The sequence below is a fragment of the Triticum aestivum genome, chromosome 7B (assembly GCF_018294505.1).
Source record: "Triticum aestivum cultivar Chinese Spring chromosome 7B, IWGSC CS RefSeq v2.1, whole genome shotgun sequence".
Taxonomy (NCBI): Eukaryota; Viridiplantae; Streptophyta; class Magnoliopsida; order Poales; family Poaceae; genus Triticum; species Triticum aestivum.
Genome location: NC_057813.1, coordinates 388,562,280 through 388,634,368, shown reverse-complemented (window position 1 = coordinate 388,634,368; position 72,089 = coordinate 388,562,280). Strand labels below are relative to the sequence as shown.

The window sequence follows — 72,089 nt, the reverse complement described above, 5'->3', positions numbered from 1 at the left end:
CCAAAGATGCAACAGTTGTTTCTTAGCCGTGTGCGGTGCCCCCCTCCACAGTTTACTCCTCCGATCATAGCGTCGTAGTTCTTAGGAGAAGCCCTGCGCAGATCACATCACCATCACCGTCATCACGCCTTGTGCTGACGGAACTCTCCCTCGACCCTCTACTGGATCAAGAGTTTGAGGGACGTCATCAAGCTGAACGTGTGCTGAACACGGAGGTGCCGTACGTTTGGTACTTGGATCGGTTGGATCGTGAAGACGTTCGACTACATCAACCACGTTAAACTAACGCTTCCGCTTTCGGTCTACGTGGGTACGTGGACACACTCTCCCCCTCTCGTTGCTATGCATATCCTATATAGGTCTTGCGTAATCGTAGGAATTTTTTTGAAATTGCATGCTACATTCCCCAACAGGGAGGAGCAGCCAAAGGAGGCGCCCAAGTAAGAGGAATCCTACTTGGGGTCCCTCCCAAGCCGCGCCCCCCTTTTCTTATTTGGAGTGCGGGGAAAGGCAGGGGAGGGTGGCGCCCCCCTTTCCTTTCTCCCATGAGAAGGAAAGACGAGAGGGGCTATCCCTCCCCCTTTTCCTTCTCTAGGGCTGGCCAAACAAGGGAGGAGGCGCACCAGCCCCCTTGTGGGCTGGTCTGTCCCCTCCTTTGGCCCACAAGGCCCATAACTTGCCGGGAGGGTGCCCGGAACCCCTTCCGGTGACCCGATTCCTTCCCGATACGTCCCGAAACACTTTCGGTGTCCAAATATCATCGTCATATGTATCAATCTTTACCTATCAACCATTTCGAGACTCCTCGTCATGTCCGTGATCTCATCCGGGACTGAAAGTGCTAGTTATCGACTAGAGGGGGGTGAATAGGCAATTTTTATGAAAGTCTTCAAAACATGAAAGTATCAAAGACAAACACAAAAACAGGACCTATAAACATGCAGCGGAAGATGAACTACACTAGACAAGTCATAGTATGAAGCTAAAGCATGATGATTGATAGCAGCTAGGTAGTAGGATCAGGATGGAAGATAGTATGACGCCAATCAGAACAAGTAGTGACACAGTGAAGTCAAACAGACAGAGCAATCAGGCAATGACTTCATAAAGACAAACTGTAAGTAAGGAGAGTAAGAGATAGAACCAGTGTGTTGTGAAGACAAGGATTTGTTCGACCAGTTCCAGTTGCTGTGACAACTGTACATCTGGTTAGGGAGGCTGAGATTGAACTCAAAAGACCGTGTCTTCACCATATTCCCCTTGAGCTAAGGACACACAGTCCCTGCCCAATCACTCTGGTAAGTCTGCAAGGTAGACTTCCAAACCTTCACAGACTTCGTTCACCGGCGATCCACAATTACTCTTGGATGCTCAGAACACGACGCCTAACCGGCTAGAGGATTCACAGTCCTCAAGTGTAACAAGTCTTCAGATCATGCGGACAGAAAGACTTCAGTGATGCCAAACGCTCTTTGGGCTCTGGGTGTTTTGGGCTTTGTCCTCACAAGGATTTCTCTCTCAAACTCTTCGGAGGTGGGTTGCTCTCAACGACAAAAGCCGTGCACTAACTCTGAGCAGCCGCCAATTTATGGTGTAGGGGGTGGGCTATTTATAGCCACTAGGCAACCCGGCCTAATTTGTCCTAAATGACCCTGGGTCACTAAGGAACTGACACGTGTCACAACGGTCAGATTTCAAACACATGCGACAGCTTCACTTGGGCTACAAGTAAAGTTGACTTATCCGACTCTGGATAAGATTTTCTCTCATTGTCTTTGCTCAAAGACATATGATTTTGGTTGAGCATCACTTCAGTCACTCTGACTTTGTTCACTTAGACCCCACTTAACAGTGTGGTGGTTCCTATAACTCAACAAAGAAGAAAAGAAACAACAAAACTACTAAGTCTTCGTGCTCCATAGTCTTCACTCAGTGTCTTCTTTTGTCATAGTCTTCAATGTGAATATCTTCACGTACCACCATTATCTTCAATGTCATCATACATTTTTAGGGGTCATCTCCGGTAGGTAAACCGAATCAAGGAGGGACTACTACCTGTGTTATCCTGAAATTCTCACAAACACATTAGTCCCTCAACCACGTTTGTCGTCAATACTCCAAAACCAAACTAGGGGTGGCACTAGATGCACTTACAATCTCCCCCTTTTTGGTGATTGATGACAAACTGGTTGAAGTTTTCAACGGGGATATAAATATGTGAAAGTATAAAGGATGAGGTATTGTCTTCGTAAGTAGCAAAAGGCTCCCCCTGAAGATGTGCATATAAATGATTTGCTTTTGGAATGAAAATGCACATGGTAGGTTCTACTTGTGGAGATCCACTTCAACTTATGAAGACAATTCATCATGCATGATTCGATGTAAAGAAGATAATGACATGCATAATGAAAAATGGACGTCTGCAAAATGATGTAAGTGCGGAAGTTATCATCGCACATGCGGAATTTATCATCGCATCACAAAATAGCAAATAAGTAGCAGACGACCATCGAGTTTAAGTGTTACAACTCAGAGAACTAAATGTAATGTATCAAGAGCAAGAGTTGTAAACACTAGGCAAGATATAATGCAACCGCCCATATGAACTCGCTTGAAGACTATCAACTCATAGCTTCTCCCCCTTTTGTCAATAAGGACCAAAAAGGGTTGAAGACATTGAGCCTCTACTCGTTCCCAGAAGGAGTAGGAGAAGATGCAGGGTTGGTGTCGAGGTTTGGCAGTGCAGACGAACTTGGAGCAGTGTCGATACATGTTGGAGGTGGCGAAGTAGCATCATCTTGATCATCGATCACATGAGCATTCACCATTGCAGCAGAAGAGGAGTACTCTGAGTCTTCAAGAGATGGAGTGCGCCGCAGAAAAGCATTTCTGGGTGGAGTGGAATCAAACTTGAATCGTTTTGAGTAGCCATCGTCCTGAAGATCTTCCTCAGCACACATAAGCATCAGCCCTTTCCATGTGCGTCGACAGGTTTCATGCGTGACAAAGGCATTCTTGGTTGCAAGGTTGCGAATGCGATTGACGTCAGTCATGATGCTCTGCATCTGGCGCTTGAGCCAATCATGATGCCTATCATGTTTCTGATGCAGGCCAACGAGAAGCTCTCGATCATTGAGAACACGAGATCGCTTTCGAGGCCATTGAGCAATTGTGTTGTTAGTGGCTTCGGTTGAGGCACGGTGAGGTGCACATGTAGTACCGGCCAACGGATAGACTCGAGTGGCAGCCAGCACACCTTCAATGGGCTGAGTGAAGCTCTGACGATCAACATTATGAAGATAAAGTGGCTCTTTGTCAGGCTCTGGATAGATGGCTTCAACAGACATATCAACATCTGGCAAGAAGACAATGTGGTTGCGTGCAGATGGCTGATAGTTGAAGGCAGTGTGAAGCTTGATCAGACGCATGATCCATGGAGCATAGAACTTCAAGCCAAAAATGTCAGATCCTGATGCAGCAAGTTGGCGGATGAAGAAATCTTGTGCATTGAAGCTTTTGCCATGAAGAATATTGTAAGTGCATCTAGTGCCACCCCTAGTTGGTTTTGGAGTATTGACGACAAAGTAGGTTGAGGGACTAATGCGTTTGTGAGAATTGCAGGATAACGCAGGTAGTGTCCCTCATTGATTCGGTTTACCTACCGGAGATGACCCCTAAAAATGTATGAAGACATTGAAGACAATGGTGGTATGAGAAGATATTCATATTGAAGACTATGACATGAGAAGACATTACGTGAAGACAATGGAGCGCGAAGACTGTGTGGTTTCGTCATTTCCTTTCTTCTTTGTTGAGTCATAGGAACCACCGTACTGTTAAGTGGGGTCCAAGTGAACTAAGTCAGAGTGACTGAAGTGATGCTCAACCCAAATCCTATGTCTTCGAGCGAAGACAATGAGAGCAAATCTTATCCAGAGTTGGATGAGTCAGCTTTGCTTGTAGCCCAAGTAAAGTTGCCGTGTGTGTTTGAAATCTGACCGTTGGAACACGTGTCAGTTCCTTAGTGACCCAGGGTCATTTCGGACAAATCAGGTCGGGTTGCCTAGTGGCTATAAATAGCCCACCCCCTACACCATAAATTGGTGGCTGCTTAGAGATTGTATACGGCTTTCGTCGTTTGAGAGCAACCCACCTCGAAGCATTTGAGAGAGAGAAATCCTTGCGAGGACAAAGCCCAAACACCTAGAGCCAAAGAGTGTTAGGCATCACTGAAGTCTTTCTGTCTGTGTGACCTGAAGACTTATTACACTTGAGGACTGTGTATCCTCCAGCCGGTTAGGCGTCGCGTTCTGAGCATCCAAGAGTCATTGTGGATTGCCGAGTGAACGAAGTCTGTGAAGGTTTGGAAGTCTCCCTTGAAGACTTACTAGAGTGATTGGGCGAGCAATAAGTGACCTTAGCTCAAGGGGAATAAGGTGAAGACACGGTCTTCTGAGTTAAATCTCAGCCTCCCTAACCAGACGTACAACTGTCACAGCAACTGGAACTGGTCCAACAAATCATGTGTCCTCAACAAGCAACTGGTTCTATCTCTTCCCTCCTTTACTTTGAGTTTGTCTTCGTGAAGTCATTGCTTATTGTTTTATCCGATTGACTTCATTGCTTGACTACTATTGTTGATTGGCTTCATACTATCTTCCATCCTGATCCTACTACCTAGCTGCTATTAATCTTCAAACATTAATGCTATTGCATACTTGATTATGGCTTGCTTGTTGTAGTTTATCTTCCGCTGCATATCAATTAGGTTGTTTCTATCGTTTGTCTTTGAAACTTCCATGTTTTGAAGACTTTCCTAAGAATCACCTATTCACCCCCCCCCCCTCTAGTCAATAACTAGCACTTTCAATTGGTATCAGAGCAAGGTACTCCCTTGTTCTGTGTGATTCGGTTTAACCACCTGGAGTTTCAGCTATGTCGACTGCAGGATTGAGGGATGTATCTTGCCCCACCTTTGACGGTCATGAGTATCCCCGGTGGAAAGCCATGATGAAGAAGCGACTCATGGCTATGGACAGCAAACTGTGGACCATCACCAAGATTGGACTCACCGATCTATGCAAGATGGCGGAGGCTGATGACATTCGTAAGTACACTCTACTGAACCTCACTGCGAAGGATGTCATCTGCTCCTGCCTGTCCTAAAATCAGTTCAGGAATGTCATGCACCTCAATCACGCGAAGCTAATCTGGGACCGACTTGCTGAGGTCTATGATAGTCATCTTAATCGTCATGATCCTTGGCTTGATGACTACAAGGAGTCCCTTAAAGAGATGACCTTTCCACCTGAACCATCTTCATCTTCACCATGCCTCATGGCAGGGGGTGCTAAGGTAACTGAATGCTATCTTTCTGAAACTAGTGATGATGAATCAGGTGATGAGTTTGGCCCCAGCTATGTCAAACTTGCTTCCCTTGCCACTAAACAACAAAGAATCTTGGAAAAGGTTCAAGACATGCTTAGTAAGACTGATGATATGTTGGGTGAAGAAATGGATCAGTCAAAAGCTTTGGCTGATAGTCTTCAGAGACTTCATGCTAAGTTTGACACCCTTCAAGATCAACATAATACTCTCTTGTCTGATCATGAGAAGCTTTCTTCTGAATGTCTTCAAAGAAAGCTAGACCTTGAAAAGATAAGAGTGGATTATGAAGATCTTCAGAAGGAGCGAGATTCATTCCTTGCTCAACACATCAGCGTTACTCAGGATGGATTCGAACCACCATGTTTAAAATGCATTGAGCGTGATAACGCTACATCTGTTGCTGAATGTTCCACTTCTGCTGCTGTTTCAGTGTCTTCAACTACTGATGTGGTTACTAACCCCTCTGCGGAGGATACCACTAGTATTGCTGATGAAAATGCTAGGTTGAAGGCATTGCTTGAAATAGGGATGTACAAAAGTTTGAAGGGACATCAGACTCTCTGCGATGTCCTCAAAAAGCAGATTCTGAACCAAAACCCTAGGAAAGAGGGTGTTGGGTTCGAAAGGAAAATGAATGCTGATGGTTCCTACTGGAAGCCTGAGCAGTATCCCAAAACCACATGGATTGCTGCAAAGGAACCTTCAGTGGATCCATCCACTTTATCTGGATTTACCTGTGCTAATCCTATTATTATTGATGAATCTTTTGATGCAAACTCTAAACTGTTCAAAAATCAGAATGGTGAAGTGTTTGCCAGGTATATTGGTACTAACTGCAGGAATGGACCTCCTATGAAGAAGATCTGGGTACCCAAAAGCTGCCTTGAGAATCTTCTAGTGAATGTCATCATGACACCACCAGTGAAGAAGACAAACCCCAGACCAATGACATCATATGGTCCAACGGCTACTTGCGAACATAGGAGTCACTTGAGTCACCCTAACGCCAATGTTTTGCAGGGAAATCATACTCAGACTCATAAATATGAGCGTGTGTCTTCAAATCGATATGTTCATAGAACTAAGAACTTCTCTGCTTATTCACATGAGTATCATTCATCTCCTGCAAGGCTATTTGCTAGGGCTTCAAAGCCGAAATTCTCAGATGCTGCACTTAGACTCGTTGCTTCTAAGCCACCCCTGAAAATGTGGGTGGTGAAGAAGAACTAACTCTCTCTTGCAGAACGTGGTCTCCAGCCAACAATCAATGGCGTCCGATATAATTGCTGGGGACCTAAAACATAAAGGGACGCATGATAAAATGACTTACTATGAATTCCACTTATGAATCTCTTATCTGTCATACTGTGTGCAAATCTTGATCTAAACTGTGATAATCCATGTGTGTGTAAAATACTTATGCTTCACAACATACCTTGTGAAGCCTATCCTCCTAACTGCACTGTAGGGCATGTCACCAAAAGCTTCATAATGGATTATTGACAGTGGATGCACTAATCATATGACTGGTGATCAAAGTCTTCTCATGGACTCAACCTTACGTCCATCCGACAAGAGTAAAATCACATTTGCTGACACTGGCAAAGGCAGAGTATTGGGTCTAGGTAGAGTTGCAATCTCAAGGGATCAACACATGGATAAAGTGATGCTTGTTGAATCACTTGGATTCAACTTAATGTCTGTCTCAATGCTTTGTGACTTAAACATGATTGTGATATTTGGAAAATATTGTTGCCTTGTACTAATGGAATCTGACAAATCTCTAGTCTTTGAAGGGTATAGGAAAGGTGATCTATACATGGTAGATTTCTCAGCAGGTCCAAAACTTGTCGTATGTCTTCTTGCTAAAGCTTCAGAATGCTGGCTCTGGCATCGAAGGCTGGGGCATGCTGGCATGAGGAACTTGCATACTCTCGTCAAAAAGAAGCATGTCATAGGCATCGAAAGTTCAAGAAAGATCATCTATGTGGTGCCTGCGAAGCTGGAAAGATGACAAGGGCCAAGCATCCCTCGAAGACAATCATGACAACATCTCAACCCTTCGAGCTGCTTCACATGGACTTATTTGGACCTACCCACTACTCCACCCTCACAACAACGACGTGTCTCTATGGCTTCGTCATTGTTGATGACTACTCAAGATACACATGGGTGCACATAATTCTGTACAAGACTGAAGTACAAGATGTCTTCAGACGATTCACCAATCGAGCAATGAACAACTATGGTGTCAAGATCAAGCATATCAGAAGTGATAACGGCACTGAATTCAAAAACACCGGGCTTGATCTTTATCTGGATACAATGGGAATCACTCATGAATTTTCTGCTCCATACACACCTCAGCAAAATGGCATTGTAGAGCGCAAGAACAGAACCCTCATCGAGATGGCTCGAACAATGCTTGACGAGTACAAGACACCAAGAAAGTTCTGGCCTGAAGCCATTGATACAGCTTGTCACATCATCAACCGTGTCTACATCCATAAGCTTCTGGGCAAAACATCCTATGAGCTCCTCACTGGCAAGAAGCCAAATGTCAGCTACTTCAGAGTCTTTGGTGCTAGATGTTGGATCAAGGATCCCCATCACAAGTCAAAATTTGAACCCAAAGCTCACGAAGGCTTCATGCTTGGCTATGGAAAGGATTCGCACTCCTACAGAGTCTTCAACCTCTTCCACTACAAAATTGTTGAAACAGTGGATGTGCGATTTGATGAAACCAATGGTTCACAAAGAGAAATTCTACCAAGAACACTTGATGAAGCTCCTTCCTGTGAATCTATTAAGTTGATGGGAACTGGTGAGATCATGCCCTCTGAAGCACAGCCTGAAGAGGAACTTATCATCTCTGCACCAAATCAACCTGAAGACAATGCTCAGACCGAAGAGAATTCTCCCAATGATGACAATGATCAGCCAGAGCAGAATCTTCGTCCTGTTCATCCTCGTGTTGCAAATGAAGTTCAAATAGAGAAGATTATTGACAGCATCAATGCACCTGGTCCGCTCACTCGCTCAAGAGCAACACAGCTAGCAAATTTCTGTGGGCATTTTTCATTTGTGTCAATATCAGAACCCAAGAAAGTTGCTGAAGCTTTTATGGAACCTGAATGGATTCAAGCCATGCAAGAAGAACTTCAACAGTTCAAGCTGAATAATGTTTGGGAACTTGTCAAGCGACCTGACCCTCGCAAGCATAACATTATTCGAACAAAGTGGATATATCGAAACAAGCAAGATGAGCATGGTCAAGTCGTCAGAAACAAAGCTTGTCTTGTGGCTCAAGGATATACTCAAGTTGAAGGAATTGACTTCGATGAAACATTTGCTCCTGTTGCTAGGCTCGAAGCTATTCGCATACTGCTAGCCTATGCTAATCATCACAACATCTTGCTATATCAAATGGATGTAAAGAGTGCATTTCTAAATGGCAAGATTGAAGAAGAAGTATATGTTGCACAACCACCTGGCTTTGAAGATCCAAAACATCCTGATATGGTGTACAAACTGAACAAAGCACTGTATGGCCTCAAACAAGCTCCTCGTGCCTGGTATGATACAATCAAAGACTTCCTGAAGAGCAAAGGCTTCAAACCTGGATCTCTCGATCCCACACTCTTCACGAAGACATATGATGGTGAACTGTTTGTGTGCCAAATATATGTGGATGACATAATCTTCGGCTGCACCAACCAGAAGTACAGTGATGAGTTTGGGTACATGATGCAAGAGCAATATCAAATGTCCATGATGGGAGAGCTGAAGTTCTTCCTTGGTCTTCAAATTCGTCAGCAACGAAATGGCATCTTCATATCTCAAGAAAAATACCTCAAAGATTGTCTGAAGAAGTTTGGAATGGAAGACTGCAAAGGCTACACGACGCCAATGCCAGCCAAGCACCATCTTGGTCCCGACGACAATGGTAAAGAGTTCGATCAAAAGGTATACCGCTCCATGATTGGTTCTTTGCTTTATTTATGTGCATCTAAGCCAGATATTATGCTTAGTGTTTGCATGTGTGCTCGATTCCAAGCGGCACCAAAGGAATCGCATCACTTAGCTGTGAAGCGAATTCTTCGATATTTGGCTTACACCCCAACACTAGGATTATGGTATCCAAAGGGCTCAAGGTTTGATCTGGTTGGATTCTCGGATGCTGATTATGCTGGTGACAAAGTGGATCGCAAGTCTACATCAGGCACATGTCATTTTCTCGGTCGATCACTTGTCTGTTGGTCTTCAAAGAAGCAGAATTGTGTGTCACTCTCAACTGCTGAATCTGAATACATTGCTGTTGGATCTTGTTGTGCTCAGCTTCTGTGGATGAAGCAAACTCTCAAGGACTATGGCATCGATCTGAAGCAAGTCCCTCCCTTCTGCGACAACGAAAGTGCCATCAAGATTGCCAACAATCCAGTCCAGCATTCGAAGACAAAGCACATTGAAATACGTCATCACTTTCTCAGAGATCATGTTATGAAGAAAGATATAGATATCATGCACGTCAACACTGAAGAGCAACTGGCAGATATCTTCACAAAGCCCTTGGACGAGAAAAGGTTTTGCAAGTTACGGTGTGAGCTAAATATCTTGGAATCCTCGAATGTCCTGTGATCAGGCACACATCCTAACACTTATGCATGTTGACGACTTAGATGTGCAACACACAAAGTAATGTATATCTTCAATCAATGAAGATTTACACTCTGAGTGTGAATACATTAACATGGAATTTGACTTCGGAGCACCACAATAATTGTGCGCCGTGTCTGGGTCTAATACTTCCTATACGGTGGGTAACGCCACCACCAAATTTCTCTGTTTGAAGTGTTTCACTCATGGCGTTATTTTTCAAAGACTTCACATTTGGTTTGTCTTTAGTTTCTATTTATCCTCATGATTTTCTACGCTATGATGAGTTGATTGCATATATATATACTAGCGTTCTGTCCTCTACAACATTCACTTATAGCTATGTCTTCAAGTTGAATCTTTTGAACGAAGTGAATGTGATCGGACCCTAATCTCTCTATGCTTACTATCTCAAACTCTATCTGTCCAAATCATATGCATTCTATTGAAACTGTCGAATGTCTTCTCTGCATCCTTGTCAACAGAAGACACAGAGACAAAACATCAAGTCCTATTTAAATGAATCATCTTAATTGTCGATATCCGGAGAAGCCGGAACGAACATCCGACATACCTGGCGGGCGTGGGAACGTGGGACAATTCTAAATGTGTTGCATGCTTGCCACGTACCCCACGGATGTGAACAGACAAGGGCACCTGCGTAATTGTGCTGTGCCGCACACCTACTTATAAATATGTGTCCCCTGCGGTAAAGGAATCCTTCTTCCACCTCTCCACCTCCGTCAAAACCCTAGCGCCACCGCTAGCTCGCGACGACGCTGGTGACGAAGCGCTTAGCTGCCGCGACTTCTCCAACGCCGTCCTCACGCCGGCCGCGGACATCTTTCTCTCCGCTGTCGCCGTAGGTGTCCTCCGTCGCCAAGTTAGGGCACGGTGGGCTGAACTGCTCGGTCTCTCATTCTTCCCATCTAGAAGTTCTTCGTGCGGTAATTATAACTCTATTTTTACTACCTTTTTGATCTTCATAGATTCATCCTACTTACCGAAAGTGGTTTATGCCTACTAAATGTTAGATCTATTCTATCTGCATCTCATAATGCCTAGTCTATTCACTTAGATTTCCTATCTAGTTTGATTCCTCACTTGTACTTATTCACGGATTGGTACAAATCTGGAACCAACTCACCACACATAAGTGAATGTCTTCGCATCATGAGGTCAATGTCTTCAAACTGATTTATCTTCAAAATCTTCTGAGAATGCATATGACCTCTTCCCCTTCCCTCGCATCTCTAATGCTGTCACAGGTACATGTCTGTGGGAGAATCCCTTGGTTCTCATAGTCTGCATTCGTTTGCAGAATACTTACAGCATCATATCAATTCTCCTGAAGCCAGTTCCTGCTTGACCAGCAAGCGTAAATCTCTGAAGCCTCTGAACGTATTGAAGCCATTCAGCTTGAAGTTCATGGTTGCAAAAAAAGCAGCAAGGAAGGGTGGCAGACAGCGCAGAGGAGGAACATCCAAAGATCTGCCTGATGACCTAGCAGAACTGTACAAGACAGACCCTGAAGAGACTTATCATCAGCGCAAGACACGAATCCAATGGATTCGACGCTATTGGGATGAAGAATGGTTCAAGTACAAGTTCGTCACCAAGGAATATGCAGAGAAAAATGCTATCAAGAGTCCTTGGGGTGATATTCTCTATCGAGGCCTTCAACCCAAGAACAGAGCTGAAGCCATTGCGCAAGAATTCTATCCTTGCATGGTCCGTGGACCACAGCCTGAAGAAGCCGACCCATCATCATTACTCTGGTGTCGCGATGACAATCTCTTCAAGTGCAACTTCCAGTTTGTTGTGGCTTCAGCAAAGGAAAACAAGAAGTCATGGGGGTTGGACTTCAATCCTGGTCCCTCTGCTCCCCGTGAGGATGGGACTCGTGAAGCTGAAGAGAATAGAATTGGCCCCTTTGCAAACCTTGATGGCCTCATCTCCTACATCTTGGTACAAGGTGCCAAAGTGGATCATTCTGACAATGAGGCTGATTCTGATGAAGCCCCAGCTCCTCCTTCGAAACCACAGAAGCAAAAGAAGCTAAAGGCTTCTAAACCCGTACCACCAAAAGCTTCTCGTGTGAAGCCATTGGCCACTGCACCTCCTGAAGCTAGTGTGCAGTATGAAGATCAATCCCGTATCTCCAAGAGGACGGAGAAGAAAAAGCAACTTGTCAGGCGTGCTGATCAAGCTCTGACTCCTGCTGCTATTCTGTGTGAAGAACCCATTGATCTATCAAGTGATGAAGATCTTGCGGATGATGCTCTTGAGCAGCTAATAAAGAGCAAGGAAGAAGCAGAAATCTTCAACAATTTGCCTCTCTTTGATGTGGCCATCATCCACAATTTCATTGATGAGTGGTTCGACACCCCAAATGTCAGCTTTGAAGATTTACAGCTTCCAATTGGCCTCAGCGTCTCCTTCAATGGTGCCATTGCTTCTGAGCTGGCTCTTGCCCAGAGAATCGTTGAGCTCAAGCACAAGATTGATTATGAGAAGGCTCAATTCAAGAAGCATGTGGCAAGGCTAAGTGTTCAAGACGTCAGAAATTTCAAGGTCATGCTGCATGAGCTTAAAGAAGCTTTTCAAAAGAAGCGCCAAGAAGCTCAAGGCTCTCGTGAGCGCATGAAGAGTTTGGCTGATAAGTGTGTGCTTGCCTACAATGAGGCTGAGAAGCGCAAGTCACTTGGCCGTCCTGGCATTGACCCCAGAATGGCTACAAAGAAAAAGAAGAAGTTTCCTGCTGATCAGCCTGCGCCTTCAAGCCAAGAAGCTCCACGTATTATCTTCCCAAGTAGCATGACTGGCTCGAAGCCAAAGGTCACCACAACCGCTTCAGAACAGAAGAAGACGAGGGCTGCAGAGGCAGAAGCCAGAAAGAGGAAGAATACCGAAGCCTATGATGCCGCTCCCTCCAAGAAGAAGCGCAATACCAAGAAGAATCAGGCTGCTCCCACAGAGCCCCTTTTTGTTGAACCCATCTCAGTGATTCATCCTGTATCTGCATCCCAAGAACTTCGCATGACTGTGCATGAGCCAGCTTCCACAGAGGCTCCTGAAGCTGAAGATATTCCAACAGTTGAACCCACCGCTGCTGAAGACATTGGTCATCATGACAATGTTGAAGATGATGAAGTTCTTCCTCAGATCGAATACAATGTGGTATCATCGCCTGTTTGTACGAACAGCAAACTCATCAGCATTGGTCGTCCTCTGACGCCAATTGCACAGGATGATTCATGGGCTGATCGCCCACAAGAACAAGACTCCCCCAGTACTCCCCTACAACAACAACAAGCTACCCCCAACATGCAAGAAGAGGATGAAGACTTTCAGGCTCAGCCAACTCCGTCTCCAAAAGTGAAGCCAGCTCTTCGCAGGCTTCGCAGAGGACAAAGGCCTGAAGTCCCTCTGTCGAGCGTTCCAGAAGGAGAAGTGCAGCGTTCACCTGTTGCACGGCAAGTACTTTCTGAACCTGCTCCAACTGTGAATGTCTCTGAGTCTGAAGCACATGCTGCTGAAGACAATCCGGCTGCATCAGCCGATGAAGAGCGTCAAGAAGAACGTGTCTCTACTCCCCCCATTCAAGAAGAAGCAGTTCATGATCTGAACGTGTCTGTGTCTGACCCTCCAGCTCCTCAAGTGGAGGTTGAAAATGTTGAAGCTGCCACCACCAACGCCAATACAGCCAGTGACGTAGTCATGGCTGATGCTAATGTGGAGCCTACACTAACTGTGCCTAAAGAAAATGTGGCTACTGATCCTGAAGTCAATGAGGATGCTGCACCTAAAGTCAATGAGGATGCTGCACCCGAAGCCAATGAGGATGTTGTACCTGAAGCCAACACGACAACTGCTCCCGAAGCACCTGTCGTGCAGCCTGCCTCCGATGTTGCCCCTGCTCCTGTTCCGCCTCCAAGGCCTCACACAATTGAGCAAGCATATAGTCATGGTCAGCTCACTACTGTTCAATGGCCCATTCTGGTGCCTCCACCCTCTGCCTCAGGACCGCAATTTGACTATCATATTGAGCATAGGCCTCAAGTACAGAAGCCAAAGCCCAGGTTGCCAAGATTTCCAGGTACTACCAACTCACCAGGGTCCTTCAATGCTAATGGCTTCAAGAGACACAACACATTCTTTGACAGCTCAAAGAACCCCTACTCCAAGCCAAGAATATCATTAGATAGGTTATGGAGCTATCAACAGAGAAGCTATTACTCATGTGTGTTATATGATCAAGGGCGCATTTTCCCTCATATGCGCCTTGACACTGAAGCCATTGCTGGACTGCCATGCTTAGAAGAAGCACTTGATTGCTTTCGTGATGCTGGTCTGCTCCACTTTGTGACAGACAAAGAACATTGGAATGAAGAGCTATTGCTTCAATTCTATGCCACTCTGCACATTCGCGGCTACAACAGAGACATCAAGACATGGGTTCTCGAGTGGATGACTGGAAATGTTCATCATGAAGCCAAAGCTATGGATATCATCGAGCTTACAGGCTTGTCCACTCCCAGAGAACTCTATGAACCTGGCTGTCAACATCATCGCAATGCCCTGGAAAGTATCTTTCATAGGACTAAACCCAATATGAGTCAGATGTTGAGCATGATGAAGCCTTTGCCCCGTGATGCTGAATATCCAACAGAGTTCTTTGTTGAAGACCATGAGTATCTGCCACGCACCATATATCACGTCATCAGGCGGACTCTATGGCCTATAAAAGGACATTCATCAGCGGCAAAGCTTGAAGGAGCTATGAAGACTTTGGTCTTCTACATTTACAATGGCATCAGCTTCAATGCACAAGATTTCTTCATCAGACAACTGGCTGCCTCTGGTTCTGATCTCTTTGGTCTGAAGTTTTATGCTCCATGGGTCATGCGCCTCATAAAGCGACACTCTACTATCAACTATCAACCTTCTGCTCGCAATCATGTGATTTTTCTACCTGAGGTTGATATGTCAGTTGAAGTTATATATCCTGACCCTGCCAAGAAGCCTCTTTGTCTTCAGAATGCCGAGCATCAAAGCTTCACTCAACCCATTGAAGGTGTTCAAGCAGCAACACGAATCTATCCATTTGCTGGTAACACCCGTCTGCCTCACAGAGCGCCCACTGAAGCCACTGAAAGCACCATTGCCCAAAGGCCTCGCAAGCGTTCTCGCGTTCTCAATGACCGAGAACTTCTTGTGGCCCTTCATCAGAAACAGGATAAGCATCATTTCTGGCTCAAGCGACAGATGCAAAGCCTCTTGGTGGATGTCAATCGCATTCGCAACCTTGCCACCAAGAATGTCTTTGTTGCTCATGAAACTTGCCGGAGATCATGGAAGAGTTTGACCCTGCTTAGTGCTGAAGCAGATCTTCAAGACGATGGCTTCAATGAAAGATTTTAGTTTGACTCCACTCCTCCACGGAATGCTGTCTTACGAAGAACTCCATCTCTTGAAGACTCTGAATATTCCTCCTCCACGGCAACAGTTAATGCCAGAGTGATCGATGATGAAGATGATGCTACTTCATCACCTCCAACTACTGCGCGCATCGACACTGCACCGAGTTCCTCTGCACTGCCACCCAACGACAACAACCCTGCTGCTTCACCTACTCATCAAGAAGACGAGTAGATGCTCTATGTCTTCAAACCTTTTTGGTCATTACTGACAAAAGGGGGAGAAGCGTATGAGCTGATAGTCTTCAAGCGGGTTCATATGGGCGGTTGCATTATATTTTGTTGCGTGCTTACAACTATTGCATTTTGATACATTTGGTTCTTTGAGTTGTAACACCTAAACTTGATGGTCGTCTGCTACTTCTGCTACATGTTTGCTTTACTCTAATGCGATGATAACTTCCGCACTTAGATCATCCTGCAGACGTCCATTTTTCATTATGCATGTCATTCTACTTGTTATATCATTTCATGCATGATGAATTATCTTTATAAGTTGAAGTGGATCTCCATAAGTACAACCTGCCATGTGCATTTGCAATCCAAAAGCAAATTATTAATATGCACATCTTCAGGGGGAGCCCTTGCTACTTATGAAGACAATTCCTATCCTTACAATTTCACATACTTTATCCCCGTTGAAAACTTCAACCAGTTTGTCATCAATCACCAAAAAGGGGGAGATTGTAAGTGCATCTAGTGCCACCCCTAGTTGGTTTTGGAGTATTGACGACAAAGTTGGTTGAGGGACTAATGCGTTTGTGAGAATTACAGGATAACGTAGGTAATGTCCCTCATTGATTCGGTTTACCTACCGGAGATGACCCCTAAAAATGTATGAAGACATTGAAGACAATGGTGGTATGAGAAGATATTCATATTGAAGACTATGACATGAGAAGACATTACGTGAAGACAATGGAGCGCGAAGACTGTGTGGTTTCGTCGTTTCCTTTCTTCTTTGTTGAGTCATAGGAACCACCATACTGTTAAGTGGGGTCCAAGTGAACTAAGTCAGAGTGACTGAAGTGATGCTCAACCCAAATCCTATGTCTTCGAGCGAAGACAATGAGAGCAAATCTTATCCAGAGTTGGATGAGTCAGCTTTGCTTGTAGCCCAAGTAAAGTTGCCGTGTGTGTTTGAAATCTGACCGTTGGAACACGTGTCAGTTCCTTAGTGACCCAGGGTCATTTCGGACAAATCAGGTCGGGTTGCCTAGTGGCTATAAATAGCCCACCCCCTACACCATAAATTGGTGGTTGCTCAGAGTTTGTATACGGCTTTCGTCGTTTGAGAGCAACCCACCTCGAAGCATTTGAGAGAGAGAAATCCTTGCGAGGACAAAGCCCAAACACCCAGAGCCAAAGAGTGTTAGGCATCACTGAAGTCTTTCTGTCTGTGTGACCTGAAGACTTATTACACTTGAGGACTATGTGTCCTCCAGCCGGTTAGGCGTCGCGTTCTGAGCATCCAAGAGTCATTGTGGATTGCCGAGTGAACGAAGTCTGTGAAGGTTTGGAAGTCTCCCTTGAAGACTTACCAGAGTGATTGGGCGAGGAATAAGTGACCTTAGCTCAAGGGGAATAAGGTGAAGACACGGTCTTCTGAGTTAAATCTCAGCCTCGCTAACCAGACGTACAACTGTCACAGCAACTGGAACTGGTCCAACAAATCATGTGTCCTCAACAAGCAACTGGTTCTATCTCTTCCCTCCTTTACTTTGAGTTTGTCTTCGTGAAGTCATTGCTTATTGTTTTATCTGATTGACTTCATTGCTTGACTACTATTGTTTATTGGCTTCATACTATATTCCATCCTGATCCTACTACCTAGCTGCTATTAATCTTCAAACGTTAATGCTATTGCGTACTTGATTATGGCTTGCTTGTTGTAGTTTATCTTCCGATGCATATCAATTAGGTTGTTTCTATCGTTTGTCTTCGAAACTTCCATGTTTTGAAGACTTTCCTAAAAATTGCCTATTCACCCCCCCTCTAGTCGATAACTAGCACTTTCAAATATGGAAGACCAATGTCTTTATTGCACCCTCTAGCTTAGCCTTTGGAGAATGTCCTTTGATAGGCCAGAGAGTTCGCCTTATGATGTGATAGATTATGCGTGGCAGATACTCAAGGTCTTCAACAAAGAACTTCGTAGGATATTCTGCATCTAGAGGCAATGGCTTCATCATACTGAGCATCTGGCTCATGTCGGGTTCTGGTTTGTGAAAGATGCTTTCCACAACTGCAGTGTGAAGCTGACAACCAGGTTCATAATGATCACCTAGAGTGGGCAGGCCTGTAAGCTCAATGACATCAAATGCTTTGGCTTCATGATGGACATTTCCCGTCATCCACTCAAGGACCCAAGTCTTAGGATCCCTGTTGTAGCCTCTGATATGAAGGGTGGCATAGAATTGAAGCAACAACTCTTCATTCCAGTGCTCCTTGTCAGTGACAAGATGCAGTAAGCCAGCCTCTTTGAAGCAATCGAGAGCTTCTTCTAAGCAGGGTAGGCCAGCTATGGCTTCAGTATCAAGGCGCATATGCGGAAATATGCGGCCTTGGTTGTACAGAATGCATGAATAATAGCTACGCTGCTAATAACTCCAGAACCGGTCAGATGAAATCTTGCGCTTGGTGTAGGGGTTCTTGTCGCTATCGAAGAAGGTGTTGTGTGCAATGAAGCCATTGACATTGAAAGATCCTGGTGAAGTGGCAGTACCTGGAAATCTCGGCAGTCTAGGCTTTGGCTTCTGAACCTGAGGCTTGTGCTCGACATGGTAATCAAATTGAGGACCAGCAGTAGGTGGAGGAATCAGAATAGGCCATCTGACAGTGACAAGCTGGCCATAGTTGTATGCTTGCTCGATAGTGTGTGGCCTTGGAGGCGGAATAGGAGCAGTGGCATTAACTTCAGGCTGCAGATTTGTGTCAGGTGCGGCATTTACTTCATCTGCTTCATGGGCTTCATTGGCTTCATTGGCTTCATTGGCCACTGGTGCATTGGCCACAGTAGGCTCCACATTGGCTTCGTCCATGACAACGTCATTGGCTTCAGGAATGTCATTTGTGGCAGCCTCAGGATTCTCACCCTCCACTTCAATAGCTAGAGGTTCTGGCATAGACTGGTTCTCTTCATGAACTTCTTCTTGTGTTATAGGGGGAGTAAGACACGCTCTTCTTCTTGTGTTGCTCCGGCTGATGCAGCCGGAGGGTCTTCAGCAGCATTGGGTTCAGACATAGGGACCGTCACAGAAGGATTGTCTTCAGAGAACACTTGACGTGCCACTGAACTTGACAAGTTGGAGCCCTCTTCTGTGATGGTGGTCATGGAGGCAGATGGCCTCAGGCCTTTGCGAAGCCGTTGGAATACGGGCGACGCCTTTGGTGATGGTGATGTCTCCATGTAGGTGTCATCATTTGACATGGGGCTGATGACGGGCACAGATGATGGCTGGGATGTACTTGGCGAGTCTTGATGTGGGGTAGCTTGCTGGGGGCGATCAGCCCACAATGCATCTTGTGAGATTGGCGTCAAAGGACGACCAATACTTATAAGCTCACTGTTCGTTTGAACAGGCAATGATACCGTTGGGCGCTCGATCTGAGGAAGAACTACATCATCTTGAACAATGTCTTCAGTCGCGATGGGGTCGACGACTGGAACTTCTTGAGCTTCAGGAGCCTCTGTGGAAGTAGGCTCATGAACAATCATCCGACGCTCTTGGTTTGCAGACGGAGGGGGAACAAAAGCAAGGGGGTCAACAACAAGGGGCTCTGTAGGAGCAGCCCGATCTCTCTTCTTAGTCTTTCTCTTCTTAGGGGGTGGTGCTTCATCAGTGGTGCGCTTGGTTTTCCGCTTCCTGGCTTCGGCTTCAGCTGCCTTGGTTTTCTTTTGTTCAGAAGCCACTGAAGGAGCCTTGGGCTTCGAGCCGCGCATGCTGGCAGGGAAGACAATGTGTGGTTCTTCCTGCCATGGTGCTTTAGTGTTGGCTTCAGATGACTTCTTTTTCTTGGCAGCCATTAAGGGGTCAATGCCAGGGCGGCCAAGTGCCTTGCGCTTTTCAGCTTCATTGTAGGCTTGAACGCATTTGTCAATGTGTGTTTTCATGCGCTCTCTTAATCCTTTGGCTTCCTCACGTTTCTTCTGAAACGACTCCTTGAGGTCATTAAGCATCACCTTGAACTTTTGCACATCAGCCACATTCAGCCTGGCTACATGCTTCTTGAACTGTTCCTTCTCGAAGTCTGTCTTTTGCTTCAGTTCAACTATGCGCTGAGCCAGAGCAAGCTCAGGAGCAATGGCGCCTTGGAAAGCAACGCTGACGCCTATGGGAAGCTGAAGGTCATCAAAGCTGAGATCTTGATTATCAAACCACTCATCAATGAAGTTCTTCAGAATGTTTACATCAAAGAGGGGCAGATCGTTGAAGATCTCCGCCTCTTGCTTGCTCTTGATCAGCTGCACCAGAGCATCTTCACCAAATTCTTCATCAGAAGACAAGTCAATGGGTTCAGATTCATTCCTCGGAATGGCTACAGGTGTCAGTGCATGACTTAGTTTTTGAGCTGGTGACTTCTGTGGCTTCTCACGCCTCTTGGAGATGCGAGAGAGATCTTCAGAGTTATTGCTGGGAGCAGAAGGGGCAGTTGCCAATGGCTTCGGTCTCGAAGCTTTTGGGGCAGCAGATGACTTTGAAGCTTTAGTCTTCTTTTGCTTCTTGGGCTTTGGAGGAGGAGCTGGAGCTTCGTCGGTGTCAGCATCATCATCATCAGAATGATCCACTTTGGCACCTCGAATAGTAATGTGAGTGATGAGGCCAGCAAGGTTGTAGAAGGGGCCAATCATGTTTTCATTGGCTTCATGGGTGCCATTGTTCCGAGGAGAGGAGGGACCAGGGTTGAAGTCAAGCCCCAGATCCTTCTTGTTCTTTTTAGTTGAGTCTTTGGCGAACAGGTAGTTACGCTTGAACAGACTGTCTTCACGACACCAGAGTAGTGAAGACGGATCATCATTCTCAGGCTGTGGTCCGCGCACCATGCAAGGATAGAAGCCTTGCTCAATAGCTTCTGCCTGAGTCCTGGGTGGAAGATTTTTGTACAAAATATCACCCCAGGGTGCCTTGATGGCATTCTTCTCTGCATATTCTTTGGTGATGAAGTGATATCTGAACCATTCTTCTGCCCAATATCTTTGGATCCATTGGATTCGATTCTTGCGTTCAGTATAGGTTTCTTCTGGGTTAGTTTTGTACATCTCATGCAAATCTAGAGGTAAGTCCTTGGAAGTGTCACCACGACGCTGTCTGCCTCCGTTTCTTACTGATTTTTCAGTATCCATGAAGTGTAAACTGAAAGGCTTCGGTATGTGCAATGGCTTCAAACAGCTGGACTAACAGGAACTCACTTCAGGTGAGTTGATGTGACTCTGCAAGAATTTTGCAAACGAATGCAGACTATGAGAACCAAGGGATTCTCCCACGGACATGTACCTGTGACAGCATTAAAGGTGCGAGGGAAGGGGAAGAGGTCATATGCATTCTCAGAAGATTTTGAAGATAAATCAGTTTGAAGACATTGACCTCATAATGCGAAGACATTCACTTATATGATGAGAGTTGGTTCCAGAGTTGTACAAATCCAAGAATAAGTACAAGTGAGGAATCTAACTTGTGAAGAAGCATAAGTGAATATACTAGGCAGAATATGAGATGCAGAAGGAGATAGATTCAAGTTCGAAGATCTAGAAACCACTTTTGGTAGGAAGGAATGAATCTATCGGATCAAAAAGACGGTAAAAAGTAAACTTTTATTACCACACGAAGAACTGCTAGACGGAGCGAAGATGGATGCCGAGCAGTTCAATCCCCCGTGCCCTAACTTGGCGACGGAAGACACCTACAGCGACGGCGGAGAAGACGAGGTCTGCAGCCGGCGTGAGGACGGCGTCGAGGAGGTCGCGGCAGCTAAGCACTTCGTCGTCGGCGTCGTCGAGAGCTAGCGTAGGCGCTAGGGTTTGCGAGAGATGGCGAAGGAGGAAGAAAGATTTTTGACCGAGACAAGAAATGCATTTATAAGGACAGAGACAGCACAATGCAATTACGCAGGTGCCCCTGGCGGTTCACATCTGATGGACACGTGGCGAGCATGCAACTCATTGAGAGTTGTTCCACGTTCCCACGCACGCCTGGATTGTCGGGGTGGTCGTTCCGAATTCTCCGGGTTTCAGGCAAAAGGATATGTCATTAAAAACTGGATATAAATGTTTGCCTCTGTATCTTCTGCTGACAAGGACACAGAGAAGGCATTCGACAGTTTCAACAGAATGCATATGATTTGGATAGATAGAGCTTGAGGTAGAAAGCATAGAGAGGTTAGGGTCTGATCACATTCACTTAGTTCAAAAGATTCAAACAAGAAGACATAGCCATAAGTGAATGTTGTAGAGGACATAATACGGTGTATATATAACCGAGTAAAGCCAAATCAGTAATCACGAAAATCAAATTAATGTTGAAGTTAAATCAATTGCAAAGACTTTGCAAATACGGTGCCATGAAAAAACACTTCATAAGAGTTTGGTGGTGGTGTTACCCACCGTATAGGAAGTATTAGACCCAGACACGGCGCACAATTATCGTGGTGCTCTAAAGTCAATTTCCACATTAATGTATTCACACTTAGAGTGTATGTCTTCATTGATTGAAGATTATACATTACTTTGTGTGTTGCACATCTAAGTCATCAAATAGCATAAGTGTTAGGATGTGTGCCTAATCACAGGACATTCGAGGATTCCAAGATATTTATCTCACACCGCAACTTGCAAAACCTTTTCTCATCCAAGGGCTTAGTGAAGATATCAGCCAACTGCTCTTCTGTCTTGACGTGAATGGTATCAATATCTTCTTTCATAACATGATATCTGAGGAAGTGATGACGAATTTCAATGTGCTTTGTCTTCGAGTGCTGAACTGGGTTATTGGCAACCTTGATAGCGCTTTCATTATCGCAGTAGAGTGGCACATGCTTCAGATGGATGCCATAGTCCTTAAGAGTTTGCTTCATCCACAGAAGCTGAGCGTAGCAAGATCCAGCAGCAATGTATTCAGATTCAGCAGTTGAGAGTGATACACAGTTCTGCTTCTTTGAAGACCAACAGACAAGAGATCGACCCAAAAAGTGACATGTGCCTGATGTAGACTTGCGATCCACCTTGTCACCAGCATAATCAGCATCCGAAAATCCAACCAGATCAAACTCTGAGCCCTTTGGATACCATAATCCTAGTGTTGGGGTGTAAGCCAAATATCGAAGAATTCGCTTCACAGCTAAGTGATGCGACTCCTTTGGTGCCGCTTGGAATCGGGCACACATGCAAACTCTAAGCATGATATCTGGCCTAGATGCACATAAGTAAAGTAAAGAGCCAATCATGGAGCGGTATACCTTTCGATCAAAATCTTTACCATTGGCGTCGGGGCTTAGATGACTTTTGGATGGCATTGGCGTCGTGTATCCTTTGTAGTCTTGCATTCCAAACTTCTTCAGGCAATCTCTGAGGTATTTTTCTTGTGATATGAAGATGACGTTGCGTTGCCGACGGATTTGAAGACCAAGAAAGAACTTCAGCTCTCCCATCATGGACATTTGATACTGTTCTTGCATCATGTAACCAAATTCATCACTGTATTTCTTGTTGGTGCAACCGAAGATAATGTCATCCACATAGATTTGGCACACAAACAGTTCACCGTCATATGTCTTCGTGAAGAGAGTGGGATCTAGAGAACCAGGTTTGAAGCCTTTGCTCTTCAGGAAGTCTTTGAGTGTGTCATACCAAGCATGAGGGGCTTGTTTGAGGCCATATAGTGCCATGTTGAGCTTGTATACCATATCAGGATGTTTTGGTTCTTCAAAGCCAGGTGGTTGTGCAACATACACTTCTTCTTCAATCTTTCCATTGAGAAAGGCACTCTTCACATCCATTTGATACAGAAGGATGTTATGATGATTTGAGTAAGCTAGCAATATGCGAATGGCTTCGAGCCTAGCCACTGGAGCAAATGTTTCATCGAAGTCAATTCCTTCAACTTGCGTGTATCCTTGAGCAACGAGCCGTGCTTTGTTTCTGACTACTTGACCATGCTCATTTTGTTTGTTGCGATATATCCATTTTGTGCCTATTATGTTGTGCTTGCGAGGATCAGGACGCTTGACAAGTTCCCATACATTGTTCAGCTCAAACTGTTGAAGCTCGTCTTGCATAGCTTGAATCCATTCAGGTTCCATGAAGGCTTCAGCAACTTTCTTGGGTTCAGAGATTGAGACAAATGCAAAGTGCCCACAGAAATTGCTAGCTGTGTTTCTCTTGAACGAGTGAGTGGACCAGGTGCATTGATGCTATCAATTATCTTTTCAATTTGTACTTCATTTGCAACACGAGGATGAACTGGACGAAGATTTTGCTCCTGCTGATTATTGTCATCATTTGGAGGATTGTCTTCAGGCTGAGCAATGTCTTCAGGTTGATCAGGTGCAGAAATAATGAGTTCCTCTTTAGACTGGGCATCTGATGGTATGATCTCTCCTGTTCCCATTAGCTTGATTGATTCACTGGCAGGTACTTCATCTAGCACATTTGGCAGGTGCTCTATTTGCGAGCCGTTAGTTTCATCGAACCGCACATCCACAGTTTCAACCACTTTATAGTGAAAGAGGTTGAAGACTCTGTAGGAGTGCGAGTCCTTTCCATAACCAAGCATAAAACCTTCATGTGCTTTTGGTGCAAATTTTGAAGTGTGATGTGGATCCTTGATCCAGCACCTAGCACCAAATACTCTGAAGTAGCTTACATTTGGCTTCTTACCAGTTAGAAGCTCATAGGATGTTTTCTTCCGAAGCTTGTGAAGATAAACACGGTTGATGACATGGCATGCTGTATCAATGGCTTCAGGCCAGAATTTTCTTGGAGTCTTGTATTTGTCAAGCATCGTCCGAGCCATCTCAATAAGGGTTCTGTTCTTGCGCTCCACGATGCCATTCTGCTGAGGTGTGTAAGGAGCAGAAAACTCATGAGTGATGCATAAGGTGTCAAGATAGAGGTCGAGTCCTGTGTTCTTGAATTCTCTGCCGTTGTCACTCCTAATGTGCTTGATATTGACGCCATAGTTGTTCATGGCGCAGTTGGCGAAGCGTCTGAAGACATCCTGCACTTCAGTCTTGAAGAGAATTATGTGCACCCAAGTGTATCTTGAATAATCATCAACAATAACGAAACCATAGAGACAAGCAGTTGCAGTGAGAGTAGAGTAGTGAGTGGGACCAAACAAGTCCATGTGGAGCAACTCAAAAGGTCGAGATGTAGTCATGATTGTCTTCGAGGGATGCTTGGCCCTTGTCATCTTCCCAGCTTCACAAGCACCACATAGATGATCTTTCTTGAACTTGACGTCTTTGATGCCAATGACGTGCTTCTTCTTGGCGAGAGTGTGTAGGTTCCTCATGCCAGCATGCCCTAGCCTTCGATGCCAGAGCCAGCACTCTGAAGACTTGGCTAGAAGACATACGGCCATCTGTGGTCCTACTGAGAAGTCTACCATGTACAGATCATCTTTCCTGTACCCTTCGAAGACTAGAGACTTGTCAGATTCCATTAGTACAAGGCAACAATATTTTCCAAATAGCACAATCATGTTCAAGTCACAAAGCATTGAGACAGACATTAAGTTGAAACCAAGAGATTCAACAAGCATCACTTTGTCCATGTGCTGATCCCTTGAGATTGCAACTCTACCTAGGCCCAATACCTTGCTTTTACCAGTGTCAGCGAATGTGATGTGACTTTTATCACATGGACGTAAGGTTGAGTCCAGGAGATTTGAAGACACGCGCTCTGAAGACACGCGCTCATATTCATAAGTCTGAGTATGGTTTCCCTGCAAAACATTGGCGTTAGGGTGACTCAGGTGAGTCTTGTATCTGTATGAAGCCTTTGGGCCATATGAAGCCATAGGTCTAGGGTTTGTCTTCTTCCTTGGTGGTGTCATGATGACATCCACAGGAAGATTCGCAATACACTGCTTAGGTACCCAGATCTTCTTCATAGGTGGTCCATTCCTGCAGTTAGTACCAATATACCTGGCAAACACTTCACCATTCTGATTCTTAAACAGTTTATAGTTTGCATCAAAGGATTCATCAATGATAATAGGGTTAGCGCAAGTGAAACTAGATAAGGTGGATGGATCTACTGAAGGTTCCTTTGCAGCAACCCATGTGATTTTGGGGTACTGCTCAGGCTTCCAGTAAGACCCATCAACATTCATTTTCCTCTCGAACCCAATACCCTCTTTTTTAGGGTTTCGGTTCAGAATCTGCTTTTTGAGGACATCACATAATGTCTGATGCCCTTTGAGGCTTTTGTACATGCCAGTCATGTACAATTCCTTTAGCCCTGCATCATCAGTGATACTTGCATTGTCCTCAGATGAGGAATTAGTGAAAGCAGAGACATATGAAGAATTTGTAGCATTAGAAACATTTGAACATTCAGGTGAAGAATTAGTAGTTTCACGTTCAATGCACTTCATACATGGAGGAACAAATTCTTCCTGTGTAACGCTGATTTGTTGAGCAAGTAATGAATCGTGCTCCTTCTGAAGATCTTCATAATCCACTCTTAGCTTTTCAAGATCTTGCTTTCTTTGAAGACATTCAAAAGAAAGCTTCTCGTGATCAGACAAGAGAGTATTATGTTGATCTTGAAGGGCGTCAAACTTGGAATGAAGTCTCTGAAGACTCTCAGCCAATGCTTTTGACTGATCCATTTCTTCACCCAACATATCATCGCTCTTACTAAGCATATATTGAACCTTTTCCAAGGCTCTTTGTTGTTTAGTGGCAAGGGAAGCAAGTTTGACATAGTTGGGGCCAAATTCATCACCTGATTCATCATCACTAGATTCAGAAAGGTAGCATTCAGTTACCTTGGCACCTTCTGCCATGAGGCATGGTGAAGATGATGACGATTCAGGTGCAAAGGTCATCTCTTTGAGAGACTCCTTGTAATCCTCAAACCAAGGATCATGACGAGTACGCTGACCTTCATAGACCTCAGAAAGCCGGTCCCAGATTAGCTTCGCATGATTAAGGTGCATGACGTTCCTGAACTGATTTCGGGACAGACAGGAGCAGATGACATCCTTCACCGTGAGGTTCAGTAGAGTGTACTTTCGAATGTCATCAGCCTCTGCCATCTTGCATAGATCGGTAAGACCAATCTCAGTGATGGTCCACAGTTCGCTGTCCATAGCCATGAGTCGCTTCTTCATCATGGCCTTCCACCGAGGATACTCATGACCGTCAAAGGTGGGGCAAAATACGTTCCTCAATCCTGTAGTCGACATAGCTAAAAACTCCAGGTGGTTAAACCAAATCACACAGAACAAGGGAGTACCTTGCTCTGATACCAATTGAAAGTGCTAGTTATCGGCTAGAGGGGGGGTGAATAGGCGATTTTTATGAAAGTCTTCAAAACATGAAAGTTTCAAAGACAAACACGAAAACATGACCTATAAACATGCATCGGAAGATGAACTACACTAGACAAGCCATAGTATGAAGCTAAAGCATGATGACTGATAGCAGCTAGGTAGTAGGATCAGGATGGAAGATAGTATGACGCCAATCAGAACAAGTAGTCACACGTTGAAGTCAAACAGGCATAGCAATCAGGCAATGACTTCACGAAGACAAACTGTAAGTAAGGAGAGTAAGAGATAGAACCAGTGTGTTGTGAAGACAAGGATTTGTTCGACCAGTTCCAGTTGCTGTGACAACTGTATGTCTGGTTAGGGAGGCTGAGATTGAACTCAGAAGACCGTGTCTTCACCTTATTCCCCTTGAGCTAAGGACACACAGTCCCCGCCCAATCACTCTGGTAAGTCTTCAAGGTAGACTTCCAAACCTTCACAGACTTCATTCACCGGCGATCCACAATTACTCTTGGATGCTCAGAACACGACGCCTAACCGGCTGGAGGATTCAGAGTCCTCAAGTGTAACAAGTCTTCAGATCACGCAGACAGAAAGACTTCAGTGATGCCAAACACTCTTTGGGCTCTGGGTGTTTTGGGCTTTGTCCTCACAAGGATTTCTCTCTCAAACTCTTTGGAGGTGGGTTGCTCTCAACGACAAAAGCCGTGCACTAACTCTGAGAAGCCGCCAATTTATGGTGTAGGGGGAGGGCTATTTATAGCCACTGGGCAACCCAACCTGATTTGTCCGAAATGACCCTGGGTCACTAAGGAACTGACACGTGTCACAACAGTCAGATTTCAAACACATGCGACAGCTTGACTTGGGCTACAAGTAAAGCTGACTTATCCGACTCTGGATAAGATTTGCTCTCATTGTCTTCGCTCGAAGACATAGGAGTTTGGTTGAGCATCACTTCAGTCACTCTAACTTTGTTCACTTGGACCCCACTTAACAGTGCGGTGGTTCCTATGACTCAACAAAGAAGAAAAGAAACAACAAAACTACTAAGTCTTCGCGCTCAATAGTCTTCACTCAATGTCTTCTTCTGTCATAGTCTTCAGTGTGAATATCTTCACGTACCACAATTATCTTCAATGTCTTCATACATTTTTAGGGGTCATCTCCGGTAGGTAAACCGAATCAAGGAGGGACTACTACCTGTGTTATCCTGCAATTCTCACAAACACATTAGTCCCTCAACCACGTTTGTCGTCAATACTCCAAAACCAAACTAGGGGTGGCACTAGATGCAGTTACAGGGACTCCGAACAACATTGGGTCACCAAAACATATAACTCATATAACACTATATCGTCAACAAACGTTAAGCGTGCGGACCCTACGGGTTTGAGAACTATGTAGACATGACCGAGACACCTCTCCGGTCAATAACCAATAGCAAAACCTGGATGCCCATATTGGCTCCTACATATTCTATAAAGATCTTTATCGGTCAAACCATTATGACAACATACGTAATTCCCTTTGTCCATCGGTATGTCACTTGCCCGAAATTAGATCGTCGGCATCTTCATACCTAGTTCAATCTCGTTACCGGCAAGTCTCTTTACTCGTTCCGTAATACACCACCTTGTGACTAACTCCTTAGTCATTTGCTTGCAAGCTTATGATGTGTATTACCGCGAGGGCCTAGAGATACCTCTCTGATACTTGGAGTGACAAATCATAATCTCAATCTGTGCCAACTCAAAAAACACCTTCGGAGATACCTGTAGATCATCTTTATGATCACCGAGTTACGTTGTGACATTTGATAGCACACAAGGTATTCCTCCGGTATCCCGGAGTTGCATAATCTCATAGGCGAAGGAATATGTATTTGACATGAAGAAAGCAATAGCAATAAATTGAATGATCATTATGTTAAGCTAATGGATGGGTCTTTTCCATCACATCATTCTCCTAATGATGTGATCCCGTTATCAAATGAAAACACATGTCTATGGTTAGGAAACCTTAACCATCTTTGATCAACGAGCTAGTCTAGTAGAGGCTTACTAGGGACACGGTATTTGTTCATGTATTCACACATGTATTTAAGTTTCCGAGCAATACAATTCTAGCATGAATAATAAACCTTTATCATGAATAAGAAAATATAAAATAACAACTTTATTATTGCCCCTAGGGCATATTTCCTTCAAATATATGCATGAAAACCAATAGCTGATCCATCTAGTGGTGTTACAGCCATTGAGCGTAAATGGATATATAAATGAATATACTCCGTCTGCAAACGAATATAATACCTTTTAGAAATATATGTAATTTTAATAAGTCTATTTTATGAGTTTAAGGGCATCTCCAACTCGACCCTCAAATCTTCCGCAACCGTCCGGACCGCGGAAGCCATCCAACGCGGTCCTGTATCGGTCCGTGGCGCGGTTCGGACGTGTTTTCTCCCGCAAACCAGAGACAAACGTGAGGGGCTTTGAAGGAGTTTGGACCCGCGAAACATCGCTCTCCGTCCCCTGGCCCACCCAAAAGGAAGTTGGAGCCCGCGCTTTTGTAGCATCTCGAAAGGTTTCAGCGCTAAAACCCCCCACTCTCTTCTTCCATTCCCTGCCACCCTCTGCCCAATTGACCACTAGCATTGATCCTCTTCATGACACGGAGCAGAAGGGCATAACATTTTCTAGAAACACTAGACCATGATGGCGCGCGTTGCTGCGCCCATCTAATTTCCGATTCACCGATTAATCTTTCGATTTATCACTAATCGGGGGGTGACCGATAAGATTATGTCTTATCTTTGCCGTTTATCTTTTGGACCGATTTATCATTCTGACAAGCGATTTATCGGGAATCTACCGATAAATTAGACCTATTCATAGCACGATGTTTGCAAAAACTATGTTTATTTATGTTTTGTGGACATTGCTACGAAATATGTACTATTGTCCTATTTTGTTTGCCATTATACGGGGATTCAAACTCTAGAAATCAAGGTAACACTTCTGTCAAATATTGTTTTGGTGTTGAATATAGCGTATAGTGTTGGGAACATGATATTTGCAAAAAAATATCCGATTAATAGTCGACCGATAAAATCGATTAATCGGTCGATTACCGATTAATCTCTAATCTCTAGCTGACCGAAACGATAACGATAAGCGATATCCTCAACATTGGTTTTTTGTAAATATGTACAAACACAAAATAGTTAAGTTAAGTTTACATAAATTGGCATATGTGTTCATCGCATTTGAAGGGATGAATTTTAATTGGTTTGTAGGGAAGAAATGTGGTAATATGGGAGAAAACTTATATTTACATGCACTGACTTAGGAACCGCGCATTGTGGCAATGAGCCATCTTTAGGAAACAAAAAATGTTTTAAAGAAGTTGGATTATAGATACACTTGGTAAAACTTGAAATATTTGAACTATCATATTTTTTCTTACATTTATTTGTCAAAATGGAACAAAAAATTATCACATAATATCCTCTTGAGAGGGTACCACATTCTGCTCATGGACTGAATTTAACACTTTAATAGGGAACATCTAGTTCTTGACGAATTCTTGTAGTGGAATATTAGTAGCATCCATCACATTCAAAAACTTAATTGTCCATGAAATACTATGACAGCAGCAGAATTAAGTCAAGGGCAGACAAACCATATGGAATGTCTATGGGAAAGAAGAAAAAAAAAACTTACTTTTCTGCTAAAAACAATTTTTTGGAGTTGTCAATGCAAGCCTTTTAATAACTCAAGGGAACATTTAAATTTGGACAAAGTATGACAGAAATAAGGTAGGCAATTGCCAAGATGAGCTTATTTAAATTTAGCTCTAGCCTGAAGAAGCAAATATTTTATACCTAGGGAAGGCAAACAATAATCATGAAATAGAAAAACCAGGGCATTGTCTTTCTGTTCATCACAACATGTGTGATGTCCTCTTATATCGTGAAGGTTTATACATAAAGAGACAATACATTCTATCACCCGTAGCGGGCGCATCAAGGTGCTTCATCCGAGGGAATAGATTCAACTTTGAGAAAACTTATTAAAAACGGCCATTCAGTCTTACATCATAGGTAGCAGAAAATTCTGCAGTAACAGCCTGAACAGGAATACAACAGCCTTATAGCACAGTAATCAACCAAAAAAGAAGGTTACAAATGGTAGCGAGTAGCTCTTCCATGTGAGAAGGTTACAAATTGTAACAAATCGTTCGCATCCTCCTGTGACAAAAATGAAGATGGCAACAAGGACTTCATACCCCAAACTGAATACAGGGCCAGAGCGTTAGGAGCAATATTAGCAGAAGGTAGATCCCCTCATAGCAGATTTGTGCTTTTGTGAAACAATACAGGCCCAGAGCATTGGCACTTGAGCAATTAGAAGATGTAGTCGTTCAAACATATTATTCAGCACAAAGTCGTCGAAGTTGTAAGCAGTGCTTCACCTTGCGATTCAGCAAACCCGTCGCAAGCAAGCTCCAATGGACAGAGCTACAGAACCTGCATTAGTTTGGACATGTAAAGAACAAGATCAACAAAACATAATTGGGGGTGCAAAATTTGGGGGAAGAGGGGAGGTAAGGAGGTCCGACGGGGAGAAGGGGGAAGAGTGGAAGACGACCGAGGACCGTAAGCATCGATCATGGTTGTCCAAGAAGATTTTGCTAGGTAGGGAGGGGAATCGGAAGGAGCAGCGATACAGATTATATGGAGACGCGTACAGTAAAGGAGAGCACCGTAACTGACCTGCAATTATCGGGAGACTGCGACCGACGCACACCTATTAACATTCATGTCCGATTTGTTCCGGAATCGCGGGTGAAGGGACTCGAATCGTCAGTAGACGATTCAATGTCCGCGCCACCTCTTCGTGGCGTAGCCCGACGAGGGTACCCGGTCGGTCGCATCACCATGGTTTCCACCCCGCTGAACTCACGATTCACCATAACCGTTCGGGCAGGCGAAGGTCGCCTCACACGGCCGCATCCTCTCTCGATCCCGAGTTCTCGATCCATACTTTTTACGGGCAAGGGAAAGCAGCAGGGAGCCAGCGATATATCAGAATCAGACCTCCCGATTAAATGGGCCTTCTCAAGCGGCCCAATTAACCAGAGGCATCGGTTTTTTCCTCCAGAGCAGCAGCCCCTTAGGACAGCTGGCCAGAACGCTAAGACGGTTGGGCCAGGAAGCTAATGAAGTTGATCTGACGGCCACAAATGATGTAAACGCGAATCTAATGGCCGAAATCGTTGGAGGCGTGAGAGAGCTCGGTTTAGGCTCAGTTTTACTGTCCTAAAAATTCACATATGGTTCCATGAACACAATCATTTTGCGCCCTACTCCGACGCGGTCATCCGCAACCGTGAATGGAAGTCCCTCAACCATCGATGGTACACCATCCAAGAGGTTGTGTCCAAGTATTACGGGTGAAGATGTTGACCTTAAATGTCGACTATTTATATGCCGATGCAAGAATAATCGTGCAATCTGTCAGCTACCAGATGTTGCAGCGGCAGAAAGATGAGTTGGCGGCGGTGGACTATGAGGACATGGCGGAGGCGGCCTACGCGGCGACAGCGACACCAGCTTGATCGGGGAGTAGACGGCTGAGATTGCCGGCCCGACATGGCAGAATGTACGGACTGTAGGACTGATGTTTTTTCGGATTCGGGCATGTACAACTAAGTATACTTGCCTTTTTTCGTTTTGATCGGGCATGCGACTCGGCGCTGGTGTGATCCGACGTGCTGTGTGGATTGAAACACATTTGAATTTGAATTTACGGACGTACATATACATAATAGTGTTGGATGGTGTCTTCCCGGATCCGTGTCCGCGGACTGATACCCGATCCGATCCGAGGAGGAATATGGGGAGAAAATTTGCGGCTTGCTGAAGATGCCCTAACCAAGAGCGGTGTAGTTGACACGTAAAATAAACTCTCCATGTGAAGCCGCCGAGATGTTCCAAGGCGCAGATGGCCTTTTGGAGAAGACGTAGAACGCAGGCCAATCTATGTAAAAAGGAAAGCGTAAAAGTATTTATTTCCTTCTAGGAGAGAGGAAGCGGAAACCTAGAATTACGTCTTCAATTCATTGGGTAAACATCACGTATCCCTCCCTTTTACTGGCAGGGTAAAAACACATGGTATCTACCATACCGTCCTACACACGTCTTTTCTAGTATTTTGTTTTCATCATCATATTATTCCAGGAGCACCGAAGAAGCCAGCGGCATTGCCAAACGAACAAGACGAGGCAGCGAGCGGCGGATTTGCGTCCCCAGCGGTGAAGATCCCCGCGGTGACCGGCGGCCTCGTCACCCCACGCAGCGTCGCGCCGACGGCCTCCGGTAGCGCCATCATCAGGTTCGATTCGCTGTTCCCACCGGCGCCTGGCCTGATTTGGTGCGACGGCGGCGGCGGCTCGATTCGGTGCGGCGGCAGCTTGATTCGCGGAGACTGCGGCCCGATTGCGACGGCGTGCAGAGTCCCCGCTCAGCGTCGGCCGTGCGAGGGAGCGGCGAGGTGACGTGCAGTGGCGGTCTGCTCCTCGTCGCGCACGTGCAGTCACGCGGGGATCAGGCACCGGATTGCAGGTCAGGGCCCTTCCCCACTCTCTGCTTCGCCTCTTGATTTCTGACGTGGGGGTTGTGGATTCGGGAGGGGGATTCCTGCGGCGGCGCTCGTATGTACGACCGTACGATGAACTCGTCCACCAATGGAGTTCTGTACATGATCGGTCCCCCGTCGCAGCGCTGCTTGCTTAGTTTCTTCATCCTTCGTTGCTTAGTGAAATCACGAAGGGCGCAGGGTTGGCTAGGCCCCTGCGATTTACGGTTGGTGGTGATTTATTAGGCAGCGTAGTTACAAGGGTTGATGAACAATTGGATCGTGGTATTGCAGGGGTCATCCGTCTAGTATGTCTGTTGTTGCTTGCTAGCAATTTATGTGAGTATTTCATGGATATCTTGTTTTTGGTTCGCAATGGAGGCTATTTGCAACTTCTCAGTGCTAGTGGACTGATATGAATTAATTAAGTTCTGGTGAAGGATTGCCATAGGGTAGGGTTTGAGCGTGGAGCGGTCATTTATCATATTTTAGCAACTGACTACCAATTCTGATGCTAACTCATGGCAAAAAAGAACCTCTGCTGCCAGAGCCTTGGGCTACGTTCTCTAAAACAAGAGTCTCTAAAACAAGAGTCTCATCTTGGAGTGAGATATTTTGTGGTTTACTAGTTATCAGTTGGTCCAATGTATCGTGATGGTACTATTTTAATTATGGAGCAATTGTTTCTGAATCAGTGGTAGCTTGCGAGAAGCTTTGATGTCGTGACTTTGTCTTCGGGTATGCTGGTCCAACTATCATCCTGACTTTGTGTTGTTTCTTGTATATGGTGGCAGGTAAGAGATCAGATAGTACAGGCTTCAAATATGACTAGTCCTATTAGTTTTTAAAATGAGGATTACTAAACATAAGCTTGCTAGTTGTACCTCGCATATTCGTGGTTCCCTTTGACTGGTCGCAAACAAATGGTTTCTTTTTAGGATTATGTGATGATTAATAACAGTCAAATGCTATGTGGTTCAGACCCCCATAATGATCTTTTTTGTGGGTATTTTGTGCATAATGTTTGACCCGCAACTTACAAAATAATTGGGAGCACTAATACCTGTGCCTTATGTCTCTGAGCTTCGGCCGTGAATTGTGATTCATGTTTTCTCATACATGTGTCACATGGACTGGTAGATTGTTTCGATGTGTGATGTATCATCTCTTGTTAGATCAGATGGTACATTGTGTCTTGCTGTAGTTTCTTACATTACGTGCGTCATTTTATTTCTTGAATTTGCCTGGTTGGTATGCATTATTAGATGTAAGTGATAGAGATGGACTATTTGTTATTGGTTGCATTTGATAATTCATGGCTGTAATATGTTATTTATTTGCAGACTGCAGTAACCTACAGATTTCTGTGGTGGCAATTTCTCGTTGCTTGTGTAACATTATTCTCTACAGAAGTAAAGAATATATGGGCTGACTTTGGCATTTCATGGGAGGTTTTGAAGATGATGAACCGCCATCAAAACGGGCAAGAGCATCCTCAGTAGAATCAGCAACTTTGTCAGACATCCCCTGTTATTCGAAACCCACTAATCCTTTGGGAGGTACAATGGCTAGACCTTTGACTTCCCAAGGGAAAGAAGTTATGGTTGGCTCTAAAGGTTTAATTAAGAGGGATGAATTTGTGAGGATAATCACAAAATCTCTGTATACTCTAGGATATGAAAAAACTGGAGCTGTTCTTGAGGAAGAATCAGGTATAAAACTGCATTCCCCACCAGTGAATGTTTTCAGAAAGCAGGTGCTTGATGGGAATTGGGACAGTGCAGTAGTTACCTTGAACACACTTGATCTTCTGGACGAAAACATTGTGAAGTCTGCAGTATTTTTGTTATTGGAGCAGAAATTTTTTGAACTTCTGAGAAATGGCAATGTCATGGGTGCTATGAAGACGCTGCAAAGTGAGATCTCCCCCCTTGGCATTAACAGAAAAAGAGTTCATGAAATGGCAAGTTGCTTAATTTCTTCTCCGCAAAATGTCTTGGTTGGTTTTTCAAAGCCTGGAATTGAATCTTCTAACTCACGGTTTAAGCTCCTAGAGGAACTGCAAAAGGTGCTCCCCCCTACCATTATGGTACCTGAGAGGAGGTTAGAGAATTTAGTTGAACAGGCACTTACTGTACAACGTGAAGCTTGTTATCTCCATAATTCTGTTGATGGCCCGTCACTCTATATCGATCATCACTGTGGGAGAGATCAGATACCATCTCAAGCGCTGCAGGTCAGAACTCATGCTGGTGCCCTATTTCAGTGCTTCCATAGTTGCATTTATTACATGTTATTTGCATAGTTCAAAAAAGCGCTAGGCGTTAATTGTGCATTTTGCCACCGCCTTGCGCTTTACTGACCAAAGCGCATGCTTATGCACAGTTATGCACAGATTAAGCGTAGTTATGTGCAATACGTTTTGCCAACGCCTAGAGCCTAGGCGAGCTTAAGCGCTCGCTTAGGCACGCCTTTTTTTATCTATGGTTATTTGCATAGATAGAGTATTCTAAATCAAGGTTGCACACTTGTCGGTAGACTGGACTGGTCACGCACCAATAGAAGCAGTAGTGTCTGCTCTTTCCTTTACTGCCTACTAGTAATTGTGTGCGTGCACGCACGTCCAGTCTGGCAGTAATATTAATTGTGTGTAATGCAACTAATATGTTTCCAAATTATTGATATGTGATGGATGGCTCAGATCATTTGGATTCACCAAACTCGTGCTTAAGTAGTACTCCCTCCGTCTCGGTTATAAACCGAGACGGAGGAAGTAGTAGATATATACTCCCTCCGTTCCTAAATATTTGTCTTTTAGAGATTTCAAATGGACTACCACATATGGATGCATGTAGACATATTTTAGAGTATAGTTTCACTTATTTTGCTCTGTATGTAGTCACTTGTTGAAATCTCTAGAAAGACAAATATTTAGGAACGGAGGGAGTAGATAGTAGATTATGTGTCATTGCTTTTATTTGATGTCTCATTAGAAGTTCTTTTCTATTATCTTCCCTTTCTCTTTGGATTCTATGTGCATGCAGCTGCGAGCGCGTATGTTTGACCACTTGTATACTTTGGTTTTGCTGTCGTTGGATAGTTGAAGTGTAAAACATAGTCATCTTAACCGAAGAAGCAAAAGTCCACTTTACTTACAATATATGCATAACATATAAGCCTCTCAACTCTTGAGCATCTCTATAGTGCCATCCCTCCCCCCCCCCCCCCCTTCTGGTCTTGCTATTCGAATATTTTTACAATATATGTTTAGGTTCCAAAGCGTACACACAAATTGAGATTTGCATGAGGAAGTATTGGACTTGCTGTTTCTGTATGGACAACTGGCTGAGAAAGATAGATGTTAGCTGAGTGCAATTTTTCTATTCAGGGAAACATCCTATCAGCTGAGGGTCCTGATGTGCCTTTCATTCCTAGTGTAAAACAGTAAATGCCTGTTATGTTTTGTGTTGCATGATGACACACTGCATGCATATCTTACCACTTGTACTACTAAAGCAGAAAGTAAAATTATTGCAGGTTTTGTGTGCACACCGTGACGAAGTATGGTTTCTCCAATTTTCGAACAATGGGAAGTATTTAGCATCGGCATCAAATGATAAAACTGCAGTCATATGGAAGGTATCTATGCTTCTGACTTTTGACATTCTTAATTGGTGTTAACAGTGCAGTCACTTGCCCCTTACTTTCCAGTTTTGCACCCCATGTGAAAACTGGAAATCGCACTCTCATTCATGCTTGGCTGTTCACCTGCTATTTGTTCTGTCTGAAAAATTGTTGTCCAGAATATTTTGTTATTTGTGCAAATGAAAGTGAAAGATACAGGATTGCCTTTTTTACATGATTAGTTTCATCGGAGCCTATTTGTACAATGTTTGGCTTCAGCACCAAATAGATTTGATTAATATGTTTGTTAGTTTTACTACATGATAGTGTGACCAGACACTTTTCTCTTGGCCTGTCACCGTTGAACATGGAAGTGTATTTCTTCTGGTTTCACTTCAATGAACAACTCCACCCCTAGAGCTTTGGTCTCTATGCATGTGAGGAATGGTTAGCTTATCTGAAAGGTGTTCTGATTTTTTTGGCACACTTATTGTTGCTCCTTATTTTAAAATGTCAAAACTTATCTGCATAAAATTTCCATTATTTCCTTCAACACTTGAACCCATTCGAGACCCAGATGAACATGAACCCGATTTTCTGTTTTCCTCTTCCGCATTGTTCCAGGAAGCTAGCTGCATTCCACGCGTATGTGTGTTTACTGATAATGATGGTGAAGGTTACATTTTCACGATCACCTCGATAGTTGATGCAGCACAAAACAGTCTTCTCCTTGCTTGCAGTAATGTGAGTATTCGTTATCCTAGGTTGATGAAGATGGAGAACTATTGCTGAAGCATACATTGACTGGTCATGAGAAACCAGTGATGATGGTTGCATGGAGCCCTGATGATTGCCAGCTTCTCACATGTGGAATGGAAGAAGTCATCCGGCGCTGGGATGTTGAATCTGGCGAATGTATTCATGTTTATGAAAAATCTGGCGTTGGTCTGTTGTCATGTGGTTGGTTTCCAGATGGAAAGCAAATATTGTCTGGTTTAAATGATCAAAGCCTTTGCTTGTGGGATTTAGATGGAAAACAAGCAGATTGCTGGGAAGGGCAGAGGTCAACGAAAACATCTGATTTTGCTGTCTCAAAAGATGGCAAACTTATAATAAGCACCAGTAGAGATTCCGCAATTCTGTTATTCAATAGGGACACAAAACAGGAGAGGCTGATTGAAGAGGAGCATACAGTCACTTCATTTTCTCTTTCGGAAGATGGCGATTTCTTGCTTGTAAATCTTATAAATGAGCAGATTCATTTGTGGAACATAAGGAATGATCCCATTCAAGTTAAACAGTACACTGGCCATAAGCGCAGCCGGTTTGTGATAAGGTCATGTTTCGGTGGATCTGAGCAGGCCTTTATTGCCAGTGGAAGCGAAGACGCAAAGGTATGATATATTGACTGTGGATGCAAATAAATCAATAAATTATGTTGTCCGCATCATTTCTATTATTTATTACTCCATCCCATAATATAAGATGTTATTACAACCAATATGTGAGTGTTATTATGACACTTACATTATGGGACCGAGGGAGTAGGTTCCAGATAAATGCTACTCCCTCCGTTCCTAAATATAAGTCTTTTTAGAGATTCCAATATGGACTGCACATGGAGCAAAATGAGTGAATCTACACTCTAAAGTAGGTCTATATACATTGGTATGTACTCCCTCCGTTCCTAAATATTTGTCTTTTCAGAGATTTCAAATGGACTATGACATACGGATGTATATAGACATATTTTAGAGTGTAGATTCACTCTTTTTGCTTTGTATGTAGTCACTTGTTGAAATCTCTAGAAAGACAAATATTTAGGAGCGGTGGAAGTAGTTCGTATTGAAATCTCTAAAAAGACTTATATTTAGGAACGGAGGGAGTAGATTTGAGAAACTTTTAAGTTATATTTGCTATCTTGCAAACCAGTGTTACTGGAGAACCAGTGATTGAACTGGAAAAGCTGCCTTCTACTGTATATCTAATAAAGCATAACAGTATATACAACATTTGTGACATTTTTAGTGTCATTGGTTCAGTTTGACAACTCCGTGTCTTGCAATTTTCTTAATTTGTCAGGTCTATATATGGCACAGAGCTAGTGGAGATGTTATCGAGACCCTGTCTGGCCACTCGGGTGCGGTCAACTGCGTAAGCTGGAACCCTACAAATCCACATATGCTTGCATCTGCGAGTGATGATCATACCATTCGCATATGGGGGCTAAAGAAAGCCACCGTGAAGCGAAGGGACGCAGGCAGCAGCAGCGGCAGTAATGGGATCCACATGAACGGCAGTGCCAACGGCAACGGTTTTGTTCACCAGTGCAACGGAAGCCGCAGCAAGTGACAATGACATGCAGCGCTTTGCTTTCCTTCCTCCAGGAAGGACACCCTGGTCCAGCACCGGTGTAGGGGGGGAGCGGAAAACCTGCTTGGTTTTATGCACCGCCTCCCTTGTTCCATCGTGTGTCACAACTGTCACATTTATTTCTCAATTCAAAGATGGACACAAATTGAAATATTGTTTGGCGCTTAAAATAGCTTTCTTTCCTCTAATTTTGTGATGGTCGTGATGGCACCGTAGTGATGAATCCATTTCATATTTTCCCTGATTTCCTCAATTCATGTCAAACGGAAATAAATTATGAAATGTGCACCTGGGCACATCTTGCGAAATACGGGAAATCATAGGAATTCACAGGAACACTATACTGGGAAATTCTTTGCCAATGCCAAACCAAAATGCGACGAGAGCAGACCGACAGAATTTTATGGGGCGTAGTACGCGGCCATCGGCTGATCTTTTTAAAAGACTTGTCAGGTCGTGAGTCATCGACCACCACTGCAACTGTGCTAATGTTGCAGAAAGAGTTAAAGACACTACAGGTGCCCTAACTTGTCCGACGCAGTTAGTTTGGTGTCTAAACTTAAAAAATACATAAAAGTGAGTTTGGTGCCTAAACTTAAAAAATACATAAAAGTAGTGTCGTAATTTGTATGGGCGTTCAAATACAGTGCCTTTGAAGGCATGCCGCTGAATAAATACAGTGCCTTTGAAGGCATGCCGCTGTATCGAGTGCCCGCGTGGCATGCAAGCATATCGTTGGGCCACATTTCAGTGGTTGAGGTGCTGGACGCGCGATGTGAGCTATGCGTGTTTTTTACAGGAATGCCTCTGGATATTAATTAATTCTCACAAAAAATACCTCTTGATTTTAATTAATACTCGCAAAAAATACCAGGAAGTGGCCACGGTCTGGATTGTGCTTAATTATCAGCAAGCAGTTTATATAGATGATTGCATATATCGCTGTGCATATGCTTTTACCGAAGTAATTTTTTATATTTATTTCAAGTTACTATCTTGTTTTTCTTCGAGTGAAGTTTCTATTTAGTTTTCATGATACATAAGTTTTTCCATATGAAAAAATAAAATAATTATCAATATGAAATTTTATTTATTTTATATCTCTATTTTGTTTCCATTGTTGTGTACTTTGAAGAGCTAAACATGAACTTTTTCTAAAGTTGATGTCGAATTAAGAAGTTGAACGTATATTAAAAACACAGTGAGCATTCTTTGAAATACACGTTCACGTTCATGTTCATTTCTCATTTTCATACTATTTTAGAAAATGCTCACCACGTTTTCCGAAAATGTTTAATGTGTACTAAAATAATATTGTGTAATATTATTCTTAAATTTCTACAAACACGCTTAACCTGTTAGTACATTTCTAGAATTCATTATTGTCACACAATAATATTTTATACACGTTGAACAGTTTTCAAAATACAATAATGTCAATTTTAAATAATTGTGCATTTTAATAGAATGAAGATACGCAATAATTGTTCGTGCTTATGGTCCTCAATGAGGATGCATAAATTTACATAATAATTTTTAATATACGTTCAACCTTTTATGTCCACATAAATTTTAGAAAAAAAATTCATGTTTATCTCTTCAATGTACACAAATAATGAAAATAGAATAAAGATATAAAATAAACAATAATTGCATATTGATAATTATTTTATTTTTTCATATGGGAAAATTTATGTATCATGAAAATTATACCAAAACTTCACTCGGGAAAAAACGAAGCAGTACTTCAAAAAAAACTGTAGAAAATATGTGCAAAGTGACAGGTGGAATTGTGCATATAAGTTGCTAGCTAGCAGTTAAATGTAAACCAAAGTGTGGCCTCTTGATCCGCTTGTTTGTTAGGCAACCAACAGGTCTGTGATTCGAATTCCCTTCATGCCAACTTGTGTTTATATTTTTGTGAGAATTAATTAAAGTACATGCGCGTTCTCTAAAAAAAAGTGTGTGTCTAGTGCCTGTAACGATATTTTCCAAGAATTAATTAAAGTCCAAGGGTATTTTTGTAAAAAAAACTACACACACAACTTAGAACGCGCCCGCAGCCACTGACATGTGGAGCAACAACACGTTGGCATGCCACACGTGCACTTGATACAACGTCAGAGGCACCGTATTTGAACGTCTACACAACTTACATCATCAATTTTATGTATTTTTCAAGTTTAGGCACCAAACTTACCGCGCCAGACAAGCTAGGGCACCTGTACTGTATTTAACTCTTACAGAGACATTTGCAATATAGATTGTGTTGCATCAGAGGTTATGTTCCATTTTTTTCAATAGAGATCATGTTGCATAAGTGACTCGAAGTTTTTTTCGCCACAAATCATGTTGCCATTTTTTTGCAACAATGATCTTGTTGCAAAATGACTGCATATATATATTTTTTGCAACAATGACCATGTTGCGGAACTTTTTGTAACAAAAATCATGTTGCAAGAACTGTTTTCGTGGCAGCGCGATTGTTGTGGCTGAGCTCAAGGAGGCGGCTACCATGGACGTCGTTGCTCCTTCGGGACACTGGCGGTGTTGGACGGCGGGGGACCCCACCTTCGTAGTTTGCTCCGTTTGGTGGTGTAGTTAGTTGTGTGCCGTGCCACTCCGTCGAGCGCGGCAGTGACCGCGAACCCCGTCGTGCTTCCTCGCTGTTGGCCACCGAGGCGCCAACCATCGTTGTCCATATTTCCCCTGCTTCCACGACAAATACGCAACCCAAATTAGCGCCCGATCTCACAACAACGCACAAGAACACCGATAAGAGATCGCGGGAGTAAGGCTTCGTTCTGCAAGAATCGAAGGGGGTTTATAAGGAAGAAGATGACTCGGTGGTGGAGAACATGTGAATGGTGTTTTGCTGGGTTAAGGATGGGTGGGCCCCGCATGGGACACGCGTCACGTGCTAGCGGCGGCGGACCCCCATGCTAGATCAGCCGGGTGATCGAAATCATTTCCTGAATTTTATTCGTGCACTTCCCCATGGAATTATTTTTTCTGTTTTTTCGGAACGACAAAATATTTCTGCTTTGTGGGGAATACATGAGGTGTTTTGGTTTGGCACTGTTAGCGTAAACCTAATCGATATCAAATTACGCTGTTAACGCAAAGGGAATGGGGGAAATGGAGACATGTTTGTTTCATCGCAGGTAATGGAATCAGGTGGGTTAGCTTGGCGGCCGCATGTAGCGAATGAATCTTGGCAGCTGAATGCGGCGAATCATAGATTTTGGAAAGAAGAGAGTTGGGAGCTTCATAGGCTGGAGCACCCCAGAGTATCACATCAAGATGCACGAGCAGCAATAGTAGGCGCCCATGCCGGCGATGATGGTCCCGATGGATGGAAGCAACATCGAGCTAGAGATGGAGACTCTGCTCAAGGTGCCGGCCTACATCTTTGGGGTTATCAGGCCGAGCATGGCGCGGAAGGTCGTGCTCACCAACGGTACACGGCATAGCGGTAACTCTTATCCACTCATGGACCTATCTGACTCCATCTCTTCTTCCGACATGGATCGGAGCTCAACCATGCCCGCTGGTGCCTTCGCAGTTGTAGTAGCAACTAGAGAGAGGGAGCGAGGGGGTGTCTGTGTTGGACGATGTCCTGACCAGCGCGGGTTCCATCATCGTCGACGAGGTAACGTGGTTCTTAGTCGTGCTCAACCAAACTGAAGGAGAGATAGATCAGCAACGATGAATCTGGTTGAGAAAGGAAGCGTTTTACTGAGGGAGATGGGCGTAGTCAGATTTGGCCAGGGACATTATTCGATTACACAGGATTTGATTTTGGCTAAGCTCAACCAAACAAAAACTAACGTAATTAGGCCCACCGTTATCAGGTTATGTTACAAATCCCTGAACCAAAGACCTACTAATCCATTGGATAAGTGCCTCCGCATAACCCTTTAACCCTGACTTTTATTAATAAGACGAATGTCTACTCTGCATGGTTAACAAGCGTTTTCTGAATCATCTATACCTTCTTATGAGCCTTCTGGACAAGATCCTGAGCCCTTCTTCCGATGGACTTACGCTCTTAGGTACTTCTTCCGTCGCATAATATAAGATCGTTTTCGATACTAAACTCTAGTGTCAAAAACAGTTTTTTATATTATGAGACGGAGGAAGTGATATATAGTGAATTTAAGGAATAGCCACCCACCTCAATGGTGATTGAGGCTACCTCAATGCGTCCCTAAAAAATAAGCTATTATGCATGCGAAGACCCAGCTTTTTTTTTTTCGAACAACCAGCTGACACGCAAGAGAGGGGGCGGCTAAAGGGAAAGGAAAGCAGAGTTACCTCGAATGCCTTCAGCCCAATACGCCCATAGCCTGTGGGCCTTCGAGCGGCTAACAAGCCCAGACCCATATTCTCGAAGCTACCTTCCTAGGGTTTCGCTTCTTGTAACCCCCCAGTGCGCCCCCCTTTCTCCCACTACCCCCCACTCCCTACCACAAGACCGCCGCCGCCGCAGGAGGAGGAGGAGAAGCAGCAGGCGCGAGAAGGAGATCACGCGAGCAGGCGACCGACCATGAGGGCCAAGGTAGCCTCCCAATCCACACGCTCTAGTCCCTGGACACCTATCCTGTTCGGCCCGTAGATCCATGCGACGACCGCCATAGTTTTGTTCCTTCGTTCGTTTGTTGCTTTCGTTCTTTGCCGAGCGGGGGCTATGATTAGAAAGAGAGAGGCTCGTGTGGCTCGAATTCCTGGGAAACCCTAGCGAGCCGGCAGATCTCGCCGTCTCGCGCTCGTGCCCCCCGTTGCTGCTCCGGCTGCGACGGGGCGAGCGACTCTAGCCGGTACGGGATGGAACGCGAGGTGCCGCCCGACGACGCCTGCGGCGGCGGCGGTGGCGATGGCGGGGCATGTTTTGTCTCGTGTGACCTTAGATCGATCGATGTATCGTGTGGGCTTAGGTATCTCGGCGTTCCGGTTCTCACGTACCGTGCTCGCGTTGCTCGTCGTGCTTGCGCGCGCGTGCGTGGGTCGTCTGTCTCGTTTGGGTTTCCCTGCCACGGTGAAGGTCGAATACACTTGATATGAGCCCTCGGGATGTGAATTAACAATTTACTGAAGTACTCTGTTGGTGTTCGATTATGTACGTTGGTGGTTGGTCCTTTGTGGTCGTCATGTTGGTTCAAAACCTGCGAATTTCTTCTGTGGTTATGATGATTTAAGTGGTAAGATGAATTGGCTTATCTGGCTGTAGTACCACATGTTTAATGTGTGTTGTAGACTCGTTAAGTTTTGTATGTTGCAGACAATCTGCTTGCTGCTTGCTATTGAACATTCCTTTTGGCCTTAGCAAGTGATATTGAACATAATTGCCAGCATCCAAGTAGATGAACGGTATTACTCCCTCCGTTCCTAAATATAAGTATTTGTAGAGATTTCACTATGGACTACATACAGAGCAAAATGAGTTAAGCTATACTCTAAAATGCATCTATATACATCACTATGTTGTCCATAGTGAAATCTCTACAGACTTATATTTAGGAACGGAGGGAGTAGATAATTGACAAGCTCGAATGTTGAATTGCCATATTGTAGCAGATGCAGTTTTTCAGCGCATTTCAGTTAAACTGTTCACAACCTGTCTCAGAATGGGGCAGCTGATTGATTTGTTGCCTTGCTTTTTGTTGCGTCTGACTTCCATTTACCACTGAGGTTAATGGCATTAGTTCATTAACTTTTTCCAAACAGCATGCCTGGAAGGCACCCTTTTGTTCTTGTATCTATCCAGTAGTTTGCTGGTAGCTTAAAGTGCTTATATGTCTGCCGGTTCTCTATTGAATAATTTATGTTATGATGTATCCTTTATAACTTGGTTTATCTCTTTCAGTGGAAGAAGAAGCGCATGAGGAGGCTGAAGAGGAAGCGCCGAAAGATGAGGCAGCGATCCAAGTAGGCTGATGGCGGTGGTGATGGCGTGCTGTAGCTTGCTATGTGTGTCTTTGGCTGCGGCTGACTGCGGATGTACTTGCTTGGCATGGCGGCGCCATTCATCTCATCTGTCAACTCGTTTATTCCAGAAACCTGCACTTTAGTAGGCCTGTTATCGTTGCTTTTAGTTGTACCAGGAGTTCTGCTATCATGACCGATCTACCGAACCGTATGAACTCTGTTTTGGAGCTTTATTTGCTGCTAATATTCGGCCATCAAGTATTTTATGCTTTTGCTGGCATCAGCATTATTGTCTGGATGCTCTTATATGTTGATTACTGCTGCGTGTGGAGTTTGATTTGCTGGGTGATGCCACCTGCTTCTTGATGGTTTAGGATTATGATTTTGATCCCGGATAATGTGTTGGCATGGATACATCCTGCTTGGGATGCTACAAGTCCTGCTTTTGATTGTTTAGGATTAGGATTTAGATCCCGCACGGCACTGAATGCGTTTACGTGGATACAGTTATTGCTTTGGATGCTGCAAGTAGGTCATTTTGGGTGTCCTGCGCATGCAACATTTCAGATGAGCTACATCGGAGCAACATGATACGCTCTACATTTGCCTTCAAAATTTATTCACAAAAGAGTGCATTTCTATATTTGTCTACAAAAGAGTGTATTTTTATATTTTAAATATACTTTCAGGTATAACTTTTTTATCTCATCACATGGTAATCAAGACCAATAATATTCTACATATTGTTTTTTTAATTTCTGCATGTACTTACGATGTGTTTGGCTACATATGGTCTATTTCATTTTTTAATTTTTACGTGGACTTACAACGTGTTTGACTAGAATGCGGAAAGAAAATAATTTCCCACGTGAATTAACAGATGATGGCTGGGAAGAGATAACAAATATATCACATACCCCTTAAATTTCTATTCTCTGCTGTTGAACCTGTGTACATGTACATAGGTCTGGATTTTATATGTCGTATCAGTTTAATTAACGTGTGTTAATTATGGGGTAAATCTCCTCTTGTAACTGCCATCTCATGAATGGATGCCTCTTCATCACATCCCTTCTTCTTGTATAAATGCTTACAATCATCTAATGAAAGAGATAGAGAATTCACTTTTCTCTCAACAGTATCTGTCTCTTTGTGTATGTACGTGTATTTTAGGAGACAAAATATCAGTCTCACCCTTTGTACCTATATATATGTGCCTAGTGCACGATCAAATCATTCTCTACATGGTATCTATCGCAAGTCGATCCTCCCGCTTCCGCTAACCCTAGTCGCCGCCATCGCCCCTCCTCCCCCGCGCGCCTTCTCCTTCCTGCACACCCTCCCCTCCATGCCGCACCGCCCTCCCGCCGTGCCGCCTGCCTTCTACCGCAGCGCCGCTTCTCCCCAAAGCCGCGTCGCCTCCCTCCCCACGACCTCGCAGCCATGTCGTCCAACGCCTCCACCTACTCCAACCCCTTCGCCATCGACCCTGCTGAGATCCGCGACATCAACGTCCATGCACACATCCTCGTGGTTCTCGACGCCTCCAACTCCATGTACTTCGTGTGGAAGACGTAAGACGTACTTCTCGCCGCTCTTCCGCGGGAACAATCTCGTGGATCATGTGGATGGCACCGTGGACTCCCGCGCCATGGTGGACGACGTCGAGTGGATCGCGATCGACGCCACGATCATCCGGTGGTTCTTCACCACCATCTCCAAGTACTTGTTCCACACGGTCGTGAGCCCGGCGACGACGCCCGCGCCATGTGGGTCAAGCTGAACGGCCTCTTCACCGACAACAAGCTTCAGCGCCGCGTTTTTTTGCAGCAGGAATTTTTGGACTGTCATCAGGATGAACAATCCATTGATGACTACTGCCGCCGCCTGAAGACGTTGGCAGATGAGCTCCCTAACATTGGAGCCAAGGTGGATGATGACCTCCTCCTCAGCAATCTCACCGCCGGCCTCAACGAGAACTTCGGCAACGCCGCCTCCAACCTCACCTTGATGCTGGAGCCCTCCTTCCCCAAGTTCGTGGCGTACTTGCGGTTGGAGGAGCGCCGGATGAAGGGGGTCAAGAAGCGCGTGTAGCATCACGCCCTCGCCGCTGGCACCTCACTTGGCGCCCCTCCACCGGCCGCCCCACCTGCGCCGCGCTAGCAGCCGCCGCGGCAATCGCCGCGAGGGCGGCCGCAAGCAGCAACAGGGCCGGGGGGGAGGGGGCTCATCAGCAGCAGCAGGCGACTCCTCCATGGACGTACGACACCAACCCGTGGACCGACGTCGTCTAAGCGTACTCAATGTCGGTCCCTCGGCTCCGGCTCCGGGCATCCTTGGGCCTCGCCCGGCGGGCCACCAAGCCCTCTTCGCCATGCAGAACGCCGCTCCCTACAGCGGCTACGGTGCCGCCCCCCCTGCGTGCTCCCACCTACGGGTCCGCGCCGGCCTACGACGCTGCAGCTGCGCCGGCCTATGGGTCCGCGCCCGCCTTCGGCGCCGCCGCCGCTTCGGCCTTCGGTGCCGCTCCCGCGCCGGCCTACAGAGGTTTCTACCCTCCTCAGGTGCCGCCGCCATGGGACCCGGCCCTGCTCGTTGCACTGCACTCCGCCCCGTCACCGAGCTCCTATGGTGGCGGTGGTGACTGGTACATGGACTCGGGTGCCACTGCTCACATGACTGCTCATCCCGGTAACCTCACGACTGCCACTCCCGTTCATACTCCCACCCGTATCACCGTTGGTAACGGTTTCTTCCTACCATTACACATGTCGGTCATATGTCTTTTCCTTCTACTTCTACTCCTGTGCATATGTCTAATGTTCTTGTGTCTCCTGACTTAGTCACTAATCTCGTTTCTGTTCGTCGCCTTGCTCGTGAGAATCCTATCACTGTTGAATTTGATGATATCGGTTTTTCTGTGAAGGACGGCCGTACACGGATGGTACTCCACCGATGTGACAGCCCAGACGAGCTTTACCCAGTGCATCCCTCCGGTGCCACCACCACCCATCGTCCCGTCGCCTTCGCCGCCAGTGTCGATCTTTGGCATGCCCGTCTCGGTCATCCCAACTCCACTGTTATGCATCAGATTCTTCAGAGTTTTTCTTTCTCATGTAATAAGGTTGACGATCACACTTGTGAGGCTTGCCATCTTGGCAAGCACGTTCGTCTTCCCTTTAGTGAGTCTACAAACATTTCCACCTTTCCGTTTCAGTTATTGCATACTGATGTTTGGACGTCCTCGGTTGCTAGCAACACGGGCTTTTTATACTATCTGGTGATATTGGATGAATTTTCTCATTATGTGCAGACATTCCCTCTCCGTCGCAAGTCCGACGCTCTTACCACACCCACAACCTTTTATTCATATGTCACCACACAGTTCGGTCGTCCTATTCTCACCTTGCAAACTGACAACGGCAAGGAGTTTGACAACGTCGCCGTCCGCAATTTACTTGCGTCACACGGCACCATCTTTCGTCTCACCTGCCCCTACACGTCTCAGCAGAATGGTCGCGCCGAGCGCATCCTTCACACTCTTAATGACTGTGTCCGCACGTTGCTCTTCCACTCCTACGTGCCCCCTCGGTTCTGGCCGGACGCGCTCGCGACCGCCAGCCTCCTTATTAACATTCGCCCCTGTCATTCCCGATGGAACTACACCCCTCACCAGCTCCTCTTCGGTACGGCTCCATCTTATGATGGTCTTCGCATTTTCGGGTGTCTCTATTATCCTAGCACCGCGTCCACCGCCCCTCACAAACTCGCTCCCTAGTCGCTTCCTTGCATTTTTCTTGGTTATCCTCCCAACACCAAAGGTTACCGGTGCTATGATCCAGTATCCCACCGCGTTTTCACTTCGCGGCATGTGTACTTTGATGAGCTCGTGTTCCCGTTTCAGCAGGTACCGTCACCTTCAGAGTCTCCCGTGGCGCGGTTCGCCCCTGCCTCCACCTCTGGCGGACCGCCCAGTCGCGCCCCAGAGTCGGCCCTGCCCGCGCTCCCCGCGCCGGCGGCCCCTGCCTCAGCCGCACCTCTCACCGGTGTGGTCACTCGGGCTCGGACTGGGACACTATGTCCGAGCACGCGCCACCCGTCGGATGTGTATGCGTGCGCGACATCTACCTCGGCGCCGTCCCCGCTCCCCACCTTCGCTTGCATGGCCCTTCGGGATCCGAACTGGCTATCTGTGATGCGTGAGGAGTTCGATGCCATACAGCATAACTGCATGTGGCAGCTTGTTCCGCGGCCTTCCCGTGCCAATGTCATCACTGGCAAGTGGGTCTTCCGCCACAAGACTCGCCCCAACGGTTCTCTCGAGCGCTACAAGGCACGCTGGATGGTGTGCGGCTTCCGCCAGCATGCCGGCATGGACTTCACCGACACCTTCGCCCCGGTTGTCAAACCGGGCATGATTCACGCTGTTCTCCAGCTTGCTGTTTCTCGCGCCTAGCCAGTCCACCAGCTCGATGTGTCTAATGCTTTCTTGCATGGCCATCTCGACGAGCAGGTGTTCTGTCAGCAGCCTACTGGTTTCGTCGACACCGACTATCCGGACCACGTGTGCTTGCTCTCCCGTTCTCTCTACGGGTTGAAGCAGGCACCTCGGGCCTGGTACCAGCGGATCGCGGCCTTCCTTCAGCAGCAGGGGTTCCGGTCCACACGATCCGATGCCTTCCTGTTTGTCTATCACCAGGGCCCCGCCACCGCATACCTCCTATTGTACGTCGATGACATCATCCTGACTGCATCCTCGCCAGCGCTCCTTCAGCAGATCACAGCTCGCCTCGGCACCGAGTTCGCCCTCAAGGACTTGGGGGCTCTCCACTACTTCCTCAGCATCGAGGTCGTGCGCCGGGCCATTGGCTTCTTTCTGCACCAGCAGAAGTACGCCTACGAGCTTCTGGAGCGAGCAGGCATGCTTAACTGCAAGCCTGCTTCCACGCCTGTCGACATGAAGGCTAAGGTGTCCGCCGTCGAGGGCTCTCCGACATTCGGTGCTCCCTTCTACTGCTCCATCGTCTATGTGCTTCAGTACCTCACACTGACGCGTCCGGACATTCAGTACGCTGTCCAGCAGGTGTGCCTTCACATGCATGCTCCTCGTGGCACCCATTGGGCTCTCGTGAAACGTATACTTCGGTACATACATGGCACCACAGCCATGGGTCTCACCCTGACGGCATCACCTGACACCAGCCTTGTCGCCTACTCCGACGCCGACTGGGTTGGGTGTCCCGACACTCGACGCTCCACTTCCGGCTACTGCATCTACCTCGGGCCCTCTCTGATTTTGTGGTCGTCTAAACGACAACCCACAGTCTCACGATCGAGCGCCGAGGCTGAGTATCAGGCTATGGCCAATGCCGTCGCGGAGTGCTCTTGGCTACGACAGCTACTTCAGGAGTTGCTATGTGAGGTCACCAAGGCGACGCTCGTCTACTGTGATAACGTCTCCATGGTGTACCTTGCTGCCAACCCTGTCCATCACCGACGGATGAAGCACATTGAGCTCGACATCCACTTTGTCCGGGAGCACGTCGCACTTGGTCGTGTTCGTGTTCTACATGTGCCCACCGATCAGCAGTTCACCGATGTGATGACGAAGGGACTACCCACCTCGACCTTCGAGGGCTTTCGGTCAAGTCTTTGCGTCACCGGCGACGCTTCGACTGCGGGGGGGGGGGGGGGGTTGAACATGTGTACATGTACGTAGGTCTGGGTTTTGTATGCAGTACCCGTTGTGTCTGTCTCCCTCTGTATGTACGTGTATCTTAGGAGACAAGATATCGGTCGCATCCCTTGTACTTATATATATGTGCCTAGTGCACGATCAATCAATTATCGATGCGCCAAATCATTCTCTACATCTACCTTTAATATCCCCAACCAAATAAGTTGTTAGCTTATTAGGGTTGGCAAATTAAAAAGGTGAGAGATGGTGGCTTGCATCTTTCCCGTGTATTTTTTACTTTACTCATAATTTGTTTTAAAATTCTTATATGTACACTTTTGCTGGATTTGCTAGATAGAAGGAGTAATCTTAAATCTCTATAAAGACTTATATTTATATGTTGTCTGTATTTCTCTAAAAAGAGATATTTAGGAATAGAGGGGATGACACAAGCTATTGCAATACAACATGTATGCAACAAATGAAATCTCAAACTTGCTAACTTCTTTTTTTCTCGCGAGTATGCTTAGATGTACCATAACTTTATAGAAGACATAATGTCAATTACAAGAAGCTACCGCTTGTTGCAAACAACGAACGTAGTACACACACCACACCCCGGTAAGACCAAATATAGTTGCCATCGCAAAGCAGCTACAAACAAAAGCACTTATCCTAAGCTGATACACAACACCGTGTCACGATCGACACCGGATGCCTCTGAAGACCACCCTTCCATAAGGCTTCTCCTGATGCACCACCCACTTTAAATGCCTAAGAGAAAGAGGTAAGAGATGGCAGGACTCGATCCGATCCGAGGAAGACACCGTATTGGACACACCGGTGATGGGCGTACACAACGTCGCCGAGGATCAAGAAAGGACCGTGCGCAACACCGAAGGACAATATCTAGGCAGGGTCCAGAACCATGTTCCCAACAGAGGAACGACGTCGAGGACGCCGCTATCATGCCGGTCCAACTCCGAATCAAGTTTTTCGCCCGCAGACAATCACCAACTCCAATAGAGCGAGGGAAATGACAAACACGCCTCAGCGACACCTCCAAGGAGGAGAATGACAGCTGCCGCCGACCCAGCAAAAGCAAAGCAAGATTTTCATCCGCACGCCCGCCCATCCCCACACCTCCACGGACTTGGCAAAACCGTCTAACTATCCACAAACCGCCGCCACTGCAGCACCTTATTGACGTAGCCGCAAAGCCGAGGGCCGGCGATTGACCGCACGCACGACAAGGGGAAAACTCGGCCACACCACCAACTCCAACTCCCATCCTAGATGGAGAACCACAGTCACCCCATTCCTCCGGCAGGGTCCAGAACCACGTGCGACGGTCGTCGCCCACTCCAAGGGACGGCCTTGTGATGGTTAGACCTGCCTCACCACTCCCAAGCTGGCACTACGAGGAGGCATCGTTGCTTGCCACACTGCACAGGGGTAACCAGTCCCTAGCTGCTCGCCAAAACTTCAATCTGCCCGAACCATCTCGGCGCCGTTACCCGCCTGACAGTGGGCTCACGCTGCTGCCTCTAGTCAGCTCCGCCTCCACCAGCGCGCCACCGCACTGCTGCCGGTCCCCGCCAGACCCGCCGCTCCACCATGCCCCTACCATGCTCCAATCGCCTCCCTCACTTCCGGCCAGCCTGGATCTGCTCGAACACCGCCAGATGAGGTGCGCTGCACCGCAAGCAGCCAGCACACACCATCGTGATGTGTCACGCCCGGCTAGCGAGCCGCCTCGCCTCGCTCCACCACCTGCCCGAGCCTCACCATCCACGGTGCGTCGGCCTCCGAGCAAAACCGTCAGATCAAAGGAGGAGACTCCCATGACCCCCACTCTAGGAGAAGGCGAAGCAGATCCCGCCGCCACCGGGACCGCGCGGGCTTTGGCCGGCGGTGGTGGCGGGAAGGGTAGGGAGAGGGGATCGAGGGGTCGGTGGCTAGGGTTGTGCATCTGGGTCACCCGCGGGGAGGGGAGGGGGGAGACATGAGGCCGAGGGGGGGGGGGGGGGGGGGGGGGTAGCTACGTGGATACTTGCTAACTTCTTACCATCAACATTTGAGACATCCTACCCTCCGCCATCTTGACTTGGCCATGATCACAGCTCACCAATGCCCCGCCATTACCGGATGTGGTAATCCCCTATCCATCCACATCCTTTGGACACCAACTTGTGAGCTTTGGAAGGCTGACATGAGAGGCTTTTGTGATTAAGAGCAAACTGATGGAACGATTCGCCCTACCGATCCAGAGATGAATTAGTTTGTTGATCACTTGATCGTGAATCATTTCCCCATACTTAGAGCCTATTTGGGAACCCTTCATGCTACACAATTCCTTGATTCAACACTCTCAATCTCAATTCCACACTCCTCGTTCAAGTTTGAAGTTTGATCACTCTCACCATGTTCACTCTCGCTCGACATAGGTTTTGCTTCAGCTGGTCGAGGACCATGGAGCGGCTCAAGGAGGGAGAGGAGGTCGAAGGAGCTTCTCGGCCGTCGGCGAAGACTAGTTGCCGAAGTTGAAGGCGTGGCATTAGTCGCTAGAAGTGAAGATCTTGAGTTGACGAGTAGTCCCAAGGTGATGTCGCATGGGTGACTGGATGAGAGAATCCAGATGAGAGTGTCGGCAGAGAGTGGTGTTGAAGGTGTTGTGGCAGTAGGTGTTAGGTTGCCATGTTACCTATCTGGAGAGGAGGGAGTCGAGTCGGGGCCAAATTATTTGGCTAGGGTTGGATGGCCTCCTTGCAATTGCAGGTAATGATATTGAACTTCGTGTCCGCTTCAAATTAGAATCTGAAAGTTCTTTGTTTCACAAATTTTACTCGGTCCGTGACTGATACGTCTCCAACGTATGTATAATTTATGCAGTATTCATGCTATACTTACATCATTTATATATGGTTTAGGTACACTTACATTATTTTTCTGGACTAACTTATCAATTTAGTGACTAGTGCTAGTTCCTATTTTTTCTTGGTTTTATTTTCGCGGAATACTTGTGGAGGTCAAATTGAATGCCAATTTAACACGATTTTTATGGGCCGAATGGACCACTAGAAGCTTCTGGAGTCAACGAGAAGAGGCCCGAGGGCCCCACAAGGACAGGTGGTGCGATCTGGGGGGGGGGGGGGGGGGGGGGTGGCCGCCCCTGGGCTTGTGGGCCCTCCGGCACCCTTTGATGTGATTTCAACGCTACAATTTCATATAAATACGAACCCTCCGACGTACCCTTAGAATAATTATTCCACCATTGCAAGTTCCTGTTTAGCGACGATTCCATCTGGAGGCCTTTTCCGACACTCTGCCGAAGGGCGTACTGATCCACGGAGGCCGCTTCATCAACCTTGCTGCCTCCATGGTGACATGCGAGTAGTTCATCCTTGGGGCTGATGGTATGTTCTATTAGCTATGTGTTCGATCTCTCTCTCATGTTTTTGATGGATTCGATTTTGATTGTATCATGAGCTTTATTAATGAAGTTGGATCTTATGATGTTCATCTCCGTATATCCTTTCTGTGGTGAATTGAGTCTTGCTCTTTGAAGTTTTTTTTTATGTTGGATTGAATATTTTGAATCTGAGATCACATGATGCATGTCAAGATCTAAAGGCAATTAGATCGCACCAGTTCTTTCCTTTGTTTTCAGGTCAAATACTAGTTGTTACGTGAGTTACTTTTAGAAGGTTTGTTCTTCTCTCGCCCAATCATAGGAGGAGAAACGTTTTATCTTTTTCTAGTAGATGGATTCGTGTCATCCAAGGAGTCTTGAGTATGTACGTGCCTGTGTGCACTATATGAAGGTCTGGAGTCGGTCGTGTAAAGGGGACAGAATAGAGTTGAGAAAAATACCATAAAAGTACCATGTTTGGGTACACCAAATACCTGCGTTTTCTTGCTGATCTTTGAGAGATTTAGTTGCGATTATGCGCGCGGTTTGATCTGTTCGATTCCGTTCATAAGTGTTATTATTTGGTTTTCTTGCATCGCTTGATCCGAAGAATCAATCTGTTACTTCATCATCTACGTCGGCTATTACGAGAATTGTTCGTGGTGTTTGTCACTGTTTTTGTGTGTACCATGAAAGATTGGGCATACGAACCTCATCAGGTGGTATTGAAAGCAAGGTTGATCACGGTACAATTTTCTCTCTCTGGTTCTTGAGTTGATCTACTTGAGTTGCTGCAATGGTGAATCTACAGAAATCAAATTCAAGTGTGCATGATGCGCAAGAAGGAGATGTAGAGGACGAGGTGCCCTTGCCCGTCTATGATGTAAGTGTTGCGCCGACTATCGTTCTAGGATTGGAAGCAACTCGTGACTATGTGCTGAATCGAGAGGGGGAGGAACATCAAAAAGATTGAGGAAATTCTTGGAAAAAAGACAGTTGATCTGACCGAGGTCGTTCAGACCAGGATCACCGCCTAGTGATGGGTCTGCGGCATCGCAACGTCATCAGCAATTACTTGGACATCGGGTACCTGAACATGTTCGAAACCATGGTGAGCATCAAGATCATCCGTCTGAGGGGGCTGGTAGCTATTATGAGCCTATACGACGTCCTTATAATCATCATGGAGGTGGTGTACGCCACGTGGGAGGACATGAACGTGCGCACCACGGCTATGAGGATGATGGTATTGGTAGAATAAAAATTTCCATACTGCCATTTAGTGGAAAAGACAACCCGAATGATTATTTGGAGTGGGAGATGCGCGTGGTTCAGATTTTTGATGGACAATGATACACCGAGGAGAAAAAGGTTTGTGTTGCATCTATTGAGTTCACGGGTATGCTTTAATATGGTGGAACCAACTATGTCACGCGGGAGGACGTCCGGAGTCTTGGAATCAGATGAAGAGTGTCATGAAGAGACGCTTTGTTCTGGAGCACTTCACTAGGACCTTGTACACACGCTTGCGGCAGCTTCGGCAAGGTAACTCTAGTGTTGAGGAGTATTATAAGGAGATGGAAATATTGTCGACTCGTACAGGGGTAGAGGAGCAAGAAGAGGCTACAATGGCACGATTCATGCATGGTCTAAAATCATCGTGTCGATATGGTAGAATATAATGGATTACAAGGATTATTACACCATGCCATTCGAGCGGAGCAACAAGTAAAGCGTTGTGCCAGTCATGATAATTCATCAAACCCAGTGCGACGTAATTTTCAAGGAGAAGGTGGTGGTAATAGTGGCTTGAAATCAGTTTATAAACAAACTACGAAGGAAGTATCTCAATCCAAAGTTGAATCATCTCGTGCTTCTAACTCTCATACTAGCGATATTGAGTGCTTTAAGTGTGGAGGCAGGGGGGCACAAGAAGTTTGGATGTCCTAATGAGAGGAGAGTGCTCCTCGCAGAAGAAGGATACATGTCTGCGAGTGATGGAGAAAAAAATAATGACACATCTAGTGAGAAATCTGAAGATGATAAAAAAAGTACCGGGAGTATTGAAGCTGCAGAAGCATACCCATCATTAATGGTGCAACGGGTGCAAGAAGATCATATTGAGGATAAGGGGCAGCGATGGAATATTTTTCAAACTGAGTGTAAGATCAATAACACTAATTGCAAGCTGATAATAGATGGTGGAAGCTACACCAATGCAGTAAGCAAAGGGTTGGTTGATTGTCTGGGGTTGCCTGTATGGAAGCATCTGCAACCTTATTGTGTCGAGTGGATGTATCATACATGGAAGTTGAAGGTTACTCATAAGGTGTGCATCAAATTTTCTGTTGGTGACTATATTGATATGGTGATCTGTGATGTCATACCAATGGATGCATGCCACTTATTGTTGGGGAGACCATGACAGTATGATCGCAGTGCTACACATGAAGGCCGATCAAATACTTATTCGTTTTGGGATGTTGGAAAGCGACATGTGCTACGACCAATATTTGACAACGCAAGCAAGGTGGATGGACATGTTGCATTGAATAAGAAGGTTGCAATGACTGTTCTAAAACCGAGGACGGTTTCTTTTGAAGGGGGAGCGAATGATGTGACCATCGGCACCAAGGCTAATATTTCACATAAAATAACGATCCAACCTACACCATTTCAGCAGGACTTGCTGTCAGAACCAACGGAGAAGGTCAAGGAAGAAGAATTTTTTTATTGGAAAAATACGGATGCATATTCCATTATCATATCCTAAGCCTGAATAAATCAAGGCAACATTTAGAACGCCAAGCAGGTGGACCATGGTTGGTTCCTTACCAGTTCAGGTCACGTAAGGAGCAGCGAACCAACCTGTGGTTGGATGGTTAGAGGGACTGTGGTATCCCCAGTCCACCAGGGTTCAAGTCATGGTGCTCGCATTTATTCCTGGATTTATTTCAGGATTTTTGGTGATGCACATTCAATGGGAGGAAACGTTCCCGGAGGTGCTCATAAGGGTATGGTGTGCGTGTGTGCGTTTATAGGGATGAGTCTATGCGCGTGTATATGAGCGCTTGCGTCTATACTGTGTTAAAAAAATGTCACGTAAGAAGCATATAAATTTCATTTTTATTCCTAGAATTATGAAATCATCCATCAAGGAGATGTTGACATCTGAAGGCAATCAGATCGCACCAGTTGTTTCCTTTGTTTTCGGGTCAAATACTAGTTATTATGTGAGTTAGTTTTAGAAGGTTTGTTTTTCTCTCTCCCAATCATAGGAGGAGAAACGTTTTATCCTTTTCTAGTAGATGGGATTTGTTTCATCCGAGGAGTCGTGAGTATGTATGTGCCTGCGTGCACTATATGAAGGTCTGGAGTCGGTCGTGTAAAGGGGACAAAATAAAGTTGAGAAAAATACCAGAAAACTATTATGTTTGGGTATGCTAAATACCTGCATTTTTTGCTGATCTTTAAGAGATTTATTTGTTGCTATGCGGGCGGTTCGATCTGTTCGGTTCTATTTGTAAGTGTTATTCTTTGTTTTCTTGCATCACTTGATCAGAAGAACCGATTTGCTACTTCGTCATCTACCTCGGCTATTATGAGAATTGTTCGTCGTGTTTGTCACTGTTTTTGTGTGTACCATAAAAGATAGGGCCTACGAGCGACTTGCCGTGTTATCGGGTCTCATAACTAGGTGACATTGGGGTACTCAGCATAAAGTTTGAACGATAGTATCATATGGCATAGTCGTAGTACGATTTGTAGGGCTATCCATGACACTTTGGGGGTGGTTCAGTAGATTGTTTGGAAACACAACTTTCAGGTGGTTTGCTACCTAAGCGATTTCAACCTACTTTCTCCGATATAATAGAATTTTGGAGTGATTTTTTATTGCACTTTGAGGGATTATCATGATGTTGGGAGTTGACACTAGTGAAAGTATGAACCCCACTATTCTTTGTTACTCTTTTAATGTGGAATTAATTTATAATGTTAAAATTTTATATGATACTCCCACTATTATGAATACTATTATGAATGAGAAGAAATTTGCTTATGTGACGAGTAATAAAATTTCTATGCATGTGGGTCATGAAAAGAATGCTTTTATGTGATAGTTATTTTTTTGATTTTGTTCATGATGTCACTGAAAATTATTATGAGAGAGGAAGATATGCTCATATTTATTTCAACATCACGTTTTCTCTCTTTATGTTGAAACTTTTAAAGTTGCACTTGTTTTTCCTTCCTATGCTAGTTGATTCTTGTTTCAATAAATTGTTTTGTTATATGATTTCTATGCATAGGAAATGGGTTAGGGTTAAATGTGTTTTATATATGTTTCATGACGCTCTCTTTTAGCTTTCAATTCCTATTTTTATGTGAGCATCATTAAAATCATCATGCCTAACTAAAATGCTTTAAAGAAAAGTGCTTGTTGGGAGGCAACACAATATTTATCTTTTCATTTTGTGTGTGTTTGCATGATTAATTTTACTGTAGTAATAATGTTTTGTATCTTTCTTCTAATAAAGTTCCAAGTATATGCCTTTACCATGTCCAGTTTGCAAGTTTATGAGTTGTTGTTTGAAAACAAAAAGTTTTCTGTTATGTCCTAAATATTTCTGCATAGTAAGAACATGATAAAATCTTGAATGTTCACACAATAAGTATATATGAGTTCTCTATCACTTGGTAATTTTTCGGAAATTTTGAAGTTACATAAGTACGTTAATATATTTTACCTTTATAGACTGTTCTGTTTAGATAGATTACTATTGTAGTTGCATTGTTTGCTCATGTTTGCTTGTTTATTGTTTCTATTAGTGGATAGAGATGTTAAATATCTGTAGGCATTTAGTATGCAATGTATTATAATTTTTTTCTACATTAGAGAATGTTATGATTTTGAATCTATTTCGTACTAACATATCTCACGAGTTCTGTGAAGTTTTGTGTGAATGAAGTTTTTAAGACTCAGGGGAGACTCTTATATGAGAAGAATTAAGGAGACACAAGAGCTTAAGTTTGGCAATAACCAAGGCACCCCAAGGAAATATTTCAAGAAGCCCCAAGCATCTAAGTTTGGGGATGCCCTGTTAGGCATCTCACCATTCTTCATCAACCACTATCGATTAGTCTCGGTTGAGCCTAAGATTTTATTTGTTCACATGATCTAATGCTATTCTTGGAGCGCCATTTTTTTGTTTTTTTTCCTGTTTGATACAGTCCTTAAATCTTAAATTTTTGATTTGAAGAGAGTTTATATATAGCTACATATTTACTTAACTACTCTTTATTCTTCACTTATATCTTTTGGAGTAATTTATTATTTACTCTTGTGCTTCACTTATATCTTTAGAGTAAATTATTTAATGGATTGAATATCATACATTTGAAATTCATACGTTTTGAAAATTAAATATGTATCCTAGCATTACAATTCAATCTCATATGTCGATCTTGTGGGAAGTAGTGGATTCACATTTAGCTTACGAACTAAAATCTATTGAAATTTAGCAAACATAGGACCAGTCATTTAAAGAACTCATGAAAGCTTGACATAAGGAAGGGCAATTTCACATGCAAGTATATGCTACTCGTGATGGAGTTGTTGGATTTCCCCGAAGAGAAAGGGTGAAGAAGTATAGTAGCAAATATTATTTTATTTTCCTCAGTAAAGAACCAATGTTATCGAACCAGAAGGAGATGACATATAAACAATGTTTTTTTGACCCAACACCGTAGAACAAAATGTTCTACGATAAATCAATTAAAGTAAATAATGTACAAATATGTTACAAATCCCATAGCGAAGAAGAAATAAAGCTAGAAGCTAACCAATGCCTGATCTAGGAATGAAACCCATGTTTACATATTATGATCTATCCACTGGGCAAATCGAGTTGCAAACTTTTGCTTGATCTTATGTCGAAGGAGCTTTAAGTCTTTTTTGAGGTGGAATCTCCAAGACTGAATCGAATGTGGAAGTGCTCTGAACACTAAATTGTTCCTCTGAATCCAAATATTCCAACAACCCAAAATGAGGATTTCCACAGCAAATTGTTTTGGAAGGAGCTGAGTGGCCAAGATGGTGTCCTCATAAACTGATGTGCCTCTACTTCTATTTGGAATCAGAGAATTCCAGCAATTTTGTGCAAAACTGCAATCCAACAATAGGTGCATAGGAGTCTCTTCTACCTGTTGATTACAATTTGGGCAATAGATATCATCAAGGTGCATGCCTTTTCTTAGGAGAAGAGCCCTGGTGTTGATTCTACAGTGTGCTACCAGCCAAAAGAAAATTTTGTGCTTGAGCCTGCTGGAGCTATCCCAAATGAGGCTGAAAAAAGGATGTTCCTCATACTTTTCCAGAAGCAGATTATAAATATGAATTGCTAAAGGTCTGCCAGTAGCCCCAATGATGCTCCATTTATCATTAACATGTGGATGTAAAGTTGGAGCCAAAGTGGGAAGCTGGTTGAACTCATCAAATGCTTCAACAGAGAGAGGTAAGTGGAACTGATCAATCCAATTTTCCTCCTGAAAGAAACTTAGAACCGATAGATCCTCATGAAGAGCAAAGGAGTGTAGATGTGGGAGAAAAGTTTGGAGACTCTATTCCATCCAGCTATCTGTCCAGCAGAGGATAGATTGCCCAGACCCAATGGAGCAACTGCTGATTTGTTTGAATCTCTCAAGGAGGGCAATATGAGATTTCCACCAGAAAGAGCCTTCAACTTTTCCTTTTGGCGGTTCAGAATGATAATATTTCTCCCAGATCAAATTAATCCATGGTATATCCTCCTTATTGAGAAATTTAAAGAGGTTTTTCATTAGAAGTGCCTTATTGTGCAGAGAGATATCTAGGATTCCAAGGCCCCCTTGCTTCTTTGGCCTACAAATCTTGGAGCAAGCAATAAGTGTTGTTCCTCTGTCCTCCATGCCAAACTTCCTCCAGAGGAAAATCCTCAAGTATTTGGTGACTTGCTATAAGACACCAACTGGGGGAGCTAGAGAACTCATGAAGAAGATTGGCAGGGATGCAAATACAGATTTGATAAGCAAAAGCCTTCCATCATAAGATAACATAGTGGAGCAGCCAGAAAGCCTTCTTTCAATTCTTTGCATCATTGGATTGAAATCTTCAATTTTTGGTTTTGTTGTGCCAAGAGGAAGACCCAAATAAGTGAAAGGGAAATGACCTTGCTGACAACCCAAAACATGAAGCAAAGAGTGGATTTGTGAGTCAGGTACATTCAGAGGCACCATGAAGGATTTCTCATAATTAACTCTCAGGCCAGTGAAAGCAGAATAATGTAAGATGAGATTCTTGACTTGCTCAATTTGTCTAACATCAGCTGACAGGACTAGGATTATATCATCATCATATTGAATCACAGGAAAGTCAGGGCAAGCTTGGCTTACTATAGGAGGAAGAATTAGCTGATTATGCATGGCTTCATTAAGAATGGATTGCAGGAGATTAGCTGCCAATACAAAAAGCAAAGGGGAAACAGGGTCTCCTTGTCTGACCCCTTGATTGCAATGAAAAAATTTCCCTGGTACCCCATTGAGCAATACTGAAGAAGTGCCTGAGGAAAGGAGCATTGAGATCGAGTTCATCCATCTATCTCCAAAACCTCTAGCTTGTAGTATTGCAAGAATAGCTTGATGATTAAGAAGATCAAAAGCTTTTTCAAAATCTAGCTTGAGAAGCACAATAGGTTGCTTGGATTGCTGACATTGATGTAAGTACTCATAGGCCCACCCAAGACAGTCATTAATGGTTCTGTTCTTAATAAATCCATATTGATTGATGTGCACCATTTTAAGAATAACAGTCTGAAGTCTGTTGTCCAGCAACTTGGTTATAATCTTGATGGAGCAGTTGAGAAGAGAAATTGGTCTAAAGTCATTAGCAATGACAGAATTTTCCTTTTTAGGAATGAGAGTGATGAAAGAAGCATTTATACTCTGCAGGGAAATACTTCCATGGTAGAAATCATTAATCATCCTGTAGAAATCTTCAACAATGATGCTCCAACAAGCTTTAATGAAGTCACCATTGAATCCATCAGGTCCAGGTGCCTTATCAGAAGGAAGATCTTTGACCATAGAGTCAATTTCCTGTTTTGAGAAAGGAATTTCTAAATCCTCGAATCCTTCAATTTCGTGAATAACATTTATCAGATTTAGAGGATCTGAAATCTCACAAGTTTGACCCAATCTTTCCTTGAAAGCTGCCCAAAGAACTGCAGCCTTAGCATGATGTTCTTTCAATTCAACCCCCTAATCATTGATAAGTGTCTGGATGAAGTTGTGTCTGTATTTAATTGTAGCCTTAGCCTGGAAGAACTTTGAATTTTCATCTCCAAATTTCACCCATCTAATTGTTGCTCTTTGCCTCCAATAAATACTGTGAAAAGACAACAACTTGAGGAGATGCTCTTTTAATATATCCCTACCATTTTGCTCCACATCTGAGAGCATTCTAAATTCCTCAAAGTAATCCCACATCAAGATAACACTATTGGTGGCCTGAATGCTGAGAGTCAGGTTTGAAATGCTCTTACTCCAAATTTTTAGACCTTTCCTTAGCCTTTTAAACTTTGCAGTAATGAGTTTTGCACTATTACTGGCCCGAATGGGCTGTTGCCAAATGGACTTTACTACTTCTTGAAAATCTGGAAGTTGAAGCCAAAAATTCTCAAATCTAAAAACTTTAGCTTTAGGAATACTAGTACCAATTTGGACAACAAAGGGGAAGTGATCAGAAATAGGCTTTGCCAAGGGAAGAGCCAGAGTATTGGGATAATGTGAGGACCAATTCTTAGAGGTGAATACCCAATCAATTTTTGCCAGCAGAGGGGCTTGTTGCATGTTGCTCCAAGTAAAACTTCTCCCCTTCAAAGGAATTTCAACCAAGGCTAATTGACTGATTGCAACATTGAAATCCATCATATTATTTATATTTCCAGCTCCATCATTTCTATTGGAAGGGTATCTAATTTAATTAAAGTCCCATGTAATTATCCAATTAGTTTCAATAGGCATCTGTATGTTTTTGAACCAGTCCAGGAAAATTTGTCTCCCTTCCTCATCACATGGACCATAAATGTTTGTCAAGATCCAAGAATCCCCTGTGTGAAATGAAATAAACCTAATTGAAATGAAGAAATCATTTTTAAACAAGCATTCTCCTTAAAACATAGCATCATTCCATGCCACAAGCAAACCCTCAGATGCCCCAATAGAAGGAGAAAAGTCAAATTTATTTATTCTTTTCGGGGCAATTTTTCTCAAATATGAGCTATCAAAAGTTTCTCTCTTGGTTTCTTGCAGACAAATAACTGAGCACTGTGATTCCTCAATTTTATTAGATATAGCAAGCCACTTGTCACTTGAGTTTATACCTCTCACATTCCAGTTCAAAATATTCCAGGATCTATTCATTGCAGAACAAACAGACACAATGCAAGAACATAAGCTGAACAGAAACCACCAAGATAGGACATATAGCCAGTCCAGTTATAGTCCCACAATCTGAAGATTCTCTGAGAAGTCAAGAGAACAGAGAGAGAGTTCATTACAACAAAGTCCAGGTGCATTTCTAGGAGCATGAGCCTTAAAAGAAAGGAGCTATTCAGGACCAAAAGAAGGGCAACTACAAAGGTTCCCAACATTGCCATCAAAGACTTCAATCTTTCCATGCTGGTGGCTTCCCCCCTCTTTTGACTTTCTTCTGCAAGAGGTTTTCTTCAGAGCAGATCTTGGGATCCACCTTGCAATAAAAAGAGTTCAGATTCTTAATTATTTTTGAGTTGCAGACAAGAGGTTTAGCAGAACATGCCATACAACTACTATCATGACAGGTTTTCTTTCTATATCCCTTATTTAAATGCTGCAGTTTCTCACTTCTTATTACCTCAGATTCCACTATAGGCACCCTGTCTTTTCTTTTGCCCTTGACAGCAACAGGACTGCAGAAGCTGACCTCCTCAGCAGCAGGGATAGTTTGCATTTCCTCCAAACTAGGAGCCTGCAACTGAGAGCAAGAGGGGGCCACTGTTACAGGACAAGTAGGTGGAATGGAGAAAGCAAGATGCTGAGATTTCTGAAACTCCTCACAAATAATAGACCACATAGGAGACAACAAGAACACCTTGGCCCACTCAAATTTATCAGGGGTCAAAAGTGCACAACAAATAAAATCCACCCAGTCATAAGGTACCTGAACATCTGTGTGGCCTTCACAACCAATAGAGAAATGCTTCTCCCATGCAGAAAAACAAGCCACAACCTGACTGCTAGAATCCGCAACAGAGTCATCATGGGGGTAATTAGGTAAATATCTCCCTTTGACAGTAAACCCTAGTGGTGCTGAAGAATTAAAGGTGGAAGGGCATGTAACAACCCTACTTGCAGAGTCAGGTTTGGAAGAGTAATCTGAAGAGCAATCCAGGATTTCAGTTTCCTCACCAACAAAAGAGCTTTGGTCATCTTCCTTGATTTGAGCTGCCATGATTTCAGCAGGAGAAGCTAATTGAATTACTGGATCCTCTCCTTCAGCAAGATTCAGGTTGAAAAAAGATCCATCCTCCTCTTCAAAGAACAAGTTGCCCTCCACCTGGTTAATCTCCAAAGAAGTGGTCACCTGAGCTTGATTGAAGGAAGGTGATTGAGGCAGAACTTGATTTAAATCAAAACCAGCACTAACAAATGGTTCCACAGGTGGCATATTGTGAAAGAATTCCAAAGGGGCAGCAATCATGGGCAGAGCAAGTTCAGGTTGATCCTGGGGCTGAATAATTTCTAGCTGCCCCACCTGCATGGGCCCAAGGGCCAAGTTGAGGTCTGGGATATCCACATGGGCCTGGCCCAAAATATTTAAAATCTCATTCCCCTCCAAGATAGGCTGAGCAATGGCCTCTTGCATATCAATCTCCACCCCATTAGATCGCACTGAAAGAGTCAGATCACTTTGCATGTCCATATCAGGGAGATTCACTTGCTGCTTGATACATCTCCAACGTATCTATAATTTATGAAGCATTCATGCTATTTTATTATCTGTTTTGAATGATTATGGGCTTTATTATACACTTTTATATTACTTTTGGGACTAACCTATTAACCGGAGGCCCAACCCATATTGCTGTTTTATTGCCTGTTTTAGTATTTCGAAGAAAAGGAATATCAAATGGAGTCCAAATGGAATGAAACCTTCGGCAGCGAGATTTTTTGGAAGAATATGATCCTGGAGACTTGGAGTTCACGTTAGTAGATCCTCGAGGCAGCCACGAGATAGGAGGGCGCGCCCCCTGTCTCATGGGCCCCTCGAGGACCCCCGACCGACTTCTTTCGCCTATATAAGCCTACGTACCCTAAAACCATCGAATATCAAGATAGATCGGGAGTTCCGCCACCGCAAGCCTCTGTAGCCACCAAAAACCTCTTGGGAGTCCATTCCGGCACCCTGCCGGAGGGGGAACCCATCATCGGTGGCCATCTTCATCATCCCGGCGCTATCCATGACGAGGAGGGAGTAGTTCACCCTCAGGGCTGAGGGTATGTACTAGTAGCTATGTGTTTGATCTCTCTCTCTCTCTCGTGTTGTCTCTATGGCACGATCTTGATGTATCGCGAGCTTTGCTATTATAGTTGGATCTTATGATGTTTCTCCCCCTCTACTCTCTTGTGATGAATTGAATTTCCCTCTTGAAGTTATCTTATTGGATTGAGTCTTTGATTTGAGAACACTTGATGTATGTCTTGTCGTGTTTATCTGTGGTGACAATGGGATATCACGTGCCACTTTATGTATGTTTTGGTGACCAACTTGCGGGTTCCGCCCATGAACCTATGCATAGGGGTTGGCACACATTTTCTTGACTCTCCGGTAGAAACTTTGGGGCACTCTTTGAAGTACTTTGTGTTGGTTGGATGAATTTGAGATTGTGTGACACATATTGTATAATCATGGCCTCGGATAATTGAGGTGACAATGGAGTATCTAGGTGACATTAGGGTTTTGGTTGATTTGTGTCTTAAGGTGTTATTCTAGTATGAACTCTTTAATAGATCGATCCAAAAGAATAACTTTGAGGTGGTTTCGTACCCTACCATAATCTCTACGTTTGTTCTCCGCTATTAGTGGCTTTGGAGTGACTCTTTGTTGCATATTGAGGGCTTGTTATATGATCTATCTATGTTATTATTGTTGAGAGAACTTGCACTAGTGAAAGTATGAACCCTAGGCCTTGTTTCCTATCATTGCAATACCGTTTACGCTCACTTTTATCATTAGTTACCTTTCTGTTTTTATTATTTCAGATTACAAAAACCTTTATCTACTATCTATATTGCACTTGTATCACCATCTCTTCGCCGAACTAGTGCACCTATACAATTCACCATTATATTGGGTGTGTTGGGGACACAAGAGACTCTTTGTTATTTGGTTGCAGGGTTGTTTGAGAGAGACCATCTTCAACCTATGCCTCCCACGGATTGATAAGCCTTAGGTCATCCACTTGAGGGAAATTTGCTACTGTCCTACAAACCTGTGCACTTGCAGGCCCAACAACGTCTACAAGAAGAAGGTTGTGTAGTAGACATCAAGCTCTTTTCTAGCGCCGTTGCCGGGGAGGTGAGTGCTTGAAGGTATATCTTTTGATCTTGCAATCGAATCTTTTTGTTTCTTGTTTTATCACTAGTTTAGTTTATAAAAGAAAACTACAAAAAATGGAGTTAAGTTTGTTTCATACGCTTTGTCTTTTTAATATCTTTGGTGAGTTTGATGGAAAGGAAAATTGTGCTCAAGTGCTAGAAGAAGAATGCATTAAAATGCTTGATACTAAATCTTTGAATGATAAGCATGATTGCAATGTTGTTAGTATAAACTCCTTGAATATCCATAGTATTAATGATGATTGCTCTAGTCATGATGAAAATATCTCTTATGAGCATGTCAACTTTTGTGGAGTGCATGTTTGCATGAACACACCAAATAGAGAAGATATTTATTGCAAGAGGCATAAGTATTTAAAAACTAAAGGTTTATAAGAAAGGCTTGATGATTGTGCTGAAAGGTTCAATATTTTTCGTTCCCCTTGTGAACTTTGCAATGAACGTGGTCATTTAAATCTCCAATGCAAACTGTTTCATGATCGAATCGTGTCCAAAAATTGTGATAACTTGATTACCCTTGCACATCATAATGAACTTAATTTGCTTTTGGGGTATGAAGAAATGAAACGTATAACTGAGGGTATTCCAAAATTTAATCTTGATAGATTTCTTGATTTTGATCTAGAGAAGATTTATATGTATTGTGCGGTGAATTGCATTGAAAATCCTTATATTGCCAATTACATAAAGAAAAGAAAGCAAATAGAAGATGAAGAGAATACTAATGAAAGGGAAGAGACTTCCCAATATCCTCCTATTATTTCTTATGATGAATCAGGTAACGAGGAGGAGCTTTCTATTCAACCAATCTCGTCAATAAGGAGCTCAAAGAGGAAGGTTGAACCCACACATAATGTGAAAAGAAAAGGAAAATAAGGGGAAACAAAGGTAAAAAGGTATCCCTCCCAAATGATATTGCTCCTACTACTCATTGTGATGATGATAATTGCTATACTATTGGTGCTATCCATACTATTAATGATGAGAGTGATTATGCTTATGATATGAAAAGGCCCAAGCTTGGGGAAGCTATGTTTGATGAGGATGAAATATTTGAGAATATATTTGCTGAAATTAATGTTTGTCCCAAGCTTGGGGATGCTATGTTTAATGAAGATGATATTTTTAGCATCCCAGTTTTGATATGCAAAGTTGTTATGATGATAGCATGCCTCTTACCTATGATGATTATATTGATGAATGTGGGTTTGGAAGAGTGTCAACTTTAGGAAGTAGTGATCCCACTATTTTGTAGGATGTTGAATTTTATTGTGATGAATACAAAAGTGGATTTGGAAGAGTGTCAACTTTATTTAGTGATTCCACTATCTTGGGAGAGGTTTCAATCGATTATGATGAGAATGAAGTTGCTACTTATGATGATTATTGTGATGAAACTTATGCTATAAAAAGTAGTGATGATTATATTTATAAAACTTGTCATGATTATGATTACCCTTTTTCTGAACATTACTCTTTTAATGTGGAAAAAAAATTTAGTGTTCAAGTCTCTTATGATACTTCCACTATTCCGAATGAGAAGAATTTTACTTATGTGGAGAGTAGTAAATTTTCTATGCAAGTAGATCATGAAAAGAATGCTTTAGGTGTTGGTTATATTGTTGAATTCATTCATGATGCTACTGAAAACTATTATGAGTGAGGAACATGTGCTCTTACATATTGCAATAATATCAAGTTTCCTCTCTATGTGTTGAAAATCTTGAAGTTATGCTTGTTTTACCTTCCTATGGTAGTTGATTATTGTTCTCATAAGTTGTTTGCTCACAAAATCCCTATGCATAGGAAGTGGGTTAGACTTAAATGTGCTAGCCATATGCTTCATGATGCTCCCGTTATGTTTCAATTCTTATCTTTTATGTGAGCATCATTGTCATCATCATGCCTAGCTGAAAAGGCATTAAAGAAAAGCGCTTGTTTGGAGACAACCCAATATTTATCCTTACTGTTTTTGTGTGTTCACATGATTATTCTACTGTAGTAATCATGTTTTATAGCTTTTGTTTCAATAAAGTGCCAAGTAAGACCTTTAGGATGGCTTACGGTGATGGTTCTGTTGATCCTGCTGAAAATCAGAAACTTTTGCACCCAGTAAATTAGTTTTGTTAATTCGCAGAAACGTTCTTAGACCATCTTCATCCTACGCCTCCCACGGATTGATAAACCTTAGGTCATCCACTTGAGGGAAATTTGCTACTATCCTATAAACCTGTGCACTTGCAGGCCCAACAATGTCTACAAGAAGAAGGTTGTGTAGTAGACATCACTGTTGTTCTTCGAGAGGCTGAAACAAATCAGCCAGCTCCATAAACTCTCCCTCTTCAATCTCATGATCAATGAGATCATAATCATCAGCAGGCATTGCCCAATGCCCCCATCCAGGGAGATCGGCATCCTCATCTTCAAGCTCCTCCTCTGCTGCCTGAATCTGCATTGCCTGGTGATGAAAATTTTGAGGGTCACCCCCCATAACATCTTGAGCCTGGTGCTGTTGGATGGGTCCAACAAAGTGATTAAGCTGGTTTGGGTGAAAGAAGTTGTTTGGTGGCTGTGGATGAGGATTTCCATCAACAGGTACAGGGTTTTCATCTGGAGGACCAACACCCAGCAGTTCCTGTTGAAGAATAACCACTGGCACAGACCAGGAATCAGCATTTGGATCATCAGATTCTCCAACCACAATACTAACAGGAACATCTCTTAAATTTTCAACCCTAATCTTAACCATGAGAGCAGCCCTAGTACTTCTGTCCCTGTCCTAGAGCAATAGTTTACCAAAACTTCTAACTGCATCAGCCAGCTCATGCATCTCTCGTTTATCAAAAGGGAAACCAACTAACAGAGCCCAGATATCTCTATCAAGAGCCAAGCTTCTCCAGTTAAGACCCTGGTTGTGTCTTTGAAATATGATATGCACATCTCCATGAATGTGCGAGCTTTGCAAAACCAGAGCATCACGATCAAAAGGGGAATTCAATCTGACATAGGCCTGACCGAAAGGGCATTGGCAAATCTCTTGGAACCCTAGGTGCTTGACTTGGGTAATGAACTCACCGATGATCTGCCGAACATTGAGGAAGTGAACCTGCTGATTGGGCATTGGCACAATGGTGGCGATTGACCAATCCTCATGACACGGCAAAGCAGGGCTCGAGATAACCCTGACTCTCGCCGGTCTTCCCTCCACCTGGACTGCCTAATGATGCATAGGAAGAAAAGTGGTCGGATCGAACGGGAAGTTGGCCATGGCGCGAGGAACTAGCTCTCCTCCTTGCTCTGAATATTGCAAGAGCCTGCTGACTGTGAGCGGGGGCGGCGGTGGCAGAGACGGAGAACGAGCAGGGAGCAACTCTGTGGCAGGCGGATTGGTAGGTGAGCGGCTGATAGGAGCTTGATTGCCGGGTGGCTCTAAAGCAGGCCTCGATTGTTGCCCCGGAATCACACCATTAACGGGAGCAGCAGAGGCAGGAGTAGATACTGAGGCAGCCAATTGATTTGACAACGCGAGGGAGCGGAAGGCCGATCGACAGTCACTGGAAATGTGACCCCACCTTTTACAATTATGACACCGAATTTTATTTTTGCAGCTCGAACGCTTGTGGCATGAGAGCGGGCAACAGACACAAAAGAGCTTGGTTTGGGCCGAGACACCAGAATGGGCTGACCGAGAACCAGCAGAAACCCTTGGGCCAGTTTGAATTTGCTGATTTGCTGCCTCATTATTGCCCACTGCAGGAAATTGAAGACGATCAAAGACCGTAGTAACTGCTACCGAAGATTGAGCAGGGCAAGATCGTTGGGGTTGAACAGGAACTGATGCTTGCTGGAAAAATCTCGGTGTTCTAACTGCATCTGCAAAAGAATTCCCATTTCTAGATCCTGAGACTAAAGTCCAACCATTGTCTTGATCCGGATCAGAAAGAGGACGAAACTTCGGTCCATTGGAGCCCCAAAGAATAAAACCAAGATTGAATTCTGGCAGAGAGATGTTTCCTCCATTGTAGATCACAAATCCAACATTGATCGAAGAAACAGAGAACTTGTAGAGATGATCACGCAGCTTGCAAACTTTGAAAAGCAAAGCACGACCACCAAAACATGAAAGAAGGATAGTACCTACCAACTCCTCAGTGAGCCTAATCTTTGATCTGGTGAATTCTGCCACCAGAAAGAATTCCCTTTGACCTTGCTCCGCAGTGAAGTTGATCGGAAGATTTAGGGAGGATTGAATGCGATCTTCGAAGGCATGCCCCCGATCAAAAAGGAGATCAGATAGAGACATGGCGGCCAAAACGATGGTGGACGTCGTGGCCGGAGTGACCAGCGACTGACTGGCTAGGGATGGTGGCCGCCGCGGCCGGAGTGACCTACGGTGGAAGAGCTAGGCTTCTTGGGAGTAGGTCACTCTAGCAAAGTCCTCGTATCCACAAAATAATGTGAACGATACCTGCACACACAAAGCAAATGCTTGCACCCAACAAAGGCAAGGGGGTCGTCACTCCGCTTGTTCTTGCCAGTTGCAAGAATTAAATTAGGTAGTGATAGGCAAACAATAGAAGTAAAAGGAAGTAAGAAATAAAACAATGAGGTAATTGTAGGATTCTTTAGTAATAATTGAGAATGGACCTAGGGGCATAGGTTCACTGGAGGCATCTCTCTCATAAGCATAGCATGGTGGGTAAACAAATTACT

At 44.4% G+C, this 72,089-nt stretch overlaps 1 protein-coding gene and 2 long non-coding RNA genes across 3 annotated transcripts; 2 read left to right on the top strand and 1 right to left on the bottom strand.

Annotated features, from left to right (window-relative positions):
- Positions 1-30,960: 30,960 nt before the first annotated feature.
- On the bottom strand, positions 30,961-32,109 carry LOC123160509 (uncharacterized). The gene is made up of 2 exons (XR_006480242.1): positions 31,803-32,109; positions 30,961-31,556 (listed from the first exon to the last, which is right to left on the bottom strand). It is a non-coding gene; the product is annotated as an uncharacterized lncRNA (long non-coding RNA).
- Positions 32,110-33,246: 1,137 nt separating this feature from the next.
- On the top strand, positions 33,247-39,816 carry LOC123156287 (WD repeat-containing protein 26 homolog). The gene is made up of 5 exons (XM_044574428.1): positions 33,247-33,653; positions 35,010-35,902; positions 37,204-37,305; positions 38,055-38,684; positions 39,373-39,816. Exons 2-5 carry the CDS (start codon positions 35,111-35,113, stop codon positions 39,640-39,642), a joined length of 1,794 nt encoding a protein of 597 aa, XP_044430363.1. The 5' UTR covers positions 33,247-33,653; positions 35,010-35,110; the 3' UTR covers positions 39,643-39,816.
- A 4,161-nt stretch (positions 39,817-43,977) lies between these two features.
- LOC123157444 (uncharacterized) lies at positions 43,978-45,874 on the top strand. The gene is made up of 2 exons (XR_006478977.1): positions 43,978-44,224; positions 45,530-45,874. It is a non-coding gene; the product is annotated as an uncharacterized lncRNA (long non-coding RNA).
- Positions 45,875-72,089: the final 26,215 nt, after the last annotated feature.

Bases quoted from the DNA above. Each gene is read 5' to 3' on its own strand.
- LOC123156287 (XM_044574428.1), top strand. From the start codon at position 35,111: ATGGGAGGTTTTGAAGATGATGAACCGCCATCAAAACGGGCAAGAGCA. The intron at 35,903-37,203 runs GTCAGAACTCAT...AAATTATTGCAG, and splicing joins TACCATCTCAAGCGCTGCAG to GTTTTGTGTGCACACCGTGA. The intron at 37,306-38,054 runs GTATCTATGCTT...TCGTTATCCTAG, and splicing joins AAACTGCAGTCATATGGAAG to GTTGATGAAGATGGAGAACT.